Source organism: Lepus europaeus, chromosome 13 (genome assembly GCF_033115175.1).
Source record: "Lepus europaeus isolate LE1 chromosome 13, mLepTim1.pri, whole genome shotgun sequence".
NCBI lineage: Eukaryota > Metazoa > Chordata > Mammalia > Lagomorpha > Leporidae > Lepus > Lepus europaeus.
In genome coordinates, this window is record NC_084839.1 from 11043082 (window position 1) to 11115170 (window position 72089).

General features: G+C 37.6%; 1 pseudogene; it reads left to right on the forward strand.

Moving 5' to 3' along the window:
* The first annotated feature begins 41844 nt into the window (after window positions 1–41844).
* On the forward strand, window positions 41845–43497 carry LOC133772285 (selenoprotein H-like; annotated as a pseudogene).
* Window positions 43498–72089: the final 28592 nt, after the last annotated feature.

Below are 72089 nucleotides of genomic sequence, written 5' to 3' on the forward strand. Positions count from 1 at the left end.
ATGGATTGAGTTCCTGGACCCTGGCTTCAGCATGATCCAGCCCTGGCTGTTGTGGTCATTTGAGGAGTGAACCAGGAGGAAATAGTTTTCTTTTCCTTTGCCTCTGTCTCCTTCTAACTTTCAAGTTAATGAATTAATTAAATTTTAAAAACTAGAAGATTGTTTGCCAAGATGACGTAGGTGACAATTTAACATGTAGAATTTTGGAGATGTATTTACATTTTATCCCATTCTATAATATATCTTTTTTAAAAAAGATTTATTTATCTATTTGAAAGCTAAATTTACAAAGAGGCATAGGTAGAAAGAGAGAGAGAGAGAGAGGTCTTCCATCCGCTGTTTCACTGCCCAGATGGCAGCAATGGTGGGAGATGTGCTGATCTGTAGCCAGGAGCCAGGAGCTTCTTCCAGGTCTCTGACACTGGTGCAGGGGTCCAGCGTCTTGGGCCAACTTCTGTTGCTTTTCCGGGCCATAGGAGAGAGCTGGATCGGAAGTGGAGCAGGCGAAACTCGAACCAGCACCCATATGGGCTGCCAGTACTGCAGGCTGGGGCTTTAACCCACTGGGCCACAGCACCAGCCATAATACATCTTTTCATTTAAATAAAGTTATTGCATTCTAAACTACTTTTTTATTTCATTTTAAATTACATATTTTCTTGGGTAAATATGAAAAGTATGAATTTTTGGCCATTTAGCCAAACAAGGACTTTACAAACTAATAAGTGATATCAATATTATCAAAAATGCTTCAAATAAAACAAAGAGCTAATTCTACTATTTTTTAACCAAATGGCTATTAAAACTTGTTACATGTATGACATAGAAAATTAATTAATTTTTAAAAAATATCATGTATGATCTCTGTCTTTAATGTACTGTACACTGTTATTTAATGCTATAACTAGTATTCCAACAGTATTTTTTCACTTTGTGTTGCTATATGGGGGCAAACTGTTGAAATCTTTACTTAATATATACTGAACTGATCTTCTGTATATAAAGAGAATTGAAAATGAATCTTGATGTGAATGGAAGGGAAGAGGGAGCGGGAAAGGGGAGGGTTGCGGGTGGGAGGGAAGTTATGGGAGGGGGAAGCCAATGTAATTCATAAGCTGTACTTTGGAAATTTATATTCATTAAATAAAAGTTTTTAATAAAACAAAACTTGTTACATGTTTAGAATTTCATCTTCCAAAGACAAAACAGTTGATTTTATTATAAATATTATACATCACATTTTAAAAGCATAGGTTTTTACTTTTCATTGATAATATGGAACAAATTTTGGTGGAACACAAAGTTGGGTTAACAAAATTACTTTTGTTTAAGTGAAAAATGTACGATTCAAAAATGGACATAGATGGACCAGCACTGCAGCACAGCATGGAAAGCTGCCGCCTGCAGTGTCAGCCTCCCATAAGGGTGCTGGTTCGAGTCCCAGCTGCTCCACTTCCGATCCAGCTCTCTGCTCTCACCTGGGAAAGCAGTGGAAGATGGCCCAAGTCCTTGGGCCCCTGCACCCAAATGGGAGACTGAGAAGAAGCTCCTCGCTTCGGATCAGCCCAGCTCCAGCCATTGTGGCCATTTGGAGCGTGAACCAGTGGATGGAAGATCTCTTTCCCTCTCTCTCTCTGCCTCTCTGTAACTTTGCCTTTCAAATAAATAAATAAATCTTTAAAAAAGAGGATGTAGAAATAGTGCAACAGTACTATAGTATAAATTGAAATACATGAACAATTTAGGTGAAAATTATTTTCACCAAATTGGGAAAAACGAACATAGGGTAAGTGAACTGCAATAGTTTTATGAGACAGGTGATGCTGAACATTGAAAGTAGTCAGAATTGTATTACTAGTCATAAATGTCTTGTGTGGACTTTGCTTCCACTGCAAAAAAAACATAAAATTGGACAAAATTGTGAGGCAAAAATTTTCAGCTTTGTGTAACAGGCAGAATGGAAGACAGATTTCCAAAAATAGAAAAATATGAGAGGTGAGTCCCATAACTAATGAAGATCCCTCGACTTCTGGTGGACTTCTGGAATGCAGCAAGGAGTGTAACCTGAATTTAGCTTCTTACTGTGTTGAGGAGAATGGGAATGCATGTGGGAGAGAATGCATGTGGTTGTGTGAAGTAGAAGACAAAAAATGGTGGAACTGTACAAGAAAAGAACCCCAGGCATGTTAATCAGATCTCAGAAATTGTTGAATACTAAACTGGAAATAATAATGTTGAAAGTCCACAACTTCAGCAGAGGGATACCTTTGAGTTGTAAACTAAATAATTTTCAGACTTTGAACTCGACTAACAGATATGTCTGTTTTGAGTAAAAAGAATAAAAGGTTTTGTTAAACACACAATATATTCAGGAGATTTTCTATGGAGCCCATGTCTTAGAAATGAGGCTAACCTGGCCCTGGAATCAGAACCCAGAAAAATCTTCAGAACAACAGAAATCAAGATACCTAAAAATAATTAACTGCTGAATAAAACAAAGCACTGGAAATTGAAAGAAAGAAAACAAAAGTTATTACTAAACAAGTTAAAATGACAATGTCAAGCACTCAATCAAAAAAGCAGAAGAAAGAAGTTATGATCCAAAAGCAGGAGGAAGAAAAAAATCAGACAAAAGATATAGAACAATTGAAAAAGAAGGCTGAATTTGCACACATGCATTTAAAAATAACCATGAACATATATTCAATAACAAGAACATAATAAATATACTCTTACAAGTATATATAGGTAAAACAATGGAAAATATATTTAAAAAAAAATAGAAGACTTTAACTTCAAAAATATAGTAACTAAGGCCTAGCACTGTAGCACAATGTATAAAGCCACTGACTACAGTGCAGGCATCCTTATATGGGAGCTGATTTGAGACCTGGCTGCTTTACTTCTGATCCAGCTCTCCGCTATGACCTGGGAAAGCAGTGGAAGATGGCCCAAGTACTTGGGCCCATGAACCCATATGGAAGATCAAGAAGAAACTCTAGGCTCCTGGATCAGCTTTGGCCATTGTGGCCATTTGGGAGTGAACCAGTCAATGAAAGACCTTTCAGTCTATGTCTCTCTTTCTGTCTGTAACTCTACCCCTGAATAAATAAATAAATTCTTAAAAAAAATGAAAATATTCCTGAAGAGTATTAAAAGCTAATTTATTACAGAAAACAGTATCAGTGACTTTTAACTCATAAAAAATGGATTTGCATACTTGAGTGTGGAAAATAAATGACTAAAGGTAAAATAGAGACATAGTGATACAGACAGAAATATCAACCTATCATTTTTTGCTGGAATCCTGGAAATGGGAGTAGGCAGAAAAATATTTGGTAAATCCACAGTGGTTGACAAAGTTTCAAATTTAATGGAAGCCTAATAACCCAAAACAATATTATTTCTTTTACTCTAGACTCTGGATATTTCTCTTTTCTTTTTGTTTTGGTTTTTATGTGACTCCCTCTGGAAGCATGCCTCCATCTTTGTGGGTGTTTTTTTCTAATCTAGCCTGAAAACTTGTACCTGTAGATATTTTGAGCTTAGTTCTTTTCATATTTTTAATTAATTTGAGAGGCAGAGAGAGAGAGAGAGAGAGAGAGAGAGACAGAAACCTGAGAGGCAATAGGACAGAATTCCCATCCACTAGCTCACTCCTTAAGTACCCACAATAGGAGCTGAAACCAGAAGCCAAGAACTCAATACTGGACTGTCCTGTGAGTCTTCATTTGCTGCTTCCCATTGCCTACACTAGGGGGAAGCTGTAATTAGAAGCTGGAGTGCAGACTCAAACCCAGGTATCTCAATGTGAGACACAGCTGTCTGATACACTAGGATGAAACAACACTCTGGGCTTAGCTGCTAACCCTGTTATCTTGTTCAGATGCTGTGAGTAGCAGACCTATTGCTTGTGGAGCTTTGCTTTATAAGCATGAAAAACCTCTGAAAGATTTCATCATCACTCACCAGAATCCAATATTAATAGCTGACCCTAATATTTCTAAAAAATTTGGGGTTCTTCTAGCTTCAATTCCCTTAAGCTGTCTCATAAACTCCTTACATTTTCTTTACCATTTTATTTTCTTGTAGAATACCTCTGCCACTGGCAGGAGAATCATATTCTTTGCTCACACCAGTTAACAGCCAGTCCTCAGAGGAGGACATGGCACATCTTCTCAGATCAGCTAGGCATGCTTTCTCTCTCCTAAATTTCAGTTCATGCAGGCTTCTCTGTGCCCATAGACTTTGAATACTTTTAAACAAAAAGGTCTTTAAATATTATTTAAAAAAAATTTTAGTGGATGTAATGATGGGTTACCAGTACCTATTACATCTTTCTTAAAGGTGACAGTCTGAGTGAAGCCATTTTCATTTTATATTAAATTAGAATATTACAAACAAACAAATTCACCTGTATTTTTATGAAAAAAGTAATAAACTTTAATAAGCTATATCTGAAATACAAAATGAACCAGAGAAGGACTTTACATGCAGAAAAAAGTTTATGTTTTGGTATCTGAAAAATATAGTCATAGTAGAACAAATAAATCCATCAATTTACAAGGTGGTTTCTAAGGCAGAATGTTGAGCGAAAGGTTTCCCTTGCTTGTGAGTAACCCTGCAACTTGACGGAGAGAATTTCTTTCTTTTGGGCTAATACTGTTGAAGTCTAAAAGGGCTTTGTTCCTCCCCAGCCGCATCCCCTATTCCAATCTGATCATCTTTGGTTGACAATAAATTAAAGGTACTCTCCCCCAAAAAACTAATGTGTACACAGATTTCTCAGAAATTACATTATGTGGTTTACTGGGCTAACACTCTTCCCAATAGCAATGAGAATTTCCTATTTTATCAAGGATTCTTTTCCTCATTATTATTCTCCAATGGCCATATTATTATGCAAATCTCCACTTACTAAAAGTAGAGGGAAGATGTTTTAGAAGTAACTCAGGGGCCAGTGCCTTAGCGCACTATACTAATCCTCTGCCTGTGGTGCTGGCACACTGGGTTCTAGTCCCAGTTGGGGCGCCGGATTCTGTCTGGGTTGCTCCTCTTCCAGTCCAGCTCCCTGCTGTGTCCCAGGAAGGCAGTGGAGGATGGCCTAAGTGTTTGGGCCCTGCTCCCGCATGGGAGACCAGGAGGAAGCACCTGGCTCCTGGCTTCGGATGGACGCAGCACACCGGCCATAGCGGCCATTTGGGGGGTGAACCAATGGAGAAGGAAGACCTTTCTCTCTGTCTCTTTCTCTCTCTCTCACCGTCTAAATCAGCATGTCAAAAAAAAGTAACTCAGGGCCAACATTGAGACAGCAGGTAAAGCAGCCACCTGTGATGCTGGTACCCCCATATGGGCACCAGTTGGGTTCCTGATTGCTACAGAATTATGGCTGATCTGGTCAGTGTACTAAGATGCTACAGTTGAGTTGAGCCCCAACAACTTGTTTTATCCACAAAGTATGAAACAACTGACAAACTGAGAAGGTGATTGCAAGGTGTCCAGTGCATAACAAATCTTCCCAGGCAGACGAATCAATTAATCCACAGGCTTTTATTGGGGTTCCGCTCCTGGGTGAGGTTTCCCGGTCCCAACAGAGCAAGAGCAGGGTCCGGGGAAGTCACATGTCAGAGATTGGGAGAGCTCCTTTTATAGATTCAGGGCATGGGGGTTAAAGGTTGAGGCGGGGCTGATCCTCATTGGTTGACCTTTAGGCACCCGCGGGGACCTTGACAAGGACTTTTCTTCCCTGCAAGTACAGGTAGGGACTTCTCCATTCCTGGAAGTATAGGCCTTCCTCCGTGCAGATCCCGAAGCTACCAGTGATTTTTAGCAAAAGAATTTCATTGAAAAGAGCAGGAAAGAAAGGGAGAGTAGAGTCTGAGCTCCCTGAAAGCAGTGGGGAGCAGGAGTCTCCTTCAGAAGGAGAAAACCCCTAACAGGATGTGATATTGGGGTTTTAAATCCACTGGGAAGTTTGTACAAGGTCATTTTACAAAAGCAATTTTTTATGGTGAGCTCATCCTGCCTTCTTATCTCTCTTTTCTCTAATTTACTTGTGACTTCTATGGGACAGAGAACAAGTTCTGTCTTGGGAGGAGTTGTTTGTCTTCCCCATATCTCTGAGTCTGGGCACAGACAGCTCCAGCCACATGGCCTTCTGTGTAATCCAGGCACCAACACCTGTTTTTCTCCTGACTTATCAATGACTTCCTTTATTTACATACTTGCTTTTCAGCTCAGGCTGGTTTCCCAGCTAGGCTAAGAAAATTACAAGAGGTGCTCCTTTGTTGTTGTTTTTCTTATTTTTCTTCTTACTTTTTATCATTTACATCACCACCTTTTGAACCATCTCCTTGCTAAAGGCCTGGGAAAGCAGTGGAAGATGGCCTAAATGTTTGGGCCCCTGCCTTCATCCAGATGAAGCTCCTGGCCTGGGCCAGGCCTATCCCCAGCCACTGTGGTGATCTGGGGAATGAACCAGTAAATGGAAAACATCTCTCTATCTCTCTCTCTCTGTTTCTACCCCTCTCTCTCTATAATTCTGACTTGCAAATAAATAAACAGCTATTTTGAAGTAATTCGACAATCAAATAAGATTTTTACTACATATCTAGACCTTCTAAAATTTTTGAGCCAATTTTTAGTATTTCAATATATTTTTTTAACTAACTAGGTTTTCTTACTAGTTTGAGATAATAATGCTACTTAAGAAACTACAGTTTGCAAAACTTTAAGTGTAATGGTATTTTAATAGCTGGAAGAGTCTACTTTGAGTAGCATTTAATTATCACTCTTATTAGTTGAAATCATTTACATAATTTTACAAAATGTCATTTTGTAACTCCGTAGTTTAAAGATTGTATTTTAATAACAAGTTCATTATCACCACAGCCAAACCATATGATTATGAACAGCTTAGAAGAGGTACTATCTTAAACTGTACACTATTTTTGTAGTTATGTCAGAAGTTAAATTTGAACACAAATTGATGGTTATCTAAACACATAGCAGTCAGTTTTTTGTTTTTTTTTTAACATGAGGAATCAGTCAAGATGAATGACATTCACTGAAAAAACTTTCAAAAGAATAAAAGAAAATGCCATTTAATGATGTAGACCTTAGAAATTTTAAAGATTATTGCCTTTTAAGCATTTCATTTTCTGATCCTAGAAGACATTGGGAGTTACATTATATCATTTTCATATCTATATTGCTTTATAAGATCTATAAAGCTTGACACACCATACACATTTTTATAAGAAGCAGAATATGAAAAAATTATGAGATTTTGATAGAATTATCTCATTAAACACTTGTATTACACATCTGGCATATGTCAGAAACTGTCATAGTGGAGATGGAAAAATGTGAATATGACAGTCTGTCTCCTTAAAAGCCCGATGTTCTCTTAGAGGAAAAAGTCAAGAAAGCAAATGACTTTGAAGGCACAGAGAAGTGTTAACAACAGTACTCTACATAGACTTCCAAATTCAGTGTCCTTTAAGCTATCCTACACCACAGCTACTGAAACAGATGTTATATTTCAACATTTTGAACTAAAAGGATGTATTTCTCCCCTTTCTGAAGATTGGAAGTTTTTTGTGCATTGTGATCAATGCATTGATTTCATCTACATCGAAAGCAACTGCAGGAAGCATCTTAGAGATCTCTAGATTCTTAGTGGCACCCTAATGGTCATCATATGATATCAAAAACTACATGGAGAGGAGAATGGGAAAAGGGATTAAATATAATAAGTATCATTAAAATGGTGCTGTTAATGAATAAAGAAAGATGGAAGAGAGTTATTATTATAAAATAAAAGACGCAACACTTCAAAAAAGTAAAAAAGATCACCAGGTAAAATGTATTTTTAAAATTCTATTCCAAAGTGACAGAAGACTTGTTTATTTTCTAGATGTCATTTATAGCCAGTGATTTCAGAAACAAAATGACATTAATAACATAGGCCATTGGTGGTAAGGCTCTTTTCAATTCCTGTAATGTCAGTCCTGCTTGGTATGTCTTGTCTGCTTTAATATCCAGAGTATACAAGGCTTAAGTTTATTTTTGAGACAAAGCATCATTACTAGGTTCAGTCCAGGGTCAGAAAGATCTGTTCCCTTTTCATGGTACTAGCATTTATTATATTCATGACCTGAAGAATTAGTAAGTCGAAAATAGACAATATTTACCTTAATGGGGGCCATTGTGAGATGTATGTTAATTAACATATGAAATAATATGCAGGTGGACAGTGGAGCAGCAAAGATGCTGCTTGAGATGCCCATCCTATGCTGGAGTGTCTGGCATGAAGTTCTGGCTCCATTTCTGATTCTAATTTCATGGTAATGCTCCTTGTGGAAACAGAAGGTGATGGCTCAAGTACTGGGTCCCTGCTACCAACAGACCCAGTTGAGTTCCTGGCTCCTGGCTGCAACTTGGCCCAATTCCAGTCACAGATGTAGGCATTTGAAACCACCTAGTAAGTAGATCTCCATCTCTCTATCTTTCTAATAAATAAATTAAGTAAACTTTAAAATAATCTACTAGTATTATTGGCCTGCTCTTGTCACCCAATAAAAGAAGCTGTCCTGGTTATAAAAAAATCTTGAAAAACAATAGCAGATATCATTTAGTATATATTTATGACTATGATTATTTTGACAGATTAATATTAACTAATGTATACATACAATACTGGGATGTGAAATTTCACATGTTTTCCTCTTTTGTCTTTATATCAACATTATTATATTAGTATTATGTTATTGACATTTTGTATCAAGGAGATTAAATTTTCATTAACTTTTCTAGCACTTTTCCCGATCTGGAAAATAGAGAATGGATCTGAAACATAAATATGAATTAGCTAATATAACAACTGATCCCTGTTTCTCAAGAATATACTCTCATTATCATTCATGAACATTAAATCACTATCATCTCCTGTCTCATTGTCTCATGGGCATTACTTACAGTGAGAGAAAAGATGGTCATCAACAGAGTGACATCTTTCATACCCTCAATCCTCTGCTAGGAATTCAGTGTTTGGTGTGCACAGCATTGTTGAATTCACTGCTACGTAATTCTCAGAACTTCTTATTCATCCAAGAAGCCAAAACCTAGCAGTCATCTGAGAATTCATTCTCTCCCTCTTCCCAGCACTCAAGAAATTCCACAAGACTGTCAAGTCCATATCCTCAATTAACCTTAAGTTTTATACTGCATTAATCAGCTTTTGTGATTCTAATCAAATATCTTAGGCAGTCTACTTTATAAAGGCAAGAAATTTATTCTGGCTTGGTTCTGGAAGCTCATAGTTCAAGATCTGGTGTGCCCCATTGGATCAGCCTCTGGAAATGATGTTCTTGCTGGAAGAGTCAAAGATGGCAAGAGACAGGGAGTGTGCTTGTCTGTCTATATAAAGCCACCAGGACTCAGTCATGAGAGACACATCCAATGGATCTAATCCAACTTAATTAGTTCCCAAAAGCCTCACCTCCAAATATCATAATTAGATTAGTTTTTCACACTTCTAGTGTCATTAACTTATGACTTTGGGATCTAAAGCAAATATTCATATCACAGCATATACCTCGTTCTGTACCAATGTTTGAAACATTATAATAGTCTCTATAGCTATCTTCCTAACCCTGGCTCAGTAGTTTCAATAACACCTTTATATTGCTACCTGCAGAGATAGTGCTAAAATGCAATAATGTCATTGAAATTCCTTTTTGACATTTTACAATGGCTTTGCATTGTCTGACTATAATGTTCAGAACCATTAGCAAAGACCACAAGGTCCTCAGAATTTCCACTAGTCCCACAAATTCTAAAAAGGGAGAGGAGGGGCAGAAGAAGCAGGAGAGGAAGAGGAAGGGGGCATAGAAGAAAGGCAGGGGAGGAGAGGAGACATGCAGTGCTCAGGAGAAGCTGCTGGTTATGAAGTTCAGCTTGCAATGAACCCTTATAATAGAGCAGTGTCAGGTGACATTTGTGGAAATTTATAAATATAGAATGACATGTAGGGCCAGAGAAACTAAAAACATCAGCACCAACTTTTTTTTTATTTTTTTATGACAGGAAACATGTGAAACTCAGAATGAAGTCTAGTGGAGCATAAGGAATCCAGACCAGACAGTAACTGAGGTTGTTCTCCCAGTGAAAATGAGCATTAAGTCCCAAGGCTCTTTGGGTAACTGAGTCTGTGTAGTTTGTCACGATTGAATCGGTTTGTATGTGTATACATGGATGGATAAATTTATACACATGTTATCCTCACTATATAATGTATATATATTTATAAATAATCCTTTTATTTTGTTTATAAAATCCAGCCTGAAACCTGGGGCAAATTTACCTCATCAGAGTCAAGAATCTCACATGTAAAGTTAGAAAATTCACACAAGTCAAAGTACTCAAGAGTGCATTATCTTTTTTTTTTTTTTTTTTTTTTACAGGCAGAGTGGATAGTGAGAGAGAGAGACAGAGAGAAAGGTCTTCCTTTGCCGTTGGTTCACCCTCCAATGGCCGCCGCGACCGTAGTGCTGCAGCCGGCGCACTGCACTGATCCGAAGGCAGGAGCCAGGTGCTTCTCCTGGTCTTCCATGGGGTGCAGGGCCCAAGCACTTGGGCCATCCTCCACTGCACTCCTTGGCCACAGCAGAGAGCTGGCCTGGAAGAGGGGCAACCGGGACAGAATCTGGTGCCCTGACCGGGACTAGAACTCGGTGAGCCGGTGCTGCATGGTGGAGGATTAGCCTATTGAGCCGCGGCGCCGGCCCAAGAGTGCATTTTCTTAAAATTGCTTTTCTTGTTTAAATGTGCTACACAGTCTAGTTCCTTTACTCTTGGTCTATCCCATATAATTAATTTCGAAGAAATTCTCTGGCCCTTAAAATATCTACTCTTGGTGGCCTCTATTTTTAGTTAGTTTGCCTCATGCAAAATTGTTCTTTTTCTGACTTAGTACCTTTGTGGTAGGAGAGTTGCTTCTTGTCAACACAGGATGTATTAAACAAGACATATGTGACTAGTTTATGGAATAGAAAAATTCTTGTCATCTGAGACTTAAATTGAACATCTTAAGTTTACATTCAGACAGTTTAACAGCAGCCATTCCCTGCTTGAGGTGATATATGGTTTATTTCTCTTTCATCATGATGGTCAGTATTTCTTAAGGAAGCTTCCTGAGGAATGACTGTTGTTAACATAAATTTGAAGGCTGAGAAGAGATGAACATGCAAAACTCTCATGTTGTGCCAGCATCCTCTGACAGGCTTTTGTGATTTAGCATCTCTCCTAACAGTGTGAATTATAATTAAATCATAGACATAAGGACGGTGGGTAACAAAATGTCATTTGAACTGTTTTCAACCCAAAAGATAGCAAAGCTGGTCTCTGAAATCATTTTGGACTTCAGGAGGCAGATTTAGTGATGGTACAGAGAGATGCTGGTGAATCCTTGGTCCAGAAAGAATACTGACCTGTAAGAACAGACTCTTTCCCAGAGATCTCTTTGCTATACCTGCACGGAAGACCATCCTGAGGACTGCTCTACCTACATGACCTCTACTACCTGAATTGTTGAGTGGAGTAAAAAACCAGGGTGTCCTTATGGATGAGGGCTTAATGTGGCACACAGAACTATTAATAACACGAAGGTCCTGGATTTTGAGCTGAATGACATTCTACTTAACGTGCCATCCTGCGAAGGAGGGATGCTGGGAGTTCAAACACTGAAAGTGACAGAATATGATTCACTACACGGAATCTCTCTCATGCCCTTATTCCCTGATCTTTTAAAAAAAAGCTGGAGAAAAATTATTTATCTTTCCAGCCTCCCTTGCCTCTGTTTCTGGTTAATGATTTGGAAGTGGAAATATACTAGAAAAGGGTTTCCTATTTCTGCTCCTTTGCTTTGACCTCCTTCAATGGAAGGTTTGAAATCTGGAGTGGAACAGTCATTCTTAGTGATGAAATATGAAAATAAAACATACACACTAAAGATGAGTAGATGGAAGCAAAAACTGCATGTTATTGAATTCTACCACTTCCAGGATTTTCTGTTGTGTGAAACAAATATTCTCAAATCACTTCTCACGAGCCATAGGAATTAATTCAAACTGTTATCTTTGTTTCTTAGTTTTAGGAATTATTTAGATCAGTCATGAGAATTACTCTGAAACTGACTTTCAAATCCAAGTAAAAGATTATTGTTTCATGTTCTTTTGGCAATGCCAACAATTAAATTGATCATCCCAGCCTGTGGATAGTACATTGCAACTTAATTGGTTGCAATCACATAAGAAGACGATAATATGTACCATACCACATAGGTCTCCTAAATTTTTCTCTCTCTTTTTCCATGCTATGGCAAAAAATATAGCTAAAATAAATTATTTTCTACACCATGGCTTTGATCTCACTCCAACACAGTTTGACCATATCTTCTTACATAAAAATCGTCAACTCAAAAATTGGCATATTATCTGGTAAAAATGTCTAGTATATACTCTGTAAAGTCTGATTGGTTTTCCATATTTTTAAAAATATTTTAATGATGATAATTTAAATTTCCTGAAATCAGCAGGTTGGAAATTGAGCCTATACTTTATTCACCTCCTCATTTTTTATCAAAATTATCAAGTTAAATTTAATTGACCACTTGTTTTGAACCTGACTCCTTATGAAGTAATTTACATAACATATATCTCAGTGAATATTTTTAATAATTATTTTAATAAGATTTTCATCCCTAAAAGAAGGCAGTACAAAAAGACTCAGAAGTTTATTTACTTGTCCAGTCTCCTAGGGCTCATTAATGGTGAACTGCAGCTTGTGAACACCATTCTATCTGAAAACTATACTTCTTTTTTCCTAAAGATGAATTTATTTATTTGAAAGGCAGAGTTACAGAAAAAGAGAGGGAGAGAGTGAGATTATCTGTCTATTGATTCACTCCCCAAATGTCCCCAGTGGACAGAATTGGGCTGATGCAAAGTCCAAAGCCAGAAGTCAGGAGCTTCCTCTGGGTCTCCCATGTGAGAGCAGGAGTCTAAGCACTTGGGCCATCTTTCAGGCTTTCCCAGGCACATTAGCAGGGAGCTGCACTGTAAGTGGATCAGCTTGGACTTGAACCTGTGCTCATACAGGATATATACATCACAGGCATTAGCTCTACTCACTACACCACAGCATAGGTCCAAAACTAGATTTGTAAACTGCAGTTTCTACTGATGCTATTCTATACTACATATCTTAGTTCTGAAAAAAAAAAGTTGTGCCGTGTAACAATTGAGGCATAAATGATTGGTCTTTTTTAGTGGGAAAAAAAGAATAAGAATGGAAATGTATTTCGGGAATGTGTACAATAGTCAGAAAATCCACTATGTCAAATAAGTGCATTGCTTTATAAATTTTTGATATGTACAATGTAATACTTTAGATTTTTTAGTATTTGTTGTTGTTGTTGTTCTAGTACTAGTGGTACTCTGTAATTAACACACAATTATTCTTAGGTGTTTAAATTTTAACTGAAAAGTGATCCCTGTTAAATTTAAGAGTGGAAAAAGAGAGGGAGGAGATGTACAATTTGGGACATGCACAATCAGTCTTGCCCCAAATGATTGAGTTAGAAATATGCCAGGGGATTCCAATACAATCCCATCAAGGTGGCATGTACCAATGCCATCTCACTAGTCCAAGTGATCAATTTCAGTTCACATTCGATGGCTCTGATAGGTCTAAGAATCAAGGGATCACACAAACAAGACAAGTGTCTGCTAATACTAACTGATAAAATCAAAAAGGGAGAGAAAGATCCAACATGGGAAGCGGGATACACAGCAGCCTCATAGAATGGCAGACGTCCTAAACAACACTCTGGCCTCAGAATCAGCCCTTAAGGCATTTGGATATGGCTGAAGAGCCCATGAGAGTATTGTAGGCATGGAAAGCCAAGATACCATGGAAAAGAAGAAAAAAAAAGAAGACCTAAATGAAAGATCTCTGTGAGTGAGATCCCAGTGGAAAGAACGGGGCCATCAAAGAAGGAGGTACGTTTATCTGAAGGGAGGAGAGAACTTCCACTTTGACCTATCGGAATAAGATCAAAGTCAGCGAACTCTAAAGGCTTCCATAGCCCTGGCAACTCATGACTAGAGCCTAGGGAGATTACTGACGCCATGAACAGGAGTGTCAAATTGTTAAGTCAGCAGCAGAAGTCACTGTGTACTTACATCCCATGTGGGATCTGTCCTTAATGTGTTGTCTAATGTGCAGTGATGCTATAACCAGTACTGAAACAGTATTTTTACACTTTGTGTTTCTGTGTGGGTACAAACTGATGAGATCTTTACTAATTATATACTGAATCAATCTTCTGTATATAAAGATAATTGGAAATAAAAAAACAACCTGGTGTTAAATTGGAAATGGCATAGAAAATTAATTAATTTTTTTTTTAAAAAATATTATGTAGGATCTCTGTCTTTAATGTGCTGTACACTCTTATTTAATGCTATAACTAGTACTCCAACAGTATTTTTTTTCACTTTGTGTTGCTATATGGGGGCAAACTGTTGAAATTGTTACCTAATATATACTAAACTGATCTTCTGTATATAAAGAGAATTGAAAATGAATCATGATGTGATTGGAAGGGGAGAGGGAGCGGGAAAGGGGAGGGTTGCGGGTGGGAGGGAAGTTTTGGGAGGGGGAAGCCATTGTAACCCATAAGCTGTACTTTGGAAATTTATATTCATTAAATAAAAGTTTAATTAAAAAAATAAATAAATTAAAAAAAATTTGATATGGTTTCAATTTCTTTTTTTTTTTTTTTGACAGACAGAGTGGACAGTGAGAGAGAGAGACAGAGAGAAAGGTCTTCCTTTTCTCGTTGGTTCACCCAACAATGGCCGCTGCGGCCAGCGCATTGCAGCCGGCGCACGGTGCTGATCTGAAGGCAGGAGCTAGGTGCTTCTCCTGGTCTCCCATGGGGTGCAGGGCCCAAGAACTTGGGCCATCCTCCACTGCACTCCCGGGCCATAGCAGAGAGCTGGCCTGGAAGAGGGGCAACTGGGATAGAATCTGGCGCCCCAACTGGGAGTAAAACCCCGGGGTGCCAGCACCACAGGCAGAGGATTAGCCTAGTGAACCGCAGCGCCGCCCTGGTATGGTTTCAATTTCAATCAGAGAATAGCACCGATAAAGAATTTCTTGGTAACATAGCTTTCAGAAATAGAATTTATGGTCCAATAATTTAGGTATAACTACTTCAATTGCTTGTTGGAATCAAGTGAGGTATAAATAAATCTTTTTTTAATATATAGCTCAGAGAATATCACAAACAGTAAACTAAAACTAACACACAAAGAAAACTATAATATCCAAGATCTCCCAACTGAAATGAAGGTGTTTTGCCAATTCTAAGAACACGTGATTCCATAAAATACATTAGTACAATTACAATTTACACATATATAGTGAATATTTTCTTTTAAAATTATTATTCAGTTCATCTTGAGAAAATGGTCTTATTTTATCCAGTAATGATATTTTGTGTTGCATAAATTTATTGAAACTTGTTTATTAAAATGTAAATATTAATAAGTCATCATATTCACTAGCTGCTAATGATTCTAGTCAAATAGCCAATCAAATAGAGATATTTTGAAATTGTAAAGAAAGATTCAGTTGTATGTCAGGCAAGAAAATTCAATAGAAATATTACTCATCTTCCATGAGTTTTGCTTACGCAGAATCTGTACAAAAGCGTACATCCTTTCCCAGCTTTAGCGGGAACATAATCACAGTTCTGTCTACATGGGTTCAGATTAATTTCAGTAGCTTTTTAGGAGCTATGTTTTACATATTCTTAAATTCACTTAGTTTGTGAAAAACTAAATTAAATTCACTTAGTTTGTGTCTGTAATTCAGTGTTTTCTGATAAATGTCCAGAGTAGTACATTTAGCACAGTTACAGATATAGATTGTACTGGTTTCTCTGACCTTTTGTGAACTCGATCTAGAGGAAAAATCTCATCCAATCCAATAAATACCTACTAATTCATACTCATTTATGTAGGACCTGTTTACTAAAGATACTGAGAATTTATAGTATGGTGGATACCATAATAATAGTAACCAATACAATTAATGACATTTGACGATAATTGAGTGACTGGTTTCTCTCAAACACCACCCTAAGTAAGTATGTTACACGTCTTAATACTTTTACTCCTCACAATAACCCAAGATAGTTATAATATTTCCATTTCAAACATCAAAAAGCTTGTCATAGAGCATTAGGAAAACTCACATGTATTTACCCAGTTAAAAGATGATGTAGCAGAATATGGACATCACAGTAAGTAACTCTCTGAAAAGAGAAGTAAACATAAAACAGCAAATTAAAGCATGATTTACCCGTATCACCCCATGGTTCAAGCTCAATTGACCTGTGTGTTTGGACACAAACACACACATGCACATAAAGGGAAAAGGGTTCCTGAAAGAGTGTTGATACATCCCCTCTACATCTCCATCTCTGATTGCATCTTCCTACACCTCTAAACATGTTCCATCACAATTGCTTTGTGAGACCTGAGCCAAAGTTCCATCCGAACCGTGCCTGAATTCCTGACTGATGGAACATGTGAGGTAGTCAGTCGATACTGCTTTATGCCAATAAGTTTGTGGTAAATTATTACACAGTTGTAGAAACTAATACAACAAACTTCCCATCTTTTTAAATTTCCTTATTATCTCTCATCAATAGTATCCCTGCTAATGATGAACTATATTCGTAACGATCTTGCGATTATCAACTGTGACCAATTTATTTTTCATATATTGATTCTGATAGTTATGTTTGAAGTCAATTGTCTTCACCATACTAAGTCTAAAATAATCACAGTTTTGTAGTTACCATCCTTACTAACTCCACTGCAATTTTTTTCTTATCTTAATGTTTTTTTCAGATGTATTTGAGTAGTCCCAAGAGTACTCTGATCTCTCGGTATCCATTGCACTAACCCGGCAGTCAGGACACCAAGTTACTTCTCTACTGGTGAGAAGTGTGTGACCGTTTTTCTGCAGTGGGTGACACTCTCATGAGCTACTTCTCACTGCTGTCAAAGCCCTTGGATGTCTCATCCAAATCTCTCTCTGGTCACTCAATTGAAGTCTTGGGGAAGGATTATTCACAACCATTTCCAATAGAATTTAGATAAAATTAACATATATCAAAAGCATTTTAATGAGATTTTAGCATATTGAAGTGGGGACCAGCACTGTGGCGTAGTAGGTTAAGCCTCTGCCCATGGTGCCGGCATCTTCCCTGGTTTGAGACCTGGCACTTCCACTTACAATCCAGCTCCCTGCTACTGAGAATAAGGGCCCAAGTGCTTCGGTCCCTGGTACTCATGTAAGAGATCTAGACAAAGCTCGCGATTTCTGGCTTCGGATCAGCCCAGCTCCAGCCACTGAAGCTATTTGGGGAGGGAACCAGTGGATGGAAGGCCTCTCTCTGACTGTAATTCTGCCTCTCAAACAAATAAATAAAAAGAATATCAAAGTGGAAGATCAGGAAGTAGACTAGAAATACTGTTCAAAAACAATATATAATTTATTGTTTTAACAAGCCAGACCCTACATCTTGTAACTCTAACCTAATCCATTCAATGCTGCTTTAATCATCTCTCATTTATAATTCTTTACTTAGTAAAATTTTTCCTGTTATTAGAATTTTGGGTATGAGTACTATCAATCAAGTTCCAAATAGCTTAAACTGAAGAAGAATTCACACCTAAGTGTGTGAAGAAAATTAAGTATGAGATAAAAGCGTAGAAGTTCCACACTCTCCCAACTCCAGTATCTCTGCTTTATGCAGAGTTATCCTCTTCACTATTTGATGATAGCCTTTCTCGATTTCTTTACCTCAAACAGTATAAAACATCAGTGACTGAAATTCAAGGATTTTATATTCTATAGCTTCAGGGTATTCAAGAGAAACTAGTATCCTTCCTCTGTTTCAATTCTAAAATTGGGAAGGATCAATACACATCCTGCCAGAATTAGGAATATCCCCATTATGAACTGTTCACCTGAGTAATATTGTTCCACAGCTTTGAGTGATTCCACTATAAGCCAAGTTTTGAGAACATGCTAACATTCACAGAAAGCATATAAATGCTGATGAGGGTAGTGGTGGTGGTGGCCTTTGTCAGTATGCATTTATACATGCAAGTTGTGATGAGCAGAATCCTCTCACCAAGAAAATGAAAACACAGTATATCAAAATGTGTGGCACACAGCAAAAGCAGTGTTAAGTGAAAAGTCTGTAGCAGTAAATGTCTACATAAAAAATTGGAAGGCTGGCAAATAAATGATCTAAAAATGCATCTTTAGGACCTAGGAAAACATGAACAAACCCAATCCAAAATTAGTATAAGGAAGAATTAATAAATGGAGAAGAAACAGACAAGATCAAAATTTATAGACACAAAAACACACAAAATTTTCATAAAAAGTGTTTTTTTTTTTTAAATAACACTGATAAACCATTAACCTAAATAACCAAAAATTGGGGCAGGGAGAGAAGACCCAAATTAACAAAATATGAGATGGAGCTGGGAAGTTACAACTCATATCACAGAAATAAAAGAATAATTAGGAATTATTACTGACAGTTATATACCAACAAATTGGTAAATCTTGAAAATTGATAGGTTGTGGACACATATAATTAATTAAAATTGAGGTACAGAGACATAGAAAACTTGAATAGAACATTAACCAAGACTGAGATTGAATCAATACTAAAGAGTCCCACAGCAAAGAAAAGCCCAGGACTGATTGGCTTCACTGCTGAATTCTACCAAACTTTAAAGGATGAACATATCCAATTTTTTCTTAAATTATTCAAAAAACAATTCAAAGGGAGGAAACTTTTCCAAACTCATTCTATGAGAGTCAACATTACCTTAATTCCCAAACCAGAGAAAGATAAAGCAACAACAAACACAAACAAACAACTACAAAACCGGAAAACAGCATTTCCCCATTCAATATGATGCTGGGTGTAGAGTGTCATATATTGCCTTGATTGCATTGAAGTGTTTCTTCTATACTCAGTTTTTAGGGTTTTGTTTTTTAAATTATGAAAGAATGATGCCTTTTATCAAAGGCTTTCTCTGAATCTATTGGGATGATCATAGCTTTTACCCTTCATTTTATTGTGCTGTATCCTGCTTTTGATTTGAGTATTTTGAACCATCCCTATATCCATGGGGATTTATCCCAGGAATAAACCATTGGTCTGGATGGATGATCTTTTCAACATTTGGTGGGATTCTATTTGCTAGTATTTTGTTGATGATTTTTGCATCTATGTTCATCGGAGATACTGGTCTATGTGTTTGAGAATTATGTTGCAGTAATTATCATACATTTTCTGTGAACCTGAGAAACTAATAGATTAATAAATTCCTGAAAAATTAATTAAAAAGTACATGTTAACTGATAACATGTTGTACGATATTTGTTAAACAGAGAGACCAAATCTTTCTATTCTATTTAGTCAGGGCCCAGAGGCTAATGAATATTTTATCACAGCTATGAGATGAAATCACTTTTGGACAGACACAAAACTGCCATGAGAAGAAACTGTACTATGACTGAGAGTTGTACAATCCTACTCAGAAAACTCATATTTTGAATTAATTTTGCTTACTATTTATTTAGAAATAGAAGAAATAAAATGTCTTTTCAGATAATAATATTTTTCTGTAGCAGATCGACTCCAAATATTCAGTAGCTTCATTCAACAAAAATACATTTCTAACACTAAAAAAAGAAAAAAAGAAATGAAAAGAATATATAGTAGGACGCATTCTACAAATTCTCTAAGTAGTCATTGGTACTGACATGTTGGATAGGAAAAAAAAAACATAAATAATTGATAACACATAGAGTTTTAACCCAAATATTCACATCTTTTCTCATTGTTATAGGCTGAATAGGTTTGGGACTCCTTGCATCAAGTTTATGTGTTGAAGTTCTAGCCCTCAATATGATGGTATTTAGAGATGGGGTCTTTGCAAGGCAACAAGGTTTGATTAGGCCGGAAGGCAGCATTCTCGTGATTGCATCAACATTTTTTTTAAAAAAGATTCACTTATTTCTTTATTTGAAAGAGTGATTGACAGATACACACACATGGGCACGCAAAGAGAGATAGGGAGAGATGGAAAGAGAAAAAGAGAGAGAGAGAGAGGGACATCCCGTCTATTGATTTACTCCCCAAATGAATTCAGAAGTGCATCTTGGTCTCTAATGTAGGTGGCAGAGACTCAAACAATTTAACCTTCAACTGCTTCCTCACAAGACATGTTAGCAGGAAGTTAGACTGGAAGTTCCTTAGCAGGATTTTCAACTGTCACTCAAATATGGGATGTTGGTGTCTTAACCAGCTGGGCAAAATACCAGCCCCAGCATGAGCATCCTATAGGAAGAAGACAGAGCACTCTGTGCATCAGCAGGGAGGAAAAGTCATACGAACATTCATGGGAAGATGGCTGTGTGCAATCCAGGAAGCAGTCCCTGTCTAGGAACCAAATATATTGGCATCTTGATCTTAGACTGCCCAGTTTCTAAACTATGACAAAAGATCTCTGTTGTTTAATCCAAATAACCTACAGTATTTTTTCTTAGCAGCATGGACAGATTAAACACCTGCTATAAGAAACCAACTAAGAAATAATTTGAGCATAACCTTCATGGGGCATAGATCCCTGAAGACCTCACTGAATAGGATTTATTTACTTGAGTTCATTTCAAAACCACTAATTTGGGACTTGCAATGCTTTGTAGTGAAGTCTAAAATACAGAGACAATTAAAAAACAGTTCTTACCATGAGCAGTCAGCCTAGAAATGAAGGCAGGCGTGTAATTGATATTTCAATGCACTATACTAGGGAGCAGTACTTGAATTACAGTGAAGACACACATAAATAAGCAATTAAATCTGCATGGACAGTTCAGTAATGATTTCCTAGATATGAGTCTGAGCTATTCTAAGTTTACTGATATAAAATGCCAGAAAAACTACAGCAGAAATTGGACAGTACATGTAGAAAATAACGACGATGTGTCATTGAGGTGCACGGAGCATATACATTTCTGCATACATGCACACCGATATTAACTTTTAAATTTAGCTTATTTTTACTCGAAGTAAATGCTCAAATCAGTTTAAAGGGTCAGTTATTTCTGCTAAGCTGGTTATGAAAAATAGCAGTTTCTAACTATTTAACTCTCTACCAAAGCAATTACTTATAAATGTTTAACCTAATTCTGTGTGTGTTAGCTCCATATTGATAAATGACATGCTTACATAACTACTTATTGATTTTACAGTGTTAGACTGTATCTGCTGACTTCTTAGTATAGGAGATAAGAAGTTAACTCGCTTTATCACCTTGACACACTCGTGCTTGTCCTTCTCCCACTCACACACACACAAAAACCACAGTTTGCCTCTTTAATGTAAAATAGCATACATTTAACAGATTATAATATTAAAAGAGCTTATTAAAACATTAAGTGCTAATGTTAGTCAATTAAATACATATTTCCTAAATGTTTTTTGTTTTATTCTGGAATTTTTACTAGCTAAGAATTTGTGTATATATATAGATATAGATAAAAATATATAAATAGCTATTTTCTCACATTGTTGCCCAGTCTCTGTTTTCAGATATAGTTCATATTAATTCCTGAGTTTTAAGGAATCATGTTATTTAGTATTATTCCTTACCTTCTCCATTTCTAGCTGGGATGTATCTTCCTATAGCTTCCTAAATAATTGCTACATATAATCTGTCATCCATCTCTCTCTCTCTCTCTCTCGCTCTCTCTCTCATCAATTTATCTATAAAAACTCTTCACTGACAGGACAAAAAAATAAATCAAGCAATCATGTGGACAAGGGCATCCCATATCCGAGTGCCTAGGTTCAAGTCCAGGCTTTGCTTCCAATTTCAGCTTCCTGCTAATGTGCACCTGAGGCCGCAAAAGAGTGTTGACTCAGATAGTTGGATCCCTACCATAAAAATGGGATCCTGGGTTAATATCCTGGCTCCTGGCTTCATTGTGGCCCAATCCAAGCTTTTGCCAGCATTTAGAGAGTGAACAATAGAATGAAAGATCTCTCTCTATTTCTGTCTTTTTCTCCTTCTGTGTGTCTCTTCCTTTCAAATTAAAATTAATAAATAAATAAAAATTAAAATTATTCATTGCTGTGTTTGTAGGATTTTAGGAAAGTGTACCGAATGCATATTGCCAATACAGCTTTATTCTAACAACTTAAGATGATTTGTTTCCATATTTTGTTCTATGTAAGTTCTGATTCATTTTCACACAGAGACTTTTTTCTAAGATTCATATATTTATTTGAAAGCCAGAGTTACAGAGAGGCAGAAGCAGGGGCCCAAGGACTTGAGAGACGAGAGAGAGAGAGAGAGAGAGAGAGAGAGAGAGAGAGAGAGAGAGAATCTTAGCTCCGATTTCGGATCCCCCAAGCTCCAGCGATTGTGGCCCTTTGGGAAATGAATCAGCAGATGGAAGATTCTCTCTCTCTCTCTCTCTCTCTCTCTCAGTTTCTCATTGCCTCAGAGCCTCAGAGCATATGATGTGAACATGACTTTCCCCTGGTGATATTAACCTTGATGTGATGGATAAGGTTGTTGTAACCAGATTTTTCCAATGTGAAGTTACTGAGATTCCTTTCCCATTTGCTATTCTTTGGAAGTGTGTTACAAAGTCCAGCACCCACTGAGGAGGAGGAACTCAGTCTACATTATCTTGAAGGCAGATGGCTACATATACTATTTGGCATTCCCATGTAAGAAAGATTTGTCTACGTTTGATGTAACAGTTTAACATCAGTTTGGTCATTCGCATATAATATTTATAATATGAGTTGACAATTAACTTCCTTGGTTGTTGCTAAAACAGCTCCAACTTTGGCAGCTGTGTAGTCGTTCATGTTGACTGCTTTCCGTTTAAAGAGTCCTCATTTTGTTTTGTTTTGTTTTGTTTTGTTTTTGGTTACTTCTTTATTTCTGGTGCTAAAAATGTTCATTTTCATTTTCCTTCCCCAAGATATACAATCAGCCTTTTTCCCCATAATCTCGGAAGTCTTTTTTTGTTTTGAAAATGGCATCTACAAACCAAGATCAAGGTGCTGAACTGCTCACTGCTAGTGTAATATTTCTCTTCTGGACCCCAACAACTGGAAAATATAGTAACCCACAAACACACATCTAACTGAAATGGCTTCTGTGTTTGCTATCACATTTATGAAACTAAGCACAGTTTTATACTGTTATCTCAGATTCAGCATCAGCATCCAGGATGTGTTATAGTGCTCTCCATTTTGTCGTTTGTGGCTATCCTCTAGTTGGCAGAGAGCAACCTGGAACCCATTATTTACCATTTATTGCTTAATTTATTCACTAGAAGGATAAAAGCAAAAAATATTCAAAATTTTTATACTTATCATGTGATAAATGAATTTGTTGACTTGCCTGTAAAGTTTATCAGTTATGTATTTTGCATAATTTCCATTCAAAGCACTAGTTTCCAAAGGTTCCATAGGTCAGCTTTAAAGGTATACACTTGGAATACAGGGTTTAATTTCCAAAATGTGTATTCCATCCCAGGACTTCTCATCATATGGTTATTTTTTTTTGTCTGTTTGTTTGTTGGCATTTGTATACATTAATACTGACTCCTGGTAATGTAGGGTATCCACGTTCACAGACACATGTGCACCACACCTGTACCATGCAGATGAATACATCAAGGGAAAAATGTGTTCTTCATCCCTTCATAGCCACCTACTCCAACTCTTCTGACCTCTGACTAGTTTTCCACCCCTGTAATTTTGCCATTTCAGAAAGTTATATGAACTGAATTGGGCAATGTGTATCTGTATGGCTTGTTGCACTTTGCAGGAACATTTCAGAAAATGTGTTTAACGAATCTATAAATCACTCCTTTTCATCTCTGAACTACATGGATGTATGGATGTACCGTGTATTGTTTATTTGTCTTTTGAAAGAAGCAATGATGACTTCCACTTTTTGTTGCTTATGAATAAAATGTGCTTTTGTGTGGATAAAATTTTATGTTCAGTTATGGAAACTTGATACATAAAAGCACTAATTCTGGGTTGATAAGTGTATGTTTAAATTTACAAAAAAAACTTTTCAATTTATCTTCCTGTTGATTTCATTATTTTGCAAATTCTACCAGCAATGAATGAAAGCCCATATTACTCTGTATTCTTGTCAGTACTAGGTATTTCATATTTTAAAAGTAACAATTCTAATAGGTAAATAATGTTATCTCAGTTTAATTTTAATTTTCAACAAATAACTTGTGCTGATAAAATTTTCATGTGCTATTTTCATCTATTTATCTTCTTTGTGGTGCTCAAAATTTTTGTCATTTTTGTATTGGGATGTTTTCTTCTTGTTGAATTGTAAATTGTCTTCATATATTCTGTATGTAAGATATTTATCATATAATGTGAGTACCTAATATTTCCTCTGAGTCTATAGCTAGTATTTTCATCTTCTCAGTGAAACTTTGTCAGAGTATACTTTTTTGTTTTGATAAAGTTCAGTTTATCAAGATTCTGTTACTTGATTCATGTTTCTGATGTTGTATTTTGAAACTAAAGGAGAAATCAAATGTTGCAATTATTTTTCTTTTATGTTTTCTTATAGGAGCTTTATTATTAATATGTTTTGCTAAATTTCTTTATTTGAGATATATAAAGAGACAGACACAGAGAGAGAACATTCACTGGTCCATTCACCAAATGCTTTCACTGTACAATGCACCAAGCCTGGAAGCCAGGAAAGTCTCCCACATAAGTTGTGGATCCCAATTATTTGAGCCATCACCAGTATCTCCCAGGTCTGCATTAGCAGAAAACTAATTAAGAGTGTGAGCTGGAAATCCATCCCAACTACTCACATATGCGATATGAGCATCCCACTAGGTCCTGCATGGGGAGTTAGTGTACAGTGACTCCTGTTTTTAATTTAGCAATTAACACTCTTATGTATGACATCAGTGACCACCTGAGCCTCTTGATATAAGCTGCTTAGGCTATGGAAACCTTTTGAATCCGTAAAATCCGTCGGTATTTTGACAAGCCCATAAGCAAAGTGGAAGTTCTCTCCTCCCTTTAGAGAAAAGAACAACCTTCTTTGATGGCCGCTTCTTTCTGCTGGGGTCTCACTCACAGAGATACTTCATGTAAAACATTTTTTGCCACCATTTCTTGGCTTTGCATGACTGATATCTTTTAATATTTATTTTATTTGAAAGGCAGAATTACAGAGAATGACAGATTGACATATAGAGAATATAGAGAGAAAGAGATATTCTGTCTGCTGGTTAACTCCTCAAATGGCTGCAATGGCCTGGAACTCCATTTTGGTCTCCAACATGGTGGCAGAGGCCCAGGCACCTTTGCCACCTTCTACTACTTTCCCATGTGGATCAGCAGGGAGCTAGATTGTAAATGGAAATACTAGGTCTTGAATTGGAGCTGATATGGGATGCTGGCATCTCAAGCCATGTTTTAGCCTACTAAGCCACAATGCCAGCCCATGTTTGTGGATCTTTTTCATGTGACTTTGTTACACATATTTAAGTTACTAAATATATCAGCTACTATTGCTGTGGATTCATTTTGAAAGGAGGAGCATAGTGGGGGCAAGAGGCGCGGAGTCACCACACAGACACTGGGAGTCGGGTGAAAGCAGACCAGAGGCGAGCAGCCCACAGACTTGTTAATTTCAGTTGGTACAGCAACTTATATAGCCAAGGCAGCCAATCTGGTCATGGGGCGGTTATGCCCTAACCAATCACAGCCTGTTGCCAGGCAGGCTCCATTGCCAGGTTGTGGGGCATGAGTGCGGCCAGGCCAGGCCAGGCCCGGCCCAGGGGCTCCGCATGCGCAGCTGCTCCAGGGTGCCCCCGCCCGAGCTGCGCGGAACGAAGCCACGCGGAGCCAAGTAAGATGGCGCCCAGAGGAAGTAAGATGGGCGGAATCCAAAGTTGTTTACCACTAAAACTAACTGGCTGTGCAACATCAGGGGAGGTAACAAAACTAGTAGCAAGTGTATAGACATAGGGCTAGTCCTATAGAAATCCCCCCATAAGGTGATTTTTTAAGTGATTGGTTGGTCCTTAGCCCTGCCCCAATGACTCTGCAGTTTTGTGTTATAAAAGGTACTATTATGCAGAAGGTGACTGAGTCCTTGCTAGACTTGGCTCCCCACTGCGTCTGATTGTCTCCGGGACCAGGAGGCTGGGGAACGGGCGAGCGGCGCGCTTACCTTTCCTCGGACCCAGTCCATCCTTGTACGGGTGGACTAAGACCCAACACCAGGTGGTTTCCCAGGTGGTTTCTGAAGCCATTCCTGAGTGACTGACACTCACTTGCCAGTGGCCATCTTGGCATGGCCTTCTCATTCCACCCCAGCTAACACTGTTACAATAGCCTGTAACTGTCTGATAGGTATATAGTCTGGAATGATTTCACTACTCTGCTTCTGTTACTACAGTTTTTATTTTTTCATTCATTCTTTTCCTTTACTTATGACCAGTCTATTATTATCTATTAATAAATTACCAAATAGTCAATTTTGAATTGCATTTATATCTCAATTGCATATTTGTTTTCTAGTGATATTCACTATCATGTCATTAATTTTTTCTGCATTCTTTGAATTTGAACTTTTGTTCTTTTGTATGATTTTACATATTTACTATGTATATATTTCTTTGTTTCGTTTTAGTTTTTTTTTTTTTTTTTTTTTGGACAGGCAGAGTGGACAGCGTGAGAGAGAGACAGAGAGAAAGGTCTTCCTTTTTCCGTTGGTTCACCCCCAATGGCCACTGCAGCCGGCACGCTGCAGCCAGTGTACCACGCTGATCCGAAGCCAGGAGCCAGGTGCTTATCCTGGTCTCCCATGTGGGTTCAGGGCTCAAGGACCTGGGCCATCCTCCACTGCACTCCCGGGCCACAGCAGAGAGCTGGACAGGAAGAGGGGCAACTGGGACAGAATCCGGCACCCCGACCAGGACTAGAACCCAGGGTGCTGGCACTGCAGGCAGAGGATTAGCCTATTGAGCCGTGGCGCCGGCCTACTATGTATGTATTTCAGTTTTTATTCGCTCTAATATGTGCATTCAAGACTACAAAATTCCTGGTAAACACTGTTTTAGCTGCATGCCACAAACTGATTGGTTCTCATATTAAGAACTGATTTGTTTAATGTGTCTATTAGAAGTACAAGTAAAATATCAGGAAAAGAGCTAGGTTTATTATTTCAAGTATATGAGCTATCTTAACTATATATACAAAATTGAAAGTCACTAGAATAAAAATGCTCATTAAAGCCATGAGAATGAAGATTTCAAGATAGTATCTGTAGATAGAAATAAAAATGTCTCAATGCTCAGTATTATGACACTCTACTATTGAGAAATCAAGGAGGTCAGAAGGAAAATGTGATGTATTGGAAGTTCAAATATGATTTTTAAAAAGTGAAACCTCAATACTTTACTCATAAAAATAAAGATTGTATTTCCCTCTACTTATATCTAGGTCAATTCTGTAATGTTTTTGTCTAACAGAATTTGGTAGAATTATGATTTATAGGTTTTGGAATCAGATTTTAAAATGTTTGAAATGAATTTTCATGTTCTTAAATGCTTACTTTTGGACCAATTACATCAAAATGACAACTAAACTACACAGAAGCCATATGGAAGAGCCCTTAATCACCCAGCTGTAGAACCAGCTGAATTCACCCCACAACCACTGTGTCAGTTTAATTTGTTTCATAGGTGATTTCACATAAGACCAACACAAGAATCACCCAACAAAACCATAAAATCTTTAAAATGTTATATGCTTGCATTGTTTTATACCATTTAGTTTGAAGAGTTTATTTTCCAGTAAATAACTACCACATTGATGAAGAAAATGTTTAAAAAATAAATACCAGATGTGTTAATGTTTCTTCTTCAATCAAGAACTCGGGGCTGGTGCTGTGGCGCAGTAGGTTAATCTTCTGCCTATGACACTGACATCCCATATGGGCACTAGTTTGAGTTCTGGCCACTTCTCTTCCAATCCAGCTCTCTGCTATGGCCTGGGAAAACAGTAGAAGTTGGCCTAAGTGCTTGGGCCCTTGCACCTGGAGTAGGCTCCTGGCTCCTGGCTTTGGATTGGCCTAGCTCCAGCTGTTGTGGCCATTTGGGGAGTGAACTGGCGGATGGAAGACCTTTCTCTCTGTCTCCTCACTCTCTCACTCTCTGTAACTCTATCTCTCAAATAAATAAAAATTTTTAAAAAATCAAGAACTGAGAATGATAGATATTGGTAGAGAATTCTAAGAAATATATTATTGGCAGCAATAATAATTCTCTGAAGGGATTATAAAAAGGATGGATAATGCAATATCTGGAAAATTTATTTGAAGATTTTTTGTGAAATCGTGAATGTAACAGTGTGTTGCATATTATTAGAAGTGTTACAATAAAAGGGTGAAGATTTTTGATGCAAGAGATAGAGAAAGAATTGTTAGTGAATTATCTAGAGATAAACTTGAAAGGAGATCACCAACAGTGTAATTCAAACAAGAGGATTTGACCTCGGACATGAATTTGATGATTTCCTTTGGTGAGTAGGGAGGTGAGAAAGTTGGGTAGCAGAATCCTGTTGGCTTTTTGGCTTCTAGAATTTTGTTTATCTGAGGTAAATAGGAAGCCAAGTCATTAATAGAGAATCACAATGGGAAAAGTGTTTGGATATCTGAAGGTAAAAGAGAAATTGCAAATGAGGCAGCTTCCTTTTCTTCTCTTATTGAAATTGGGACTAAAATAGGAACTGCATTACACATTCACATATCATTTTAATATATAGAAATGTTAAAATATTAGATTTTTACCTATATTAACAATGCATATAACAATCATGAGTATCTTTGAGGTGATTTGTGTATAAATATATATGTATATATTACATATATATGTATATATATAATTTTCCCCATAAACTAGCAACTAGCTTAGAGTTTATTATTGTTTCCCAGTAACTAAAGGTAGATTTTATTTTCAAATACAACATTTTTGAATGCAGTAATTCTTTTAGGGTTTTGCATGTAGAAGCATATCTCATAGTAACTATGTCTATGAGAATGATGCTTTGATCTTTGTACAGATCTGGACATGAAAACCACAGACTGAAGATTTCTGAGACCATTCCATGCTCAAGCTCTCCTGCGAAAGAATCTATTCAAAGAATTGCAACAACCCCACTTCCCTGGCCCAGAAATTTCTCATACCCTGCTGTGAGGTTATCTACATATTTTTAAAGTTGTTTGTTATATTTCATCTAATATTTTGAGGTATTTTAGTATAATTTTTCAAATTAGTCTATGAACTATTTTACATAAAAAATGCTCCCTTGTGTGTGTGGGGGGAGAGATCTTGGGAACGTCACATTATATTTGGAGCCATCCTTTTTTAATCTGCAATACTGAGATAAAAACATAGACCCCACACAGCTGTTGAGGTTAACAACATGATTCATGAAGCAAGACTTTAGGTATCACATATTGATTCATTTTCTCCTCAAAGATTTCACTCCCTCAGGTTAGTTTTGACACAGTGAGCTAAGCTGCTGCTTGTAGAGCCAGCATCCATATCAGCTTACCTATTGGAGTCCTGGCTTCTCAACTTTCATTGCAGCTCCTAATGAACATGGGAAGGCAGCAGAGGATGGCCCAAGTTCTAGTGATTTTGGGGCCCAAACAAAAGACCTGGATGGAGCTCCAGCTTCCTGGCTTTGACCTGGAACAGCCCTAGCCATTGTGGCCACTTGAGGAGTGAATCAGCAAATAGGTTTCTCTCTCTCCCTCTCTCTCTCTCTTCCACTTAAATTATTAACTAAATCTTTAAAAAATCCATTCCCCATGTTTATGTTAAGTGTACAGTTAAGTAATTACCAGATTACCAGATATGAATTGTCTTAAACAAGTTACTAACTATTGGGTTGGCTCTGTGGCATAGTAAGTTAAGCATCCGCCCGTGGTTCCAGCATCCCACATGGATGCCTATTGAGTCCTGACAGCTCCTCTTCTGATCCAGCTCCCTGCTAATGACCTGGGAATGTAGCAGAATATGGCCTAAGTGGTTGGGCCCCTGCACCCATGTGGGGCACCCGGGAAGAAGCTGCTGGCTCCTGGCTTCCGAATGGCCCAGCTCCAGCTGTTGCAGCTATTTAGGAGTGAGCAAGGGGAAGGAAGACCTCTCTTGTGTCTCTCCCTCTCTCTGTAACTCTATATTTCAAATCAATCAATCAATCAATCAATCTTTAAAAAGAAAAATTGGTAACCACTAAAGCATTCATGCATTGCAGACAGGTCTTTTTTTCTCCAATGTCCCAACAACCTTATCTGATCACATGAATTTTGAATTACAAATCAAACATTTGCAGATATGATTTCATGATTGGATTACTTTTTGAAATTCATATTTATAACAATAGTCATCTTAAGGAACTGCACAGGTGCTATGATGCCTAGAGGCATGGATAGAGACATCTATTTCTATAATACTGTGTTTAGTGTCTGTTGTGTAATTGTCAATTAACTTTACAATATAAGAATGTGGGTCACGCAATGAGCACTCAAACCTTGGAGTTAATAAACCTGGGGATTCTTAGGCTTGATTTTAAATTTGCTTTGAAAATTCAGTGAAGATTCTAATAATGATATTTTTAAAAACCTTATTTTCAATCACAGCTTCCCTATTGCATTTGCATAATATAGAGTCAGATGATATTTTTTTCTGAGACCAAATTTATCACCTCCAATCTGCAATCTGGAAATCAACAGTGTTCTCTTGGCACCTTCTCACAGCATAAGCAATTAAACATATGAAATATAAACGTTGTTTAAAATTGCATTGACAAGTGAGTTGGACACACCTGTCCCAAATCTGTGGCCAAAAAAGATAAGAATATATTTGTAAGGAAAGTAATCAGATATTATTAAAATTCAGAAACTAAATCAGTCTCTTACTGAACAGAGAAGTATAATTTTAAATAAGGATTTTAGTCTCTGATTCATCTTGAAGAAACATGAAAGTGAGAAGAAAACATGACTGTGCATTCTCACTGGCAGGTTGTGAAAGACAAAAATAATAAATGCAAGTCTGTTTCTCACTCATAGTAAATGCTAAATAAATATGCATAATTAATTTACTAGATGAACACCGATGCTGTGTTTTACACACATAATAATTATTTTAAATGTGAATGGGACATAATTGTATTTATTTGTCAGCTAATAGTTATTTCATGTGAGGCATGGCTATTTCATGTTTTGCACAATTTATTTCATTTAATCAAAGCAAAACTATGAGATACAAGCCGGCGCCGCGGCTCACTAGGCTAATCCTCCGCCTTGCGGCGCCGGCACACCGGGTTCTAGTCCCGGTCGGGGCACCGATCCTGTCCCGGTTGCCCCTCTTCCAGGCCAGCTCTCTGCTGTGGCCAGGGAGTGCAGTGGAGGATGGCCCAAGTCCTTGGGCCCTGCACCCCATGGGAGACCAGGAGAAGCACCTGGCTCCTGCCATCGGATCAGCGTGGTGCGCCAGCTGCAGCGCGCCAACCGTAGCGGCCATTGGAGGGTGAACCAACGGCAAAAGGAAGACCTTTCTCTCTGTCTCTCTCTCTCTCACTGTCCACTCTACCTGTAAAAAAAAAAAAAAAAAAAAAAAAAACTATGAGATACAGACTGAGGCACAGAAAGTTTAAGTAGCACATGCAAGTTTATGCAGTGAATAAAGGAGTCAAGATTCAGCCCCAAGGCCTCACTCACTGCTCTCATATGAGACGCAGATGCATGAGGTAAAGGTTTTAAGGAAGCAGAGTCATGATCAATAAAGCTGATGAAGCTATTTCAGCACTGGAGACAACTGTTTAAACTGGGGCACTTGCTCATGTGTCACATTTCTATGGTGTGTGTGTGTATGCGTGTGTGTGTGCCTTATGATGCAAGCACATTTTGAAAGGAGGGCCATCGTGTATACAACTGAAGCACAGACTGTAGAAAGCAAGAGGGCCTTGCCTCGAGCTGAGTTTTTCTGTTGAAGACGCGACAGCGCCTTTGAAGGAAGAGGACCAAGTGTAGGACCAAGCGCCCTGCCTCTTGTGGAATTTGCCTTTTCATCTGTGAGGCTGCTTCAGGTCCTCTGAGACATAAATTTTTCTCAGCAATAAGATTTCAACTGTCAGTACACAGGTGGATTCTGAGGTAGGATGCAAGGGGGAGACTCATTTTCCTGTTTCTGTGAACCACATATTTGTAAGGCTAACAGTTCTGCCTAGGAAAGTGGAGGAGACTTCCTGGGTGTGAGTCTTTGCACATTGCTCAGAACAAGAGGTAGAAAAGGTGCAAGAAAGATGTGAGCCTGAGATTGCAACCAAGGCCTGAGGGCACAGAATTGATCATGTCTAGGAGGGTGTGGAAGTGTTTCTTGGATTTGCAACCCTCTCCACGTTATATGATCATCATATTGATGTCGGTCAGTATGATTCACATCCTGCTCCAGCCATATGGACGACCCCTAGAGAAGGCTGCAGCTTCTCCTGCTTACAGCGGCTGTGGATATGCTTGCCGTGCCTGTCTACTGGAGATAATCATGGTCTGTGCAATTGTCACCACACTAGGACGCTGGTGATAATAGGAACAAGGCAAAGTAGACAGAAGAAAAGTTATTAAGCACCAGTCCAGAGCATCCATGAATCCATTAGCTTGGAAAATATCAGAAAATTTCAGAAAAAAAAATTATTTATTTATTTATTTATTTATTTATTTATTTATTTATTTGAAAGGCAGAGCTAGAGAGAGAGAGACAGGGGAGAGGGGGTCATCCATTCCCATTCACTGGTTCATTCCTCAAATTCTCACATAACCAGAGAGTGCCAAGCCAACGCCAGGACTCAGGAACCTCATCCAGTTCTCACAGATAAGTGTTAGGGACCCAAGTGCTTGAGCCATCACCTGCTACTTCTCAAGGTGCACATTAACAGGAAACTGGATCAGAAGAGAAGTGGACAGGAACAGAACCAGACATTCTCATGTGGTTTGCAGGCATTCCAAGTGGCAGTTTAACCCATCATTTCACAATATCTCTCCAAGGAAATATTTGTATTACAAGTGACTTCATGTTATTTGGATAATGATGGATTCATAACATAAAATATTCATGCTTTTCTTAAAACAAGTACAAGGTTTATACAAATATCTGCACTCATTTATTTTTGACAAGCAGAGTTAGTGAGAGAGAGAGAGAGAGACAGGGAGAATGGTCTTCCTTTTCCCATTGCTTCACCCTCCAAGTGGCCACACGGCCATGCTGCGCCTATCCGAAGCCAGGAGCCAGGTGCTTCCTCCTGGTCTCCCATGTGGGTGCAGGGCCCAAGCATGTGGGTCATCCTCCACTGCACTCCCTGGCCACAGCAGAGAGCTGGACTGGAAGATGAGCAACTGGGACAGAACCGGCACCCCAACAGGGACTAGAACCCAGGGTGCCGGCGCTGCAGGCAGAGGATTAGCCTAGCAAGCCACGACACCGGCCTTTGCACTCATTTTTTAAAAGTTTATTTATTTATTTATTTGAAAGGCAGAGTTACAGAGAGGAAGACGCAGAGGATTAGAGAGAGAGAGAGAGAGAGAGAGAGGTCTTCCAGTTGCTGGTTCACTTTCCAGATGTCACAATGGCTGGAGCTGAGCTGATCTGAAGCCAGGGACCAGGAGCCTCTTCCTGGTCTCCCATGTGGGTGTAGGGCCCCAAGGACTTGAGCCATCTTCTACTGCTTTCCCGAGCCATAGCAGAGAGCTGAATCAGAATTGGAGCAACTGGGACTCGAGCCGGTGCCCACATGGGATGCTGACACTACAGGCAGAGGTTTTACACACTACGCCATAGCGCCGACCCCAAATATCTGCACTTATGATGATATGCATTTAAATTCAAACAAAAAAAAGTGAGACTCACAGACTCATAAAATTTAAAAAAACAGTTCAAGAAAATAAGCAGATTTATTAGTTGTGAAGACTGACATTACTCTTACTGATACCCATGTACATTGTTGTCAAAATTACCTGTTTGGAATTTGATGTGACGTGAACTTGTGAATTAATAAATGTAGCATTGTAGCTTCAATCAATAAGAATAACAAATCTCTGTCAGTTCTCAGTTGGAGTTCACTTACCACGCAGTAGGAAAGATGGGTAATGCAGCCACTGATTGTTTACATCAATATTTAAAAACACTAAACCACTTTATTTTTACTCTGGATTCAAATATCTTTAGCAGTCAATTTTATTTTCTATATTATAAAATGCATCATTCCAGGATCAATGTTATATGTTAAGGAAAGCACTTACTACTAAATAAACTTCTAGTATGCTTTAAAATTATTTATTGAACATTGCTAGATTTTAGAAGTAGCACATTGTGCGTGATTAAATTACAGCAATTACATTATTGTGTGTGTGTTTAATTACAGTAATTTTCTTTTGAAAATATTTTTCTTGTCATTGGTTATTGGGCTTAAAGGAGAATAGGAGAGTTCCATTTGTGACTTACTTACAAAGATATCATAAAGGCTACCAACTCTGAGCCATACTTTGGGCCACTGGATGGGCCAGAATGTAAATAATGATGTGTATTTGAGCCTCAGTGTGCCCATGTTTTAACTGGTTAGCACTGAGCACTTCAAATATGTCAAATTCAATTTATTAATATTTCTGTAAAGCAAAATGATTTCACAAGTTAGTAATTTAAAATAACAATATTTATCCAACCAACGTTTACTCTGCATATAAGTTATGTTTCCTTTGACCTGAGATGGACAGTTTGGACTTGGAGAATCTAGCATGATCTCATCCCTACCTCTGTCGTCCACTGGGTATGTCAGAAAGCTGTACTCTCGCCGGCGCCGCGGCACACTAGGCTAATTCTCCGCCTTGCGGCGCCGGCACACCAGGTTCTAGTCCCGGTTGGGGCACCGATCCTGTCCCGGTTGCCCCTCTTCCAGGCCAGCTCTCTGCTGTGGCCAGTGAGTGCAGTGGAGGATGGCCCAAGTGCTTGGGCCCTGCACCGCATGGGAGACCAGGAGAAGCACCTGGCTCCTGCCATCGGATCAGCGTGGTGCGCCGGCTGCAGCGCGCCAGCTGCGGCGGCCATTGGAGGGTGAACCAACGGCAAAAGGAAGACCTTTCTCTCTGTCTCTCTCTCTCACTGTCCACTCTGCCTGTCAAAAAATTAAAAAAAAAAAAAAGAAAGAAAGAAAGAAAGAAAGCAAGCAAGCTGTACTCTCCCTTCCCATGGCTTCTATTCTTCCAGCAAGACAGTGAAAGACTACACATAGAATTAATGATCCCTATGTGCAAGCCCTTTTTACATTCTTGTTTTGTCAGAGGTACTAAAATCTCTATGGTCATAACACAGCCACATACAAATTTGGAAGACAGATATGCTATTTTTTAGATCATTCATTTATTTTTTAAAATTTTTATTAATATGAAAGGAACAGATTTTATGTATTGCACAGCCATGCTAACATCTCTAGCTTTCTCTTTTGAGGCCTTAATAAATGGTTAACAGCACTCCATGCAGGTCTTAATGTAAGGATTTCATTACTCAATTATCATATGACAATCAGAGTAAAAAATAAATTAAAAAAATTCATATTAGAATGGAAGAATTACAACTATTTGTCCTGGCAGATGATATGTGCTTATACAGGGAAAACCAACAAATGCACAAAAATACTTTCAAAAGTAACAATATTTGACATAATAAAATAATTATTTCTTCAAGGTTGCAGGTACAAGATCCATAAAATCAATTCATGACATAAGCTATCAATGAACAATGTGATCATAAAATTTAAAAATGCAATTAAAACAATCCAAAGAATTACATATTTGGGAACTATTTTAACAAATTCAGTTCAAAACTTGTTCTCTGAAAACTACAAACATCACTGTAATACATTCAAAAAGAGTCAATAAGTGAAACAGATCTCACGTTAATTGTTCAGAAAACAATATTTTTAATAATCCAATGCTGCCCAAGGTAATCTATAAATTCAATATAATCTCCTTCAAATTCCCAGTTGAGATTTTTAGAATTTTCTAGCTGTTACTAAAAATCCCTATGGAAAGTCAAGAAACCCAGAAAGAAGATAGAATTAGAAAAAAAAAAGGTGGGGGGACTGGCATTCTGGCATGGGAGGTAAAATCACTGTTTGTGATGCCAGCATCCCATATGGAGCCTGGTTGAATCCCAGCTGTTCCACTTCTGATCCAGCTCCCTGCTAAGTAGCTGGGAAGACAGTAGAAGATGGCCCAAGTGGTTGTGGACCTGTACTCATGTGGGAGACCCAGAAAAATCTCCTGACTCCTGGCTGCAGCTTCGCCCAACCCTGCCTTGTGGCCATTTGGAGAGTGAATCAGTGGATGGAAGACCTCTCTCTCTCTCTCTCGCGCGCTGCCTTTCCCTCTCTTTCTCTCTGTAACTCTGAATTTAAAATACATAAAATAAGTCTTTAAAAAAGAGGCAGATAACTCAAATCTCCCAGTTTCAAAACTTACTAAAAGCTATGGCTATTAAGAAAATAAGTATTTGGATAAAAATAAAAATGTAAGTCAGTAGAATAGAATTAAAAATCCAGACAGAAATCTTTATAGCTTTGGTCAATTAAGTTTGAACAAATGATTTAGGACTATTGAATAGGAAAAGAATAGAGACTTTAACAATTATTATTTGGATAACTGAATCTCCATATGCAAAAAATACACAGTAAGTTGGACCCCTACCTCATTTCTGAAATAAAAATTAATTCAAAATTAATCATAGACCTAAATGTTACATGCCAAATCTGAAAAATACTTAGAAGAAAATATAAGTACATGATCTTTGATTATGTAAGAATGCTTTAGACACATGCATATATTAGCAACAAAAGAAATAGTAGATTCAACTTTATCAATTAAAAACCCCTGGTTAAAGCAGCATACGTAAATAAGCAATGCACAGAACTGGAGAAATTATTTGCAAGTCATGTATTTGGAAATGAGCTTGCATCCAAGCTATATGAACATCTCTGGTACTTAACAAGAAAAATCTAATTAAAAATTGAGAAAAGCATTTGAAGAGATATTACCCCAAAGGAGATACTGACCTAGCAATTATATGTATGAATAGATGTTCAGTATCATTGGCTATTAACAGTGAAAACCAAAATCATATATATTACCACATTACACACATTTTTATAATAAAAATACAATAACTGGCTTTAACAAGCATGTTTAAAATCATATTTTCGTATACTGCTGGTTTGAATATAAAGATCTATAGTCTCTTTGAGAAAGAGTTTGGCAGTACTTCAATAGAATAATCCCAGAATTATCACATGATATTCAGTTCTATTTTTAAGTATAAAACAAAGAGAAAATAAATGTCATGTTCACATGAAAAGTTTCATACAAAAGTTCAGATTTTGCATGAATAATGGTCAAAAATTATACCAATCCAAATTTCCATTAACTGACAAGTGGAAAAACAAAATATTGCATATATTTATTCATACAATATTAGTAAGCAATATAAATATATTAAGTACTGATACAGCTCAAAACACATGAAAATATTATGATAAGTGAAAAAAATCCAGTCACAGATGCCACACATTGTATGGTTCCACTTACATGAAACATTGAGAATAGGCAAATTCATAGACAGAAAACACATTTGTGTTTTCAAGAGGTTTAGAGAAGGTGCAACTAATGAGAATAGGCACCAATTTTTGTAAGTTAAAAATGTTCTTAATGTAGATATTCGTGAATATTGCCTGATTACGTGAATAAACTTAAACAATCATTGAATTGCTGTCGGCATTTAGCGTGGAAACCAAGATGTCCATTTTCCTCTTTGGAATGCTGGATTTGATTAAAGCCTTCCACTCCTTACTCCAACTTCCTGGAAGGCTGCTGATGGTGTAACGTTGTTTTTCTGGCAATCATGTAGGAGGTCTGGATTGTGTTCCTTGCTATAAGCTTTGGTTCTGACCCAGTTCTGGCTGTTGCAGGAATTTGGGGGAGATAATGACCATATGAGAGTTCCTCTCTACATATCAAATAAAATGAAGAACAAATGCTGAACTCTCAAACCTAAGAGTGAATTATAGGATTGGTGAAATATATGCCAATGAGTTTGTTAGAACCTTAGAACTCCTAATCTACAGGAATCCATCCTCAAATATAACATTTTATTTAATGCACCCTCCACAACAGTCAGTACAAGGGCTGACCAAGTCATTGCTTCTCATAGCGTGAATTTCACTTACAGCTTATTATTATTTTTTTTTACTATTTTATTTTTCTACTCAATATTATTGGTTGAACACTTTACTTAACACAGAATTATTCATAAGTGTTTAATTCCAATTGAAAATTGATTCCAGTAAAAAATAAGAGTGGGAATAATAGAGGGATGAGATGTACAGTTTAGCACACGTTCCCACGGACTTGCCCCTAAGGGTAAAGCTAAAAACTTGCCATGGGACTCCAAATCCCATTAGACTGGGTGGTATTAATGCCGCCTTACTAGTTAAAGTGATTATTTTAAGTGTGTTACTGATCATATATACATATATAAGTTTAATTGTCAAAGGGATCACATAAATAAGGCCAACTGTCTGATAATACCAATAGATAGAATTAAAAAGGAGAGAATGATCCAACATGGGAAGCAGGCCACACATCAGACTCATTGAATGACAAAACCCTAAACAGCACTGTGGCCTCAGAATCAGCACTTACAGCATTTGGATCTGGCTAAAAACACATGAGAGCATTTCAGGAATGGAAAGCCAAGACACTGTGGCAAAAAATGACCTGCATAAGTTAGATTTCTGTGAGTGGAAAGAAGGGAGCATCAAAGAAGGAGGTACCTTTCTCTGAAGGGAGGAGAGAACTTCCACTTTAACTATAGCCCTGTTTAAATACTGATGGAGTTTGTGGACTCAATAGGTTTCCATAGCCTTGGCAGCTCATGACAAGAGCCTCGGGTGATCACTGACATCATAAATAAGAGTGTCAATTGATAAATCAATATGAGGAGTCACTGTGTACTTGCTCCCCATGTAGGAGTTGTACTATGAGAATTAATGGTAAAGCTTGACTTCAAACAGTATTTATACTCTGTGTGTCTGTGTGGGTCCAAACTATTGAAATCTTTGCTTAGTACAGAGTCGGTCTTCTGTATATAAAGATAATTAGAAATGAATCTTAATGAAGAATGGGATGAAAGAGAGAGTAGGAGGTGGGATAAGAGTGAGGTGGTAGTGTAGGTATGGGGGGAAGCACCACTATATCTCTAAAGCTGTACCTATGAAATTTATATTTATTAAATAAAAACTTTCTAAAAAAATACACCCTCCAATTTTTGCACTCATGACTTACATAGGCATTTTTATTTACATACAAACAGCCTCAAAACTTGTATTTCATTTATTTACTTATTTTGCATGATGACACTTTTATTTATTGAATGCTACATATATTGAATTTTCAAATTCTTCTGATTCCCACAGTAAACAAGTGAATGTGTCATTACAAACCTATCTATACAGAAATGAAACTACAGTTCAGAGAGGTTAAACAGCTTGATAAAGTTTACAGATAAAAAAATCAATCCAGTAATGAGGAGATTAAAAACAATACTTTACTAGATGCACATAAAGATTTAAGGGAGGAGCCATGTTATTTTGGGAAGAATTGAATCTAGAATACATCCATCCTTAAACAGGAGGAAAAAATAAAGATACAATTTTATTAGCAGTAGTTGTTTATATTTATCTGTTACAGTGATATTCCCAAACAGGCTTACAATGTGTATTTATCAAAACAAGCTAATCAACAGTTACCTTCACTTTTTTTCATACAATATATACTGATAGGTTAGTATGAATTATAATCACCCCACTATGCTGTCCATTACAAAAAACTTCTTCATTTGACCTGACTCTGATTTCGTACCCATTATCCAAACTCCCTCTATCCCCTGTTCCCCTCTAATCCTCCAGTAATCAGCATTCTGTGTTAAGATTGACTTTTTTTTTTTAGCTCACATTATGAGGAAGAACATACAGCACTTATGTTTTTGTGTTTGACTTATTTCACTTAACAAGTTTTCACCATTTTGCTGAAAATGACAGGATTTTATTCTTTTTTTTTAGGCTTGGATAACATTTCAGTGTGTGTATGTGTGTGTGTGTATGTCACTCTTGCTTTGTCAGCTCATCTGATCATGGGCCCCTTGATGGATTCCCCTTGGTCTTTGTGAGCACTGTTGCAATAAACATGGTGGAGCAGGTAATCTTTAGATACAATGATTTTATGTCCTTGGAGTGTATATCCATCAGTGGAATTGCTAGATCATAGAGCAGTCCTATTCTAGGGACTTTTGTTTGATGCTGTATGAAAATTCATTTTTTTAATTCAAGGGTTTTTTTTGAGATAAAGCATTTTTAATTTACATTATAGTCAAAGGCTTAATGGTTGTATTAAATAAAGAGTTGAACAAATGAGAAGACCATCGTCCAACAGGAAAATAGGAAAGGTGTCTGAACAATAATGAAATGAATTTATTCAGCCTATATAAAATTTAAAACTCACAAAATGATTAACACTATAGTAGTAACTAATTATTATAACTTTGTTAAATAAATATTTTAAAGAAAGCTTAACAACAACAACAAAACCCCTATATTTGTAACAGAATCAATAAACATGGGCTTTTTTCATTTTTTTTTTTAATTTTAGCTACCACCTGTAAGGGAGAACATTTGGTATTTGCATTTCTATACTGTTTTTCACAGCTGCAGTACTAATTTACATTCCTATCAATAGCATAAAAAAGTTCTTGTTTCTCCACCCCTTGCCAGTATTTGTTACTTTCTGTATTTTTTATAATAGCCATTGTAACAGGGTTGAGATGATACCTCAATGTGGTTTTGATTCCCATTTTTCTGATGGCTAGTGATATTGAGCCTTTTTTTCATATATTTGTTGGCTATTTGCCTTTCTTCATTTGAAAACTATATACTCATGTCCTTTACCTTTTTTGTACCTGGATTGATTCTTTTTGTTAAGTTTTTAGAGCTCCTGACAGATTCTAGATATTAATCTTTTGTCAAATAAGTAGTTTGTTACAGATATCTCATTATTTTCAATGTCTGTTTGCTCTATTATTTCTTTGTTCTGCAGAAGCTTCTGAGTTTGATATGATTCCTTTGTCTAGATTTCCTATATCTTCCTGTGCTTAGGGTCCTATCTAAAACATCATTTTCTACACCAACATCTTAAAGTTTTTTCCTTATGCTTTTTTTTTTTTCCAGCAACATTGTAGCTTCAGGTATAACATTTAGGTGTTTGATCCATTTAGGCATTTGATCCATCTTGAGGTGATTTTTGTAAATGGTGAGAGGTAGGCATCTAATTTCATTTTCTATATATGTATTTGCAGCTTTTCCAGCAGTATTTATTGAAGAGGCTGTCTTTTCTTCAATGTATGTTTGTGGCAATTTTGTCAAGGTGTCCATGTCCCTTGGGAATACAATTGACTGCAGAGACATTCTGAGTACCATCTACAGCTATGATCAACATCCACTGTGCCAGTGAGTGCCATGGTTATCGATTCTGCAGCAGTTTGGGAGGTGGTAATATGACTTTAAAGACGATGTGGGCTTCCAACGTTGTGAGTTTTGCAGCCCCAGATATAGAACAAACATTCACAGACCTAGGCCTCGGAGGACTAGTTCAAATTTTGCTAAAGACTGTGGACTAGAAGCCACCCGTATGAAGTAGAGGAATACAGGGGGGACCCTCCAGGTTCCACAAGCGAATGTGAGTTACTCCGTAGATTGTAGCACTCATAATCAGAATCCCAGAACTACAGAACACAGAAGGGGCTGCCCCTAGTCCCCACAGGCTGTTCAGGGGTGATGCTAAGGTAATGTTCTGACCACTCAACATCCTGTGCTAGGGTACAGAGGGGATTTCCCCTGCTGTAGTCCTCTGAGATGGTATATTGGCTGCTGCTAGTGCAGAACCCCAAGCAGCAGAGAGGAACTTTTCCAGATTGTGCATGGCTCCTGGACTTGTGCCCGGTGTCCTGAAGCTGGCGTATAGACGGAGACCTCCTCTCTGCCCTGTGGGGTGCCCTCGCTCTGGCTCTGGGGACATCTGGTAGGGACAGGGCTGCATGCTGTACCCTAAGACAGAATGTGCTTTAACAGAGTCTGTCCTGCAACAGCTCAGGGCTGGAAATTTTCTGACTGCGGGAGACAATCTTGATTCTTTGCAACAAAGACTCCTTTTGTTGCACCACCAGGTAGCTTTCAAGACCAGATGTCAATCCAGTGAGGACTGTGACATTTTCCTGTATTCAGGACTGTAGCTCTGCCATGATGATGGGGGTGGCAGAAATTTCTGCTTATCTCTTTCTAGCAAGATGGAGTCCACTGGGCTGAGAAGCTAGGGTAGGAGCTGTGGTGTGCTTTGCTCCTCTTTGCTAGCTTTAATGTTATCATTACTTCTTTACTGAAGTTTTCCCTGAAACTCCTGAACCTTCATTTCTTTCTTGAATGCTCGGATTCTTGTCTGTTGGTAGGCAGGTGCCGGGTCTAGCATCTTGGGTCCCCTCTCAGTTTCATCAATTTGTAGTTATCATTCTATGGATGGATAATTATGTGATCCCTGGAGCTTTTTTCTACATCACATTAAAGCACATTGAGTAACAATGTGGAGTATAACACTTCGCACACTTATTCAGTGATTCCTGAAGGAGAAATATTGAGAAAGGTGAAAAACTTAGGTGGCCAGAGGACCTGCCTCTGGGCCACGTGGCCCCCCGTGCCAGGCTACTGCTCCTGCAAGAGAATTCGGCTCTGTTTTGGGTCGGGTTCTAAAAGGCCTCATGGTTCCGGGCAATAGAGGAAGCCGAAAGCCGAGGCCGCTCAGGTAGCATCCGCGGAGAAGCAGGAGAAGCTGGCACCTGCGGGAAGGCGTGGAGGAGATCCTCATTGAGCACTGCTGAGGCGCCTAGGGGTGCAAGGTCGCGGCCCTAAGGCGCTGCCCTGAGAGTCCCCAGAGCTCCCAGGGAAGCGAACCCTTCAGACCTCGGAGGGGCAGCTTCCAGGTGCGCTGCTGCAGAGCCGAGCTCTGGACTGGGGTTAAGCAGGGGCCCCCACGGAAGCTCCAGTGCCCCGAGCCTGTGGCGGAAGAGTTGAAGAAGTACCTACCTTAGGGACGTTGGGGCCGGTGCTTCCAGGGCAGGACACGACCAAACTTGAGCCACGTGCCTGAAGCATGGTTTCTTCCTCTCCAGAAATGATGGTTCAGAGTGAGGCAGCCCTCTAGGAAGGCATGGCAAAAGTTCTGCATTTGGATTGTTTAATAAAGACTAAATAAAGCATCTAAGTAAAAAAAAAAAAAAATGGAAACAGAATTCTGTTTACCTTTATTTCTATGATTTTCCAATGTTTTCTCTTCAGACGACATATTTTATTTACTTTTGAATTACCACTTATTAGGGCTCCAACATTCCATATCAAAGTGCTTCATTAAGTCCCTGCCACACTGCTGATCCTGTTCTCCTGCTAAAGTGCCTGGGAACACAACAGGAGATGGCCTGAGTAGCTGAGATCCTGCTGCCTGTGTGGGAGACTTCCTTGGAGTTCCCGGCTCCTGGCTTCTGCCTGGCCCAGACCTGGCTGGGGCAGCCATTTGTGCAGGAAATCAGAAGATGGACGATTCTCTTGAGTTCTCTCCATCTCTCTCTTTCTCATTTTCTGTCTTTCTCTCCGTTATTCTGCATTTCAAATGAATACATAAATCTTTTTTAAAAGGCTTTCTCAAACTTAAGCAATAAATGAAATTTGTCTGACTGTTCACCTTAAATGAGTGATGGGCTTTAGTTGAGTTCTGTGTTCTCTCCCTCGTTGGTTCTCTCTCTCTCTCGGTCATTTCTGGGTTGAGAGGCTGACTTCCACATGTTATCTCCATTGTCGGCCGCTCTATGCAGTTCTCAGTTTGCATAACCATATTGTACTACTTTTGAATTCTGTTATAAATCAATCAGAATATACACAAGTTAAGAGACCCTAAATATGTCCCATTGTCTTAATTTCTACCACAGCCTAGCACAATAAAGGACTCATTGTATAGACCTTATTATTTAATATGCTAAACAGAAACTATTTGAAGTGAAATTCATCTGAGAGATATTCCTCAAATTCCCTTCACTTCAGTGGTTTAGGTGGCTTCTTCAAGTTTTTTTATTTTTAATTTTTTATTTTAATTTTTGACAGGCAGAGTGGACAGTGAGAGAGAGAGACAAAGAGAAAGGTCTTCCTTTTTCCATTGGTTCACCCCACAATGGCCGCTGCGGCTGGCACACCGCGCTGATGCGAAGGCAGGAGCCAGTTGCTTATGCTGGTCTCCCATGGGGTGCAGGGCCCAAGCAACTGGGCCATCCTCCACTGCACTCCCTGGCCACAGCAAAGAGCTGGCCTGGAAGAGGGGCAACCGGGACAGAATCCGGCACCCCGACCGGGACTAGAGCCTGGTGTGCCGGTGCCGCAAGGCGGAGGATTAGCCTGTTGAGCCACGGCGCAGGCCTAGCTTCTTTAAGTTTTAAAATCACTCCGACACCATCTAATGTGACAGCGCCTAATCTTGACTTCAAATTCTGTTGTGTTGATTTTTGCAAATCTAAGAACTTAACTTGTGATTTTGGCAAACACCATTTTTCCTCGTGGACCAGGACCAGATGCAAGGAGATTTCTGGCAGATCTCAGGTTGATTGAGAATTGATATTGAATACTGATATTCTTTGAAATATTTCTCTTTCTGCTTTTTTGTGAGTCAATTACTATATGTTTGTACTTTTGGTTGATATTTAAATGTTAATATTTGATACTGGGTGCTTTGAGCCAGGCTTTTCACAAATTTAATTAATTTTAACATTTTATTTCAGAATAAATTTACAAAACAAATTGTGTGGTAGCTGTCTTGCATGAGTTTGCAGTTATTGCGATTATTTTTCTCTACTGAGTTCATGTCTTGCATCCATGAAGAACGAGGAGCATGGACAAGGAAGAGTGTAAAGTGGAAGTGTAAAGTGCACGTATAGCAAATGTGAAAGAGAAAGTTGATAGCACTAAGAGGGGTCCCTGAAAAAGGGACACATTGAGGGCTTATTGGCTAGCAGAATGTATAGGCTGTAAAAGGGGAAGTTCTTGTGAGTGGTCTAGGAGAGGGATGGTTAATTGTATGAAAGGTAACAGAACTCACATGAAACTTCCCCCAAAGGTACCTAAAAATCTCATTACCTAGGTCAATTACAATATCATGGAAAAACCTTGCCTACAAGGATTAGCACGTGACATCCACATCTTTCATAGAAGTTAGCTTGACTTTTTCTCAGATCCTATGAGGCTCATCTGTGGATGGGAAGAGAGGGGCCTCCTTGTCCCTGCCTACCTAGCCTGGAGTCTGTCTCTTTGTACTACAAAGAGTTCCAATACACTCCTCACCTTTTTTCACCTATTAACATCTCATTAGTATCTTTATCACAATTAATGGACCACACCCAGCTTTCCCTATTTTTCAATGAAAAAAATCTATTTCCTTCCCAGCTTCTTTCTAGTAATCAACATTCTTCACATATAATTGAAGAGATGAGTAGTAACCACCTTGTAAAATGTTGATGAGGACAATAGGTAAGATTGTGGATGTGGTTTGCTTCTTTAAATAACACAATTTTTAATGACCTTATCCCAAAATTCAACCAGTAATCATTATTCAATCATTTTTATTTAATCATTTCACTGTATGTGTCAATTTTGGATGAACATTCCTCCAATTAATTAAGAATTTAATTAAATAACTAATTAAAACACTGTACCCATTCTTTGAGAAGATTTCTGTTCTAATGACTCATTAAATACTATTAAATATCATCTTTAGTATGCAATCAACACTCTGGATCTCTTACAGTGTTTTCATATGCATTATCTGATGAATCCTTCACAATAAATCAGTGAAGTGGCAGAACTGTAATTATTTCCCTATTTAAAGTGAACAAAGTAATTTCTGACCAAATATATAAGTTATAATTTAAGCTTATACAATATTAGAATATTGGATTTCTGTGAAACAACACTGTACTTTCTCTACTAGATAAGACACATTTTATAAGAGGAAAATTGATTTTCACTAGGAAAAAACTCTACATTAATATATGCAAGATCTAAGCAAGATTTCACTATGGAAAAGGACAAAGAGAACAAGTAGTAACAAAAACTGTTCCTCCATTTTTATGTTCGCTCTCCACAACACAGGATAAATCCAAAGGAAAAAAAACGGAGTTAAACTGAACAAACATGGATTCAAAGGTAAGTTTATCCACTCATTGAATAATCTTGAGAAATGGCATCCCTCTTCTGTTCATTGAGTTTGTGATCGGATAAGGAGACAGTTTTATCTAACTTGGAGAAATTTTATGTTTTACGCAAGCCAATCCTAGTCAATGAATTCAGGCTTTTCCCAGTTCCTTTATCTGTTTCATCTTCTTGAGAGACGTATAAAAACATCGTGGGTCTGTTTTGTACTTTTGAGGTCCATAGATGAAGCTTGTTAATAAGTAAGTGGGACTTTGTGATCATCACAGGAAATATTTTGCTTAAACGACTGATTTGGTGAAGCACACTATTTATGTAAAAGGCAAATCTGTCAATAATATCCATTTGCTTTTAAATATTTCAGGCATTCCAGCCATACCGACTACTTTCTGCTACTTAATACTGAACATGATGTTTATACTTATGCACTACACTCTGCCCTGTAACAGAAACCTGGTATGTACACAAGCATTCAGGTTGAAGAATTATCTTACAATGGCTGGAAATTAGGAAAAACATATAGACTGGTGCTTGTATAACTTCTGAGCCATCTATGCAAATTTTTTTGAGGTAACAGTGTCAAACTCCATTTATTTATTATGCAACTAGAAGTCTGATTTTAGAGACACATTATCTGTGGAAGAGTTTTCCAGCATTAATTTGATAGTCATTACAGTTTATGAAAACCAGTGATATCCACAGAGGCTCTTATAAGACGTCTACCATCTCACTTGTCCCCTAAAACAAACAAACAATAGTCTTTAGATAGAAATGGGAACTACTAACTCTTCACAGAGAAAATACAAACTAAGTTGTCACTAATGTGCATGTTTGGGAGGCAAAACATTCCTGCAGGTATGCCCAGAGTGAGGGATGTACAAGGGAAGCAACTACTTGTGCATTAAATTCCACTAGGCAATCTCCCTGTGGTCTGGGAACCTCAATTGAGCTGGTAAAGCTTTAAAAACACTTTCCAAAGCAAAATTCCACCCTACTGGAAGTCACAGTACCCAGTGTAATCTCTGTCCTAATTAATGCCTCTGAGTCTGGTCAGGTGAGCTGAGAAGTAAATTATTTAAAGACAATTTGCATAGATAGTTCTTTGTGCAAATTCAGTAGGGTTGGGATGTCTAAAAATTTTTATATTAAATGGCTATCAGTAATGGATTTGTATTTAAGTTCTCTGTTTTATCATAAACGTCGTTCAAATAAAATGTGCCTCTTTGAGAAGTCCCACTTCATAATTACAGCATTTTGTTTTATTTTGTTTTGTTTTATGTTTTAGTGACTCTTTTATTTTTTTTTATTAAACTTTTATTTAATGAATATAAATTTCCAAAGTATAGCTTATGGGTTACAATGGCTTCCCCCCTCCCATAACTTCCCTCCCGCCCGCAACCCTCCCCTTTCCCGCTCCCTCTCCCCTTCCATTCATGTAAAGATTCATTTTCAATTCTCTTTATATACAGAAGATCAGTTTAGTATATATTAGGTAAAGATTTCAACATTTTGCCCACATAGCAACGTAAAGTGAATAAACTACCATTGGATTACTAATTATAGCATTAAGTAGCAATGTACAGCACATTAAAGACAGAGATCCTACATAATTTTTTTTTTTCAAATTAATTAATTTTCTATGCCATTTCCATTTTAACACCAGGTTGTTTTTTTTTTTTTTTTCATTTCCAATTCTCTTTATGTACAGAAGATCAATTCGGTATATAATTAGTGAAGACATCATCAGTTTGTGCCCACACAGAAACACATAGTATAAAAATACTGTTTCAGTACTAGTTATAGCATCACTTCGCTTTAGACGACACATTAGGGACAGATCCCACATGGGGTGTAAGTACACAGTGACTCCTGTTGCTGATTTAACAATTTGACACTCCTGTTCATGGCGTCAGTAATCTCCCTAGGCTCTAGTCATGAGTTGCCAGGGCTGTGGAAGCCTTTAGGGTTCGCTGACTTTGATCTTATTCCGATAGGGTCATAGTCAAAGTGGAAATTCTCTCCTCCCTTCGGAGAAGGGTACCTCCTTCTTTGATGGCCCTGTTCTTTCCACTGGGATCTCACTCACAGAGATCTTTCATTTAGGTCTTTTTTTTTTTTCCATGATATCTTGGCTTTCCATACCTGCTATACTCTCATGGGCTCTTCCGCCAGATCCGAATGCCTTGAGGGCTGATTCTGAGGCCAGAGTGTTGTTTAGGACATCTGCCATTCTATGAGTCTGCTGTGTATCCGGGTTCCCATGTTGGATCTTTCTCTCCCTTTTTGATTCTATCAGTTAGTATTAGCAGTTACTTGTCTTGTTTGTGTGATCTCTTTGACTCTTAGACCTATCAGAGCTATCAATTTTGAGCTGATATTGATCACTTGGACTAGTGCGATGGCATTGGTACATGCCACCTGGGTGGGATTGTGTTGGAATCCCCTGGCACATTTCTGACTACACCATTTGCGGCCAGTCCGATTGAGCATGTTCGAAATTGTTCATCTCCTCCCTCTCTTTTTCCACTCTTAGATTTAACAGGGATCACTTTTCTGTTAAAATTTAAACACCTAAGGATAATTGTGTGTTAATTACTGAGTTCAACCAATAGTACTAGAACAACAACAACAACAAACTTTTATTTTAAAATTATATGGAAAAATTCCTAAACATTTAAAGTTGTCAAAAGTAATGTTAAAGAATAATTTATATCAAATCATTTTTCATTTATGGACTGCTCCAATGAGTGGTTATTCTGCCAAAAAGTTTTATTTTTGGAAAGCACTGTAAAAGAACAGAAATTAAAGAAAATAAATGTTATAGCTATTAGATGCTGTTCATTAAGCATGGCCTGAGTACAGTTCCTGTTATTATGAAATTTGTATACAAATTCATTAACAAATGAAATAGCCCCAGGCTTTAATGTAAGTTGAGAAAATTAATTTCACATCACAAAATTCCAATAATTTTAATAGCTATTGAGTTCTTATTATGAGCAAAGCACTGTGAAAAATACCAAAAATAAATCACAACACTCCCTGCCTCCTTTAACAATATTATATCTAGATGAAGAAATATTTGTAAACTATCAAAATTTAGGATAATAATTCTTAGAGAGTTAAATAGCATCAATAAATATCATACTATGGGAACCCAGGGAAGAAGAAATATTGAGATATCTTGTTCTATAGAGACTAAAATCTGAAACAAACACAGTTCCAAGTGATTATAACAATGTACAGTGAGAATTCTACCACCCGTGATCTCTTTTTTGACCTCTAGGAAGATTTTAAATGTTTTTATTTATTTATTTTCTTTATAAAAGGAAGAAAGACAGTGTAAAAGAGAGAGACGCAGACACAGAGATATCTTCTATCTGTTAGTTCATTTTCTGTTGAAACCAGGATCCTAGAACTCCATCTGAGTCTTCTACTTGGGTGGTCGAGCCTGGATTACTTTAGTCATCATCTTCTACCTTTCATTACCTAGAAGCTAAATTGGGAGCAGAGGAGCCGTGGCTAGAATCAGGCACCCAAAAATGGCATGTGGTTATCCCAAGAGGAGACACAGCCATTGCACCAATCATCCATCCTATCTATGAAGCTGTCTGGATCACTTGTCTGATTCTATTGAGTCTCTCGCCAGGTCTCTTCTTGCACAACCAGATATGATACTTTCACTATTACCACTCAAGGCTAAATCTTTTGGAAAACATGATAAAACATTGGCCAATTTCTGAAGACATTTCACATCAGACTCAAGATTTAAGTCTCGGGATGGTGTTGTGACACAGTGGGTAAGCTGCTGCCTGTGGCACCAGCATCCATGTGGGCACCAGTTCAGTTGCAAGCTGCTCCGCTTCAAATTCCCCTCCCTACTAATGTGCATGGCAAAGCAACAAAAGTTAGTCTAAGTGTTTGGACTCTTTGATCCACGTGGACAATCCCTGTGAAGCTCCAGGCTTTGGCCTGGCCTTTGTGACCATTTGCAGAGTGAACCAGTGGATGGAAAATCAATCTCTTTGGCTGGCGCCGAGGCTCACTAGGCTAATCCTCCGCCTTGCAGCGCCGGCACACCAGGTTCTAGTCCCGGTTGGGGTGCCAGATTCTGTCCCGGTTGCCCCTCTTCCATTCCAGCTCTCTGCTGTGGCCCAGGAGTGCAGTGGAGGATGGCCCAAGTGCTTGGGCCCTGCACCCGCATGGGAGACCAGGAGAAACACCTGTCTCCTGGCTTTGGATCAGCGCGGTGCGCCAGCCGCAGCGTGCAAGCCGAGGCGGCCATTGGAGGGTGAACCAACGGCAAAGGAAGACCTTTCTCTCTGTCTCTCTCTCTCTCACTGTGCACTCTGCCTGTCAAAAAAAAAAAAGAAACTCAATCTCTTTTCTCCTCGCACTGTCTCTCCTCTCTTACTCTGCCTTGTATACTGCTTTGACAATAAAGATCAAGATTGGAGTAGGATGGAAGAGATGCTATTTTTACCAGTGAGCCTTAGCATTGAATTTGCCCTTCTTGCTAGAAGAAAATTTTGTTTACAAATCATTTTTTAAATATTTAATTTCACTTTGTAACATGTAAGAATTTTACCCTTACCCAGAAGCCCTCTGATTGAAGTTTAGTTCAGCACACAAGACCCAAAAGAGAAGTAATATGCATTCTCTTGTTAAAATAATTTATCATAAACATTAAAGAACAATACTTTATAAAAGTAAATAAATTGTGCATTCATAAACGCAAGTAAGTTGAGAGGTAATGTGTGGGAAGAAAGATTAGTTCAATACAGAGACATGCAAATGCTAAAATTGTTTCTCTACTGATTATGAGTTGTGTGATCATAGGAAAATTAATCAAACTCTCTGAACCAAAGTTTGATTGTGTGTAAAAATTAGAATACAGTATCTGCTTCAAAGAAGGCTTTGTGAGAATTGAATTAAAATATGTTCAAAGTCTTTTCCTGGTATGATACATGATATATTATCTTTAGTCATCAGTTGCTATTGTCTTTTCCATTTCCTCTTAATACTTTTAAGGTAGATAGTTGAAGTTCTTTTAAGATGTTTACATGGACTTACATAAATTTTACCCTGAATCCATTTGTTCTGCTTTGCTAATCTTAGAGATTAATGAGGTGCTTTCAAGACCAAATTCAAACAACATCCTTCTAACATGTTCCTGAGTTTTTCAGAAATATATATCTCTTATCCTTGTACTGAAACTCTTCCTAGGAAAAACATTTTGGGTACGCATTTATTTTCCAAATCAGAGCTTTTTAAGTATTCTTCTCTCTTATAGCCACAGGGCTTAATATCCTAAGTACTCTTAAACCACATGACACATATTAACACTTATCAGAACTGGAGAAAACATGATTTTAACTTTCTATACTTTATGAATCACTGTTTTTAACATGGATTATTCAAATCACCACTGCTTAAAAAATCATGAAAAACTCAAATATTTGGATCTATTTATTGTTTAAATGAATAAGCCAACCAAACTACCAAGTATTTTGCAGAACAAAATTTGAAAGAGACCACTTTAAATCAAGTGATTGACATAATGATTAACTTCACTGTTTTTTTATCTTAAAAATATGAGGGTCTTGAATTTATTAGCTATGCTTGGTGAAAATAATTTATTATGAAAGAAATAAAATGATTGTTATGTTTTAGAATCTTCAAATAATTCCATATCATAAGAGACAGAATTTTGACTTAAAATTATGTAAAATATATGTAACAGAAAGAGAGAGACATTATAAATAAAAAGATACAGATAGACGGATCATCTAAATTTCTGTTGTACTTTTTACCATAAGTAAAAATTTATGTATTTCTTATATTATAAGAAATATAAGGGAATCAGTGCATAAGAAGTAAACACATTAGACTAGTAGCTACACTAATTGAATGGTAGCTGCATAAAGTCAGTCAATGGCAATGTGAGAATCATTAAGTTGTAATAAATGAACATAGGTACCATAAACATTCATAGTGAACACCAATCATTCAGGATTTAAAGAATCCCTTTATTAATCCTATTAAAAATGAATACAATATAAATTTCTAAAGTAAGAAATACCTTGCAAGAATATCAGTGTTGCGGCTTTTGTTGTGCAATAGCAGGAAAACCACCACCTGCAACACGGGCATAACATATGGGCACCAGTTTGTATCTTGGCTGCTTCATTTTAAATTCTGTTCCCTGCTAAAAGCCAGTGGGGAAAAAAATAGCAAAATATGTCCCAAATACTTGGGGCCCTCCACCATGTGAGAGACCTAGATAAAGCTCCTGGCTCCTGATTTCAGCCTGGCCTACCTTTGGCCGTTGAAGCCATCTAGGGGGTGAAACAATGAATGGGAGATTTCTCTCTCTCATTCTCTCTCTCCCACTCTATCTCCCTCTCTGTCTTCCTCTCTCTCCCTCTCTGTAACTCTGTTTTTCAAATAAATAAATTAATTAAAAACAAAAAAAAGAATTTCAGGGTAGTCTCTGGCATTAACTAAAAATGAAACTCTAAATAAATTATTAGCCATTAAGTTGTTATTTTTTAAACAATACATAATTACTAATTTGGATTTGATCCATGAATATGAAGTAAGTTATGTATTTTTAAAAATTATTATAAATTAGTACATTACAATAATAGCTGAAAACAATGTGTATGAAAATGCAAAGGGCCAAGAAAAGTCAAGACAAACGAGTGAATAAATTGAAAAACTTAACATTACCAGCTATCAAGGCTTATAATTAAGTGAAAAAATTCAAAGCAGTCTGACTTTGGTGCAACAATAGACAAATAGAACTTTAGGTGGGAAACAGGGAGTTTAATGACATATTTGTACAGTACAAATAACGTGGCAATACAAGTTGTGGTGAAAAGATTGTCCTTTCAGAAGGTGGCGCTGGATCGATTGGAAATAAATAAATAAACACATATATATATATATATATATAGAGAGAGAGAGAGAGAGAGAGAGAGAGAGAGAGAGAGAGACAGACAGACAGACATTAAACATTAAACTTGAAACTTCACATAGACAATCAGCTCAGGGTCTATTAGTCCTGAATGAAGGAAGATGAACAAATGAAGGAGAACTGAGGAAAAGGATCTAAAATGAGAACCTGAAGGATTAGAGAAAATTATTCCATCAGATTTGCCTCATGTGAATCTGGGATCAGATTGGCTTAATCCAAAGAAGCAGATGGAGAGGTGTGAAAGCTGAGATCTGGGGATTGGAGGAGAAATGTCTTAGGTGGGTCTGGAGACACTGTTGCTCCATGCATCAGTTTCATGAGTCCGAGAGAGATCTGGATGTGTAGCCAAAGGAGAGGGCGTACAGGAACAAGACAACCTCTCGGTGTCTCTTACCACCTCTACTAAATGATGCCCTCAGAGTGTACTGACTGAGGCTTCATTTACACCTCACAAATCTTCACTTTAGAAAACATCACACACACACACAAAAGATGGCTAAAAAATGTAAAAAAAAAAATCATGCAACAAAATACATGTCTATAGATTGTGGAAAACACAAGTTTAATGTAGATTTATTTCCTCTCTGGTCTAATAGTGAGGGATAAATTAATCAACTTTTCAAATATATTATTGAAATTAATAATCTTCAGATAAACAACAATTACTCACACAAACATAAAGAAACACGAACCATGTGCCTGGCGCTGTGGTGTAGTAGGCTAAGCATCACCTGTAATTCTTGCATCCCATGTAGGCGCCAGTTCCTGTGCTGGCTGCTCTTCTGCCAATACAGCTCTCTGCTATGGCCTGGGAAAGTAGTGGAAGATGGCCCAAGCCCTTGGGCCCCTGCACCCATGTGGGAGACCAGGAAGAAGCTCCTGGTTCCTGGCTTCAGATCAGCCCAGCTGTGGCCATTGGGTCCATTTGTGTAGGGAACCTCCAGATAGAAGACCTTTCTCCCTGTCTCTCCCTCTTTAACTTTCTCTCTGTGTAAATTTACCTCTCAAATAAGCAAATAAAATCTTACAAACAAACATTATCCATATAGGAAAATATTAATCAAGAGGGCTATAAGAAATTAAAAATCTTCGTTCAACAGAAGACAACTTCAACCTGGGAAAGAAACCTTAGACACTAGCAAAACTCATTTGTAATATCTATGACATATCAAAACCCACATTCAGAATATAAAGACTCAAAAAATCAGAGAAATAAAAAGTGACACAGCTGCAAATAAAAAAAAAGTGGAGAAGACGTGCCACCAAAAAGCACATCCAAGTCACCAATAAACATTCAAGAATGTGATCAATCTGATAAATCAACAAAGAAATGAATTACAGGCTGGCGCCGTGGCTCAACAGGCTAATCCTCCGCCTTGTGGCGCCGGCACACCGGGTTCTAGTCCCGGTCGGGGCACCGATCCTATCCCAGTTGCCCCTCTTCCAGGCCAGCTCTCTGCTGTGGCCAGGGAGTGCAGTGGAGGATGGCCCAAGTGCTTGGGCTCTGCACCCCATGGGAGACCAGGATAAGCACCTGGCTCCTGCCATCGGAACAGCGCGGTGCGCCGGCCGCAGCGCGCTACCGCGGCAGCCATTGGAGGGTGAACCAACGGCAAAAAAGGAAGACCTTTCTCTCTGTCTCTCTCTCTCACTGTCTACTCTGCCTGTCAAAAAAAAAAAAAAAAAAAAAAAAAAAAAAAAAAAAAAAAAAAGAAATGAATTACAGCCACAAAAAATAACACCGTCTATCCAAATTTTGTAAAAATTAAATAAGCTAGCACCATATCATCGTGAACATGCAGTGCATTGGAAATGGCATAGAAAATTAATTAATTTAAAAAATATTATGTAGGATCTGTCTTTAATGTGCTGTACACTCTTATTTAATGCTATAACTAGTACTCCAACAGTATTTTTTTTTTCACTTTGTGTTGCTATATGGGGGCAAACTGTTGAAATCGTTACCTAATATATACTAAACTGATCTTCTGTATATAAAGAGAATTGAAAATGAATCATGATGTGATTGGAAGGGAAGAGGGAGCGGGAAAGGGGAGGGTTGTGGGTGGGAGGGAAGTTTTGGGAGGGGGAAGCCATTGTAACCCATAAGCTGTACTTTGGAAATTTATATTCATTAAATAAAAGTTTAATAAAAAAAACTGTACATGCAGTACATTGAAACTATAGTAGAAACTGTTGGGAGTATAAATGTATACTACTTTGAAGTTTGTCTTATATTATCTACTATATTGAGCGTCTGTATATGTTTGATTCATTCAGCAATTCTACTCCTACATTTCGGCCCTCTATGTTGTATGTATTAGTGTTCCGAAGGCATGTGCTAGAAAGTTCATAACAGAATTAAGATCATACAGTATGGGACTAGTGCTGTGGCATAGCAGGTAAAGCTGCCACCTGTAGTGCCAGCATCCCATACAGGCACCAGTTCGAGTCCCAGCTGGCTGCACTTCTGATCCAGCTCTCCACTATGGCCTGGGAAAGCAGCAGAAGATGGTCCTAGTGCATGGGCCCTTGCACCCGCATGGGAGACCCAGAAGAAGCTCCTGGATCCTGGCTTCGGATTGGCACAGCTCCAGTTATTGTGGCCAATTGGGGAGGGAACCAGCAGATGGAAGACCTCTCTCTCTGCATCTCCTTCTCTCTCTGTGTAACTCTGACTTTCAAGTAAGTAAATAAATCTATATATATATAAAAGATCATTCCAACCAAAATATCCATCAATAATAAGTGGAATAAATTTTAACCATTGTAGAATATATACAGGATGTAATTGACTATAACAATAGAAGTGAATGAATTATTAATGTAATCTTCAAAAAGTTCATTGGAAACATATGAAAAGTGTGCATGGATCTCAAAATTGTTTGCATCAAAATAAATGTCATTTAATTTATCTTTTCCGTGAATTTTTGGTGCCCCTGTATATACAACTACACAGAAGGCATGTAAGACGTATCAAGAAAGAAAAACAATAATGAAATTAAAACATAATATATATTTTTAAAGATTTATTTTTATTTATTTGAATGTCAGAGTTACACAGATAGAGGATAGGCAGAGAGAGAGAGAGAGAGAGAGAGAGAGAGAGAGAAGTCTTCCATCCTATGGTTCACACCCCCATTGGCCGCAATGGCTGGAGCTGTGCAGATCCGAAGCCAGGAGCCAGGAGCTTTTTCTGGGTCTCCCAAGTGGGTGAAGGGGCCCAAGAACTTGGGCCACCTTCTACTGCTATCCCAGGCCATAGCAGAGAGCTGGATAGGATGTGGAGCAGCCGGGACTCGAACAGGCACCCATATGGGATGCCGGCGCGTCAGGCCAGGGCGTTAATCCATTGCACCACAGTGCTGGCCCCAAAACATAATATTTAAAATGTCAAAACTACACTAGAATTTAGAATCATGATTATCTTTTGCAAGAAAGGAGTAGTTTAGGTGGGACCTGAGGAAAGTCTCCTGTGTGTGATAATTTGTATTACATTTGTGGTGGTATATAGGTTTGCTTCCTTTGTGAATTTATGATTCATGTATATGTTATGCACTGCAGTAAAAATGCATAATAAATTATTATGCATAAGACCTTAATACCCATAAAATTTATTTGGACTTAAATATTATTATCTATGTGACCTTGGGCAATTTGCCTAACACACTGAATTATTTTTTACTTGCATAGATGGATGTGATGATATTATAAAACTCAGCTTTCTTGAGTGAATTACATATTATGATAACATATAAAATGGTTAAAATATTGTTTGTCTTCTGAAAATTGCTTAATAAATTATATTTGTTATTGTGGTCTTGCGCTATTTCTGTTCTTACTTTCATTGCCTATTTTTTCATAAAGCAATAATTTAACCTACTCATCCCTTTACATTTTTCATATTTTCACTTTTCCCAAGCTTATGGTTCTTAAATTTGTGGTAGCAGTGCTAATATAATTTTAGTATTGATTTTATTATTATTTATTATAAAGTCTTGGGCAAGTCACTTCCTCATGCAATGACTATGTTTTATACATTTAAAAACACTTATTTAAAATAGGAACACATTCCTTTATTGCTTTAAATTTCTAATTAACTGTCAAAATGATATAATCATATGTATATATATTAACAATAGGTAATTGATTATATGATTCATGCTTATGTACAATCATATAGGTGATTTTTGTTATAACAAATATTCCATAACTTAATCATTTAGAAAAAAAAGGTGAAATAAGGCAGTTCCAAAAAGACACTGCATGTTTTCCCTGACCCAAGGTAACTAGCAGAGTACTACGATGAAATATATTGAAGTGAAATGGACATTTTTCGATTCAATGATAACTTACAGCCCTTTTTCATGTTGAGGAACAGTGTTTTGTTGTTGTTTTGTTTTTCTTCTTCATACTATTTGTTGAACTCTTTATGTGTAGGGCTCATCTTATGAGTATATAGGAAACTGAAAATAGATCTTTGTATAAATTAAGAGTGGGAGATGAGAAGGAAGAAAGGTGAAACTCTGAGTGGGAGGGAGGGTAGCATGGGAAGAATTGCTATGTTCCTAAATTTGTACATATGAAATAAATGAAGTTTACGTACCTTAAATAAAAGAAAATACAATAGCTGGGTCAGTGCTGTGGCACAGTGGGTAAAGCATCCACCTGCAGCACCAGCATCCATATGGCTTGGCTGCTCCACTTGCAATTCAGCTCCCTTCTGATGCACCTGGGAAAGCAGTGGAAGGTGGCCCAAGTCCTTGGCTGCTGCACCCACATGGGAGACCTGGAAGAAGCTCCTGGCTCCTGACTTGAGCTTGTCCCAGCTCTAGCTGCTGAGGCCCATCAGGGAGAGAACAAGCAGATGGAAGTTCTCTCTGACTTCCTCCCCCCTATATCTCTCCTCCCCCCGCCCCCCATAATTGTGCCTTTGAATTAAATAAATAAATCTTATAAAACAAATAGTGCATTTCTTCCTGGTACATAGAGGGACACTTTCACAGGGGGCACATTCATGCCCTTCTTTTTTTTAATAAACTTTTATTTAATAAATATAAATTTTGAAATTACAGCTTTTGGATTATAGCGATTTTCTCCCCACAACCTCCCTCCCACCCGCAAGCATCCCATCTCCCACTCCCTCTCCCATCCCATTCTTCATGAAGATTCATCTTCAATTATCTTTATATACAGAAGATCAATGTGGTATATACTAAGTAAAGATTTCAACAGTTTGCATCCACACAGATACACAAAGTATAAAGTACTGTAGTAGTTTTACTGTTAATTCACAAAGTACAACACATAAAGGACAGAGATGTTACCTGGGGAGCAAGTGTACAGTGACTCCCATTTATGATAGCAATCATAATTGATAAATCACAATTCTCTATTTCTAATATCATTGTTTACATTGTAGAGTAGATAAAGATATATACACATATATTTATTTCTTTTCAAACACACTAATCCATTAAGCCCACTTTCTCATCGCATCTTATAAAGATTTCCCTTTATTTCTTGGAAGAAGTATGCATGTGGGCAGAACTTATGCTGTGGTATGAGAAAACTGGCAGATAAATGATAAGTTTAGAAAATTATCTGAGGGGTCAGTGCTGTGACGTAATACGTTAAGCCTTTGCCTAAAGCACCAACATCTCATATGGACACCAGTTTGAGTCTCGGCTGCTCCTCTTCCAATACAGCTCTCTGCTTATGGCCTGGGAAAGCAGTAGACGATGACCCAAGTGCTTGAGCCCCTGTACCTGTGTGGGAGACCTGGAAGGAGCTCCTGGCCCCTTGCTTCAAATCATTCAAGTTCTGTCCATTGGAGCCATTTAGGGAGTGAAGTAGGGAATGGAAGACCTTTCTGTCTCTCCTTCTCTTTTTATCTCTCAAATAAATAAATAAATAAATAAATTTGATTTTTTTCCCCAGAGAGATAGAGGAAGGGAAGTTTTTACAAATCTGATAGTAAAGAAAAAAAATTTTTAGAGAAAAAATTTATACAGAGACATGATTTAGCTGAGGGGTCAAAAATACATTAAGAAAATGAAGATACATAAAATTAATACAAAGACAAGAAAAATTATGTGATTTGCAAGCTATATTAGGTGGCCTGGCAATATTTGCAATGTTTGTTTTAAAAATATTCTGGATTTTCAAATTTTGATTTTTTAGAAATGTAAGTTTTTTTAAAATGTAAAAAGTATGCATTTTCAATAAATATTTTAGAATAATTGTTTGGATATTCATTTGAAAATAGGAACTAACCTGAGAACATAGAAATTTCATTCAATTACTTAGAAAATACTCAGCATTCCCAATGTGATGGATCTTTATTATGTGTTCTGGGTGTACAGATAAAAAAGTCTGAATGTATTCCTATGGTAGAATATCACAAAAAAGAATTGCTTTCTTCTATTCAAGAAGCATTTATGATTTCCCTCATGTAACACATGCTCTAAAACTTTAAAAGCTGGGAATGTCCTTATGAATAAGACAGAGAATGTATTTGCCTATATGTGTATTATACATAATGGCAGAGAGAAACAAAACTGCTGGGTCTTAGTCCACCCATACAAGGATGGACTGGGTCCGAGGAAAGGTAAGCGCACGCAGCTCGCCCGTTCCCCAGCCTCCTGGTCCTGGAGACAATCAGACGCAGCGGGGAGCCAAGTCTAGCAAGGACTCATTTACTTCGTGCAAAACAGAACCTTTTATAGTACAAAACTGCAGAGTCATTGGGGCAGGGCTAAGGACCAACCAATCACTTAAAAAATCACCTTATGGGGGGATTTCTATAGGACTAGCCCTATGTCTATACACTTGTTACTAGTTTTGTTACCTCCCCTGATGTTGCACAGCCAATTAGTTTTAGTGGTAAACAACTTTGGATTCCGCCCATCTTACTTCCTCTGGGCGCCATCTTACTTGGCTCCGCGTGGCTTCGTTCCGCGCAGCTCGGGCAGGGGCACCCTGGAGCAGCTGCGCATGCGGAGCCCCCGGGCCTGGCCTGGCCTGGCCTGGCCTGGCCGCGCTCATGCCTCACACAAAACAGCTAAACAAATAGCATGACTAAAATTTCTTCTGGATTTTATCATGGCAACAGAGAAACTGATAAAATAGATAGTACCTACCAGGATAAATTTGCAATCTGTATATGTTCTTCCAGTCTTTAATTTGAGAGACAAAGATAAAGGAGAGGGGGAGAGAAGGAGAGAGAAAGAGTTACATGCATCCACTGGATCACGCCTCAAATGCCTGCATAGGTCAGCATTGAGCCCACTTGATGCCAGGAGTCAGATCCCATTCAAGGTCTCTGACATGATGACAGAATCCCCATCATAGGAGCCATCACCTGCTGCTTCCCATGGTCTGCAGTAGCAGGAAACTGGAATCACGAGTCAGATTGTCATGATTGCTAAACCTTGCTTAAATCAATCAAGTTACCAACTTATAATGTCCTTTTTAATCTTTTTTACAGTTTTTAATTTAAAATCTATTTTATCTGATATGAGTATAGCTATTTCTGCTCATTTTCGGTTTTCATTTGCATGATCTATATATTTTGCAATCTTTCTTTTTTATTTTTATTTTTTGACTGGCAGAGTTAGACAGTGAGAGAAAGAGACGGAGAGAAGCAATCTTTCTTTTTCAGTCTATGTGTCTCTTTACCTCTGAAGTCCATGTCTTCATAGGCAGCATACACTTTCTTTTTTCTTACCCATTCAGCTAACTGATTGGTGCATTTAATCCATTTACATTCAAGGTCAGTACTGATAGATAAGAACTAACTCCTTTCATTGTGTTAACTGGTTTTGGTATTGTCTTGTGTTTTCATGTTTACTTCTAATATAGGACTTCCTGTAGGATTTCTTATAAGGCTGTTCTAGTGGTGATTTCTGATGTTTGGAAAATGCTTTATTTCTCATTCCTTTTTTTTTTTTTTTATTTTTTACAGGCAGAGTGGACAGTGAGAGAGAAAGAGACAGAGAGAAAGGTCTTCTTTTTGCCGTTGGTTCACCCTCCAATGGCTGATGCGGCCGGCACGCTGCAACTGGCGCACCGCGCTGATCGAAGCCAGGAGCCAGGTACTTATCCTGGTCTTCCATGGGGTGCAGGGCCCAAGCACTTGGGCCATCCTCCACTGCACTCCCTGGCCACAGCAGAGAGCTGGACTGGAAGAGGGGCAACCGGGACAGAATCTGGTGCCCCGACGGGGGGCTAGAATCCGGTGTGCCGGCGCCTCTAGGCAGAGGATTAGCCTGTTGAGCGCCGGCCTCTCATTCACGTTTGAAGGACAGCTTTGCTGCATATAATACTCCTGTTTGGTAGGCTTGCTTTTACTTCTTTCTTTATTCTTTTCTTTTCTTTCCCTTTCTTTTCTTTCCCCTTCTTTTCTTTTCTTTTCTTTTCTTTTCTTTTCTTTTCTTTTCTTTTCTTTTCTTTTCTTTTCTTTTCTTTTCTTTTCTTTTCTTTTCTTTTCTTTTCTTTTCTTTTCTTTTCTTTTCTTCTTTCCCCTCCTCTCCTCTCCTCTCCTCTCCTCTCCTTTCTTCTTCAAGACTGTGACTATACCATCTCACTCTCGTTTGGCCTGTGATTTTTGCTGAGAAATCTGCTGTTAGTCTAATTTGTTTTCCTTTATATGTAATTTGATTTTTTCTCTAATACTATGTTTAAGATTCTCTCTCTGTCTCCAACTTGTAATAATTTGGCAATAATATTCCTTGAAAGAAATCTTTTTTTTTTTTTGGTTGAATTTTCTGGAGTCCTTTCATCTTTCTGTATCTGGATATCCATTATCTCTTTCTAGACTTGGGAAGTTTTCAAGCTATTATTTCATTTAGTGGGTTTCTTTTGTCTGTTTCCTTCACTTCTGCTCCAAGTATCCCTTTATTATGAATATCCGCTTAATGCTATCTCATACGTTGCAGAGACTTTCTTCTTTCTTTTTATTTCTTTTTTTTTATTTTTGTCTGTTGTATTATTTTGAAATGATCATCTTCCAGATCAGAAATATATACATAATTTTTTTTAAATTTTTTTATTATTGACAGGCAGAGTGGACAGTGAGAGAGAGAGAGAAAGAGAGAAAGGTCTTCCTTTTGCCGTTGGTTCACCCTCCAATGGCCGCCACGGCTGGCACACTGCGACCGGCGCACTGCACTGATCCGATGGCAGGAGCCAGGTGCTTCTCCTGGTCTCCCATGGGGTGCAGGGCCCAAGAACTTGGGCCATCCTCCACTGCACTCCCTGGCCACAGCAGAGAGCTGGCCTGGAAGAGGGGTAACAGGGATAGAATCCGGCGCCCCGACCAGGACTAGAACCCGGTATGCAGGCACCGCCAGGCAGAGGATTAGCCTGTTGAGCCACGGCGCTGGCCTATACATAATGTTTTTGTGGGAGCAATATTTGATCTGAGAAGTGTAGACAAGAAGTCCACTAAAGTAGAAATCACGCAGAGAATAAGTTAAAATATCACACACGGGGGGCGGGGGGGAATATTGGAAACACCAAGGGAGGGAAAATAGGATGATTAGATCTTATTAAACTGTCTTGGCTCGGTAGACACACTCTGCTCAACTCTCAACAATTTTCACTCAAATCTCAACTCTCGAAAATAGCACCTCTTTCTTGTTCTCTTTCTTCACACTTCACTCTATTGTTTTCTTTCTAGTACTGTGACCCCACACCATAATAATAAGGCTGCCTTCATTTTAAATCATTGTGTGCATGGATTTCAATGACTACACCAGGCCTCACACAACAACAAAAAAATATGTATTGATATGGTAAATAGATTAATAGTAATTTTTTCCATAAACATACTAACAACTTTTTAATAAATCTAATAATTTTGGAAAATAATATAAATGACTTCTGACACATTTAATAATTTCTATTTTGAAAAGTGGGATGCGGGTTATATCTTCATTTGAGCTTTCTTATATTTATAACTATTCTTACTAAGTAGCATTTTTACATAAAAGAAGGCCACAAGAAATTTCTCATAAGCATAAATCAAAACACTCATGAGTTAACTCATGAGTTAAAATTTCTTGTGCCAAAACTCTGAGTCTCAATGATCCTAACAGTCTACCATAGGGATCCTCAATAGACCATAAAATACAGATCAGGGGCAGTTGTGATATAATAAAAACGAACTCTCACCTTGATGGGAAATACTTTTGCTTGATCCCTTGTACCAGTAGACAAATTGGATTTCTTAGTGCACTAATTCTTCCACAGGTGCATTCAGCTGTTGCCATGAAATAATTAAGCATTAAGAGAATCTCAGTAACAGCTAATGCAGTGAATATCCACAAGGTGAAATCTCCAGGCACATCCATGCCAACTTCATGTAAGACGGCTGCCAAAACCAACTTAGAGTATTGCCGAAACCCAGGCATTTTTCTCTACCTTGTTTTTGTTTGCAAGCAGAATGAACTGTCAGGCATCAAATACATGGACACAAAATCACATATACATATCCTTTAGAATCCAATACTTGTCATTTACTATATAAATATTTGAACTTTAAGGTGTTTTTGTCAGGTTTATAAGATTTACATACACAAAAAATGCATCCTTTTTAGGTATATTTCTATGAATCGTGAAAATGTATACAGTCACTAAAAAAGTACCACAATCAAAGAAATGCAATATTTCTATCAATACCCCAAGAAACTCTTTATGCTATTTTTTAGTTAACCATCACATGATCCCCCAGTCCCTGGTAATAAAGATATTTTATTCTCATATTGGTGCCTTTTCTAGATTCTAATGTACTGAACTATAGAATGTATCCATTTCTTGGCATTGTTTTTGCTTTCCTTCATGTACACATTTTGAGAATCACTGTTGTGCAAGTATCAGTAATTCACATCCATTTTTGTTAAGGATGGTGGTAATGAATCATTCTCTGCAAAACATGATAGTGTGTGTGTGTGTGACTATGAATAAACGCACTGGCAACATTAAGGTAAAGGTTGTTTTTTAGACACAACATCCTTTATCTTGAGTATCTGTGAGACTACTTTTTTTGAAAATTGCATAATTGTCAGTTTATAAGAGTAAATAGATTTAATTGTCTGAACCATTTGTGTTCCAAGAACCAACATATGAAAGTTCCAATTACTCAGTGTTTTTGTCAGCACTTACTACTATCTGTATTTTAGATCTTCTACTGCTATGGTCTAATATCTCATCATAATTAAAATTGCCTTCCTATGACCAATGACCGTGAGCATCTTTTTCTGTGCTCATATAGAATCTAAATCATTCTTTGGAAAATTGTTAGGCAATTTGACCATTCTAGAAGAAATATCTTCTCATTATGTAGTTTTGAAAATTATTCAAATACCCTGGGCCAAACATCAATTTTGTAAATGTTTTTCATAGTATATATCTTTTCTCATTATTTTTGCATTTTTGAGTAAGTTACTAAACATACAATATCTTTCTTCTCTTTCTGAGTCATTTTAGCTACATAGTTCACTTTAAAATTTTTTATTTATTTATTCAAAAGCCAGAGACAGACAGAGAGAGAGAGAGAGAGAGAGAGTTCTGCCATCACCTGGATGGCTGCAATGGCCAAGCTGGGCTAGGCCAAAGCCAGGACCCAGGAGTTTTTTTGTGTCTCCCATATGGGTGGCAGGTGCCCAGACACTTGAGGCATCTTTCGCTGCCTTTCCCAGACCATTAGCAAGGAGACAGATTGGAAATGAAGCATCTGGAACACCGGGTGCACATATGGCATTCTGGAGTCTCAAGAGGCTCCTTTACCCACTATACAACAATGATGACCACTATCTATTTTCTTTGCATCTTCTTATTCTATTAATTTCCTAAGGCTCCAATAACAATACACCACCAGCTTGATTGCTTAAAACAGCAGAAGATTTTTTGTTTGTTTATTTTTTCTTTCATAGTTATGAGAATTCTTTTTTATCTGTGTTCTGTAGTTTTCAGAATTATGATTCTGTTATTTTTATATTTAAAATGTATTTATATAAAGGAAACAGATATCATGTATTGAATACATATGACTTTAAGAGCAAAATGATATTCCCCACCCTCCATGTTCATTCATTTCTTATCTTTTTAATTTTTACAATGACATATCTTCAATTTACATCATAATCACAAGCTTAATACTCCACTAAATAAATAATTCAAAAGTGTAAGTATAAAAATCACTGCTTTTAAAGAGTATACACAATGGCTAAAACAGCAATCAAATCTCAAAATGTCAAGGTTACATTACTTTTTTTCTATATAAATAAGTTATCACAAATAAAATAAAAGATTTATTTTCTATTTGAAACTGACTTATTTTACTAAGCATAATTGTCTCCAGTTGCATCTATTTCATTGCAAAACATAGGATTTCATTCTTTTCTTATGGCCTAGTAGCATTCCATTATGTATATATGAGCATTTTCTTTATCCAGTCATCAGTTGATGGACATCTGAGTTAATTCCATTTCTTAGCTATTGGGAATGGAGCTGCTATAAACATGGGAGTGCAGGTAATTCTTTCTCATGTTGATTTCATTTTGTTTTGGTAAATTCCCAAGAATGTAATGGCTGGGTCATATGATAGATGTATTTTCAGATTTCTGAGGAATACTGTCTTTCATAGTGATTGCACTAGTTTACATTCCAATAAATAGTGTATTAGGGTACTTTTTTTCCCACATACTCACCCACAGTTTTTTTTTTATTTTTTGGTCTCTTTTTTTTGATTTTTGAATGATTGAAATTGGACACCACCCCCTAAAATATACACTGAAATGTGGCCCTTTAAAGATTCCCAGAAGTGCTATCTGGGGTGCCACACGTGCTACCAGAATTTGGGGTGCCATACGATTTCACCATGGGTTTATTACTAAATCCCCAATATTAATAATCCCAAGAGGGTTCTTGCCTACTACTTAGAGAAGAATTCTAAATACCAGCCCAGATAAACAAGGCAACATGGTATGTTTTAGGCTTTTATTTAGTGAGAAAAATGCATAGGAGAGAGAGAGCTTTATTTAAGAGAGAGAGGTGAATAGGGGTTCATACCGAGCACCAGGAATCAGCCATGGGGGTGAGCATCTAGGCAAGGAAACCTAGGCCATGGGCCCTGGAGGCACAGGGCTACAGCAAGCCCCCTCCTGGCAAGAGGACAGGGAAGAAGAGAAGGCCGGACACACTGTGTCCCAGGCTTTTAACCCACTTCCAAAGGGGAGTGGTTAATTAACCTGATTGGCTGGTGGGCACCCAGGTTTGGCCAGGTAGGGGGATGAGGTCACACAGAGGCATGATGAAGGTACCAGGTAGGGCATGAAGTCACACAGGGGTGTGGCTAAGGTGTGGTCTTCCAGCTCACAAACCTAATCGATTTTAGCCTATATGCCTGCCCACTTCACGATGACCATTCTAACTGAGGTGAGGTGAAATCTTAGAGTGATTTTATTTGAATTTTTACCTGATGTCTGGTGATCCTGAGCATCTTTTCATGTGTATTTCGGCCACTTGTATTTAATCCTTTGAAAAACAACTGTTCATAACCCTAGCACATAGTTTAGCTGGAATGTTCATTTTGTTGTTGTTGAATTTCTTGAGTTTTTTAAAAATTATGGATATTAACTCTCTATCTAATGTATAGTTTGCAAATATCTTCTCTTATTCTGTCCATGGCCCCTTCACTGCTTTTTGTGCTTCCTTTGCTGTGCAGAAGCTTCTTAGTTTGATGTAATCCCACTTGTCTATTTTTGCCTTTACTAAGCCTGAGGTTCTGGGGTCTTATCCAAGAAGTCTTTGCTTAGGCTGGTGTCTTCCTGTGTTTATTCTATGTTTTTACCTATAAATTTGATAGTTTCAAGTCTTTAGATCCTTTATCCATTGCATGCTTATTTTTGAATAGGGTGTATGGTAGGTGTCTTCTTTCATACTTCTGCATACAGAGATAGAATTTTCCCAACACTGTTGATGACTCTGTCTTTTTTTACAGGGAGTGATTTTAGCATGTTTGACAAAGATGAGTTGGTTGTACATGCATGGATTAATTCTGTGATTTTAATGTCTTCCATTGGTCCACATGTCTATTTTTGTACCAGTACCAAAATGGTTTCATTTTAACTGATCTTTAATCCATTGTGAAATCTGGTGTTTTGATGCCTCTAGATCTCTTTTTATTGTTAAAGGTTGCTTTTGATATCTGGCTCTCTCATGTTTCTATATGACTTTCAGGGACTTTTTTTCTAGATCTCAGAAGAATGTTCTAGGTGTTTTGATTGGAATCACGTGAAATATGTACATTGTTTTGCATAGTATGGACGTTCTGATGATACTAATTTTCCAACCCATGAACCTGGAAGGAATTTCTATCTTTTTGTTATCTTCTTCTATTCCTTTCCTTAATGTTTTATAAATTTTCTTGTAGAGCTTTCTCACACCCTTGGGTAAATTTACTCCAAGGTATTTAATATTTTTAGCTATTGTGAATGATACTATGATACTGATCTTAAAAATTCTTTCTTAGCCATGATGTTGTTTGAATATACAAATACTATTGATTTTTGTGTCTTGATTTTATATTTTTTTAACTTTGCCAAACTGTCTTATAAGTTCCAATAGCCCCATATTGGAGTCTTTCGTTTCTCCTATGTAAAATCATATCATCTGAAAACAGTGATAATTTGACTTCCTCTTTTCTCATTGATATCCTTTTGATTCCTTTTTCTTCCCTAACGACTCTGGCTAAAACTAACAAAACTATATTGAATAGAAATGGTGAGGGTGGACACCCTTGTCTGGTTCTGTATCTTAGTGGAAATGCTTCCAGCTTTTCCCTGTTCAATATGGTGGTGGTTGTGGGATTGTCATATAGTGCCTTAATTGTGTTTAGGTATGTTCCTTTTATATCCATTTAGCTTAAATTTCTTATCATGAAAGGAAGTTAAAGAAATTTCATGTACTGGATGACTTCACTGCTGAACTCTATCAAACTTTTAAAGAATCAATTCCAATTCTTCTTAAACTATTCCAAACAATTGAAATTTAAGGAACCCTCCTAAACTCCTTCTATGAAGCCAGCATCACCTTAATTTCAAAGCCAGAAAATACACAAAAATGAAAGTAAACTAAAGAGCAATATCCCTGATGGATATAGGTGCCAAATCCTTAACAAAATATGAGCTAATCAAATCCAATAGTACATGGAAAACCTTATCCAACCTTACCAAGTAGGATTTTTGCCTCGAATGTAGGGATGATTCAATATACACAAATCAATTAACATGATACATCACACTAACAAATTGAAGAATAGAATAAAATCATGATTATCTCAACAGATGCAGAGAAAACATTTGATAAAATATAGCATTTTCATTGTGAAAGCCTGTATTGATTTTATTAGATTTTTTTTTTTTTGACAGGCAGAGTGGACAGTGAGAGAGAGACAGACAGACAGCAATGGCTGGCGTGCTGCGACTGGCGCACTGAACTGATCCAAAGGCAGGAGCCAGGTGCTTATCCTGGTCTCCCATGGGGTGCAGGCCCAAGCACTTGAGCAATCCTCCTCTGCACTCCCGGGCCACAGCAGAGAGCTGGCCTGGAAGAGGGGCAATCGGGACAGAATCCAGCGCCCTGACCGGGACTAGAACCCGGGGTGCCGGTGCCACTAGGCAGAGGATTAGCCTGTTGAGCCACGGCTCAGGCCCTACTTTTGCATTTTTAATACCTTTGAATGCAATAAACATATTTATGAGGAAAATGCCAAAACCTCCAGGGAATTGAAAGCAGTATTTTACATACTTTAAATTGAACTCAAATTTACTGCAAAAACATTCTAAAACCCAGACTAATTCCATAATAGCATGCTATTATTTCCACATAGATATTTGTTAGGCAGGAAGCTTTACAAAGAATGGTATATATGGAGGAACCAAAGTGGGAGGAAATAATAATATAGGGATTTGTTGGTAATAAAAAGTTAGAAATCCTTTCCAAACTCTTGACTTCTCTTTCTTAGAAAGTCTGACACCTGAGATGGGGAATGAGATGAAAGTACCTAAGACTAACCTAGATACAAAACAACTTTTTCCCAGGCAAAGGTGAGTACTCATCTTACATCTTTGTTAGGAAATAACTTTAATGCCTTTCTGTACAATGATTTTTTATTCTTTCTCTTTGGATTTCTGTATATAATAACTTCTTTAAATTATGTTCCATAGTAAAGGTTAAGACACTTTCGGCATATTCAGTATACTCATAATTTACAGCACATTGATATACTTTATATTTATATTTTGCTCTTAATACCATACTCTCAACTTAGGATCTCTTGTTATGTATGACAAAATTGAAATGACAGTATTAGAATTTGGATTGTATTAAGTGAACTATAAGTCCCTTAGGAATGGTATAATACATTCTTAAAAAATAATCCCTGTCACATTGAACTATTTGAAAGCCCTTAAGAATTTCATTTTCTATATTTCAAATGATCTGATTCATGGCTTTTGTTTATATATAAAGCTCAGAGGCACTGCACTGCAAATGTATGTGCCATATTTAAAATAAGTACTTGTTTCAATCTTCTGTTAAAATAGCTTATGTAAGACCTGCATTGTGGCATAGCATGTTAAGCCTCCACTTGGAATGTTGGCATTCCTGCACAGGCACTGGTTCATGTCCTGGGTGGTCCAATTTCAGTCCAGCTCCCTGGATTATCCTGGGAACAGGAACTGTCTGCTAATGGTCTGGGAAAGCAGTACAAGATTGCCCACGTACTTGGACCACTTACACCAATGTGGAGACCCAGAAGAAGCTCCTGGTTCCCAGTTTCAACCTGGTTCATCTTGGCCATTGTAGTCATTTGGGGAGGGAACCAGAAGATGAATTTTTTCTTTCTCTCTATCTCTCTCAACCACTCTCCTCTCTCTCTCTGTAACACTGCCTTTCAATCAATAAATAAATCTTTTAAAAACAGCTTTTGTTAATATCCTCATATTAAATATGTTGAAATGTAAGATTTTTCTACTGCAAATATCAATCCTTGTATAACTATTTTGGGTAAGGGAGTATCAACACTTTTCTCCTTCATGTGCATGTACTTGTTCAACTTTCTCACTTTCAATATTTTCTAGTTTATAATTTTAAATTATATGTTTAGATAAAGTCAAAACAGGTGCTTACTAACCAAAATACATTCCTCAAATAATCATAAAATGAAATTACAATTTCATTAATCTCTAGTTAATTTCATATTTCAGAATCTGAACTCTAAAATTATATGTGATATAAAAGTTTTTCATAATATGAGTGGCAATATGTTTCTTATGTAATCAAAATGAATAAATATGTCTTTGAAATAACATGTTTCTTCTCCAGTACTACTGTATTTTGGAACATTTAATGTCCTCTCATTTCTCATGTTAGATACTAAGTAGCCAAAACAACTTTTCTCTGATTTTTTTGTTCTTGCAGTTATGAAGAAGTTCTTATAAAAATTGCCCCCTTGAAAAATAAATTGGTACAGTTAATAAAGTTAAGAATCAGTGTAAATACCTGTTCTCATCTTTGTCAGAAAATCTGGAGGCTCTTCATGAAGTATTCATGGATAAAACCATTGACCTTTTCAAAATTGAGAGTAATATTGAATTAAGAGATTCATTTTCCTATAATTACATCAAACTTTAATCTTCCACATTAATTCACTCAGACCAAAGGTTTTATATTGGAAGACACTGTAAAATTGTCTGGACCATTAGGTTGTCACTTAAGGGGCACTGTTTCTAGCACAGGATTAACACAAATTTTTAAAAAAACAACATTTTATTTTTCTTATGGACTAAGATAACAAATATTTCTTGCTGAATGTACAATATGGAAATGTGCTTTTATAAAATAATAGTTTGGGAAGTTAAATTAATAGATTAGGAAGTTGGTATAGAGTCTTAATTCATGCTGAATGAAAGATGTTCTGACAGGCATGACACTGGGTGAAGTCCAAAAAGAAAAGACAATGACTTTGTGCAAGTGGAAATTACACCCATTCATAGGAATGCTTTAATGTAGATTCCCACCCCAGAACTGAGGGGCAACTGGCAAGCCATCTGATATCCTTCTGGCCTATGACTCTACTGGGAGAAAAAGTGAAAAGGGTTTATGAATTCATCTTTTAGCTCTGAAATCAATCAGAGTAAAACTCAGATAAAATTTTAACTTCAGAAATCGTAAAAGTAGTATGTTGAGGCATCTTGGGAAATCACAGAAATAGTCATAAGGACATAAGCAAATGGAATTAGCAAATTTCTTCTTTAAAAATAAAAATCCCCCTATCAATTTTAGTTCATTGCACAATTAATATATAGAGTTTGAAATTTTTAAGTTGTTCTCATCTTCTTGGATAAAGAGCAAATCTGGGGCTAGGGAAGAGGGCATGGTGTCACTAAGAGG